The 60,948-nt window shown below is 41.5% G+C and overlaps 5 protein-coding genes and 2 non-coding genes across 10 annotated transcripts; 5 read left to right on the top strand and 2 right to left on the bottom strand.

Annotated features, from left to right (window-relative positions):
• The first annotated feature begins 871 nt into the window (after positions 1 to 871).
• slc25a3a (solute carrier family 25 member 3a) lies at positions 872 to 7,712 on the top strand. 3 transcript variants are annotated; one of them, XM_072377968.1, is made up of 8 exons: positions 872 to 980; positions 1,475 to 1,641; positions 3,789 to 3,910; positions 4,374 to 4,553; positions 5,313 to 5,494; positions 6,244 to 6,416; positions 6,586 to 6,696; positions 7,249 to 7,712. In XM_072377968.1, exons 2-8 carry the CDS (start codon positions 1,500 to 1,502, stop codon positions 7,407 to 7,409), a joined length of 1,071 nt encoding a protein of 356 aa, XP_072234069.1. In that variant the 5' UTR covers positions 872 to 980; positions 1,475 to 1,499; the 3' UTR covers positions 7,410 to 7,712. The 3 variants fall into 3 exon arrangements, with proteins under 3 accessions (XP_072234069.1, XP_072234067.1, XP_072234068.1); XM_072377966.1 differs by lacking the exon at positions 3,789 to 3,910 and adding an exon at positions 2,565 to 2,689; XM_072377967.1 differs by lacking the exon at positions 3,789 to 3,910 and adding an exon at positions 2,565 to 2,689 and having other exon boundaries at positions 874 to 980; positions 1,470 to 1,641.
• Positions 5,592 to 5,791, top strand: LOC140283556 (small nucleolar RNA SNORA53). Its single transcript, XR_011910151.1, has one exon. It is a non-coding gene; the product is annotated as a small nucleolar RNA SNORA53 (small nucleolar RNA).
• LOC140283557 (small nucleolar RNA SNORA53) lies at positions 6,745 to 6,944 on the top strand. The gene has a single exon (XR_011910152.1). It is a non-coding gene; the product is annotated as a small nucleolar RNA SNORA53 (small nucleolar RNA).
• Positions 7,713 to 18,083: 10,371 nt separating the features above from the next.
• On the top strand, positions 18,084 to 27,533 carry ldhba (lactate dehydrogenase Ba). Its single transcript, XM_072377964.1, has 8 exons — positions 18,084 to 18,198; positions 23,499 to 23,635; positions 23,929 to 24,046; positions 24,133 to 24,306; positions 24,461 to 24,634; positions 24,758 to 24,875; positions 25,949 to 26,072; positions 26,654 to 27,533. Exons 2-8 carry the CDS (start codon positions 23,507 to 23,509, stop codon positions 26,819 to 26,821), a joined length of 1,005 nt encoding a protein of 334 aa, XP_072234065.1. The 5' UTR covers positions 18,084 to 18,198; positions 23,499 to 23,506; the 3' UTR covers positions 26,822 to 27,533.
• A 1,646-nt stretch (positions 27,534 to 29,179) lies between these two features.
• Positions 29,180 to 30,290, bottom strand: kiss2 (kisspeptin 2). 2 transcript variants are annotated; one of them, XM_072377129.1, is made up of 2 exons: positions 30,063 to 30,290; positions 29,180 to 29,561 (listed from the first exon to the last, which is right to left on the bottom strand). In XM_072377129.1, exons 1-2 carry the CDS (start codon positions 30,172 to 30,174, stop codon positions 29,299 to 29,301), a joined length of 375 nt encoding a protein of 124 aa, XP_072233230.1. In that variant the 5' UTR covers positions 30,175 to 30,290; the 3' UTR covers positions 29,180 to 29,298. The 2 variants fall into 2 exon arrangements, with proteins under 2 accessions (XP_072233230.1, XP_072233231.1); XM_072377130.1 differs by having other exon boundaries at positions 29,180 to 29,558.
• Positions 30,291 to 34,015: 3,725 nt separating this feature from the next.
• gys2 (glycogen synthase 2) lies at positions 34,016 to 51,579 on the top strand. The gene is made up of 16 exons (XM_072377128.1): positions 34,016 to 34,273; positions 36,109 to 36,290; positions 38,200 to 38,391; positions 38,612 to 38,797; positions 39,670 to 39,814; positions 40,068 to 40,185; positions 40,376 to 40,496; positions 40,599 to 40,705; positions 41,462 to 41,521; positions 41,625 to 41,703; positions 43,551 to 43,664; positions 44,083 to 44,209; positions 46,287 to 46,382; positions 46,473 to 46,636; positions 50,368 to 50,448; positions 51,210 to 51,579. Exons 1-16 carry the CDS (start codon positions 34,150 to 34,152, stop codon positions 51,426 to 51,428), a joined length of 2,115 nt encoding a protein of 704 aa, XP_072233229.1. The 5' UTR covers positions 34,016 to 34,149; the 3' UTR covers positions 51,429 to 51,579.
• A 3,099-nt stretch (positions 51,580 to 54,678) lies between these two features.
• spx (spexin hormone) lies at positions 54,679 to 56,398 on the bottom strand. The gene is made up of 6 exons (XM_072377555.1): positions 56,304 to 56,398; positions 55,802 to 55,885; positions 55,581 to 55,638; positions 55,281 to 55,343; positions 55,021 to 55,107; positions 54,679 to 54,816 (listed from the first exon to the last, which is right to left on the bottom strand). The coding sequence occupies exons 1-6, from the start codon at positions 56,307 to 56,309 to the stop codon at positions 54,752 to 54,754; spliced, it is 363 nt and encodes a 120-aa protein (XP_072233656.1). The 5' UTR covers positions 56,310 to 56,398; the 3' UTR covers positions 54,679 to 54,751.
• Between the last annotated feature and the right edge of the window lie 4,550 nt (positions 56,399 to 60,948).

Here is a 60,948-nt window from a genome sequence, read left to right as displayed (position 1 = left end):
GAACTTCATAACATGTTTGTGGGAGTACTGTGGCACAAACAGAACATTTCCATGAACCTCAGAAAAGGCAGTTGTCGACTTTCAGGTTTTCAGCAAGACATGGATTCTAAGCACACAAGTCAAACAAACAGAATGCTCTGAGAAGCAGAGCTAAGTATTTTGTATGACTGAGGTCAAAATCCTGACAGCAATGCAGCAGAAGAGTGGAAGTAGCTGAAGCAAGCAGCTGGTGTGAAGAGGCCTGAGTCAAAGTCGTTCTGTGCAGAGGACTTAGCAGTTTAATATGAACGTTTGTGGATCTGAGGCTGCACAACAGGCTCGCATCAGATACTGAAGACAAAAGCTTGCATACTGAAAATTATGCTATTCATCTTGGATATTCTCATTGCAAAACTAATGAGTTCTAATCAGGACTCCATTGTCGCTCCATTGTTGCATAATCTAATGCATTAACTCCTCATTTGAATTTCCCCTACGGAGGATGAAGTATTTTTCTATTCTATTTCTCAGGTGAGCCCAGGTATGCTGGTACGTCACTCCGTTGATTGTCTGGAGAGGGTCTTTGCGCTCAACTGCATGATGATGATGGGCAAATATAGCAGTAACCACCAGGTAATGCACTTAGTGGTTCTCTCACACGCACACACCCTTTTTTATCTGACAGTCCCACGAGCACATGCGGTTTTCTGGTATTGATTATCTTAACATAGGGGAGAAACGCCTGCCTTTTCTTCTAAACAAAGTCGTTTTGACGTTCCCACAAGCACCGCCTTAATTCCGTGCCAGACCATTTTGTGATTGGACGAAAAAAGCGGATTGACATCTCCAGGAGGTTACCTTATAGGACAGAGAAGCGGACAGATCCGCCCCGGGATTTTGTGACGTCACGTGAGGACAAATTGATTTACCGCGAGGTCATTCAGCCTCTCCGAGCAGCCGGTTGTAGCTAAGCGGAGGCGCCATCTTAAGACACTGAAAGAGTGAGTCTATTTATTCATTAAAGATGGCTCATATTAAATGGCACGTCCTATCTGGTCGTGGGAGATGTATTCCTGTGGAGCACACTGACTCGTGCGGGCTGTTTAGTGAATCCTACCTCTGTCTGCTGTGAAGAGGGCACCTCCACCTTGGGACGGTCAAGTTAGCTTAGCTTCTCATTTAGCATAGCATTTTAGCATCAGCTGGAGCAAGGAAAATGTCTGTGAACATGTACACGGACCACCTTAACGTGTCAGCTTTTGCCTTCATATGGCTAACAATTGCACAATAGCTTGTAAGCACGTTAGATAAATGTGTTATGCGCTTCTACGGCAAGTTTAGCCAACTATTTCCTGTTCACCGTCACCCCGACGTCAGACTAAGCTAACCAGCATGTGACATTGTATGCCTCAGTTCGGGTATTTGTGCAGGGGGGATTGAGTTACCCGTTAGCTCAAGCTAACAGTGTGCTGACTTGTTGATCATTGCAGCGTAGCTCCGCCGGCAGGCAGGACACCACCATGTACCCGACCGCTATTACGCAGCTGGCGAGGGCCAACCCATTCAGCGCTCCGCTGTTCTCCCTGCAGAAAGTTGAAGAACCCCAACAGAGCCTTCATGGACAGAGGACCCGCAGACTGGCAGCAGCCGCCACCTCAGACGGTAAACCCGGCGAAGAGTCAGCCGGTTAGCTAGGGAGCTAACGTTAGCTGGATTAGCCTTTTTCACCAGATTCCTCCTGTTGTAGCTACCTTCATTAACTAAGGGCATAACTATCGATTTGGAGTGTAGCGTTTACACTATGTGCTTTTCCATCGATGGGTTTTTGAAAGATATGAATAAATATGGTTCTGACTTTTGAAGCATTCGGCCTCTGGGCCTTCACTGCGTGCATACTGCCTGTGGAGGACAAGGAAGGACAAAGTGTTTTCTTGGCTTTTGCAGTGCAGCAAACTGTATTTGACGTGTCATACTCGAGTTCATATGCATGATTTATTGTGGATGAAGCTATTTTTGTGAAGAACCAGTTATTAAGTTAAAATTGAGAGCCATCCCTCAAGTGCGTATGACCCCTGACACTCAACTGTACATAGAAGCCCAGTACAAACAGGCCTTACTCGAAATATTTATAAGGAACTGTAGAAGTGATAAAAGCCATATATTGTGGAGTTTGAGGAGAAAGAGGCGACGTTTCGGTAAGTCTCTATTATTTATTCCTCTCCTTGCGCCACTTAAAAGAAAACTATTAAAAATGACAATAACTGACAGAACATACATTTGAGTTTTCATGACAACAACCGTTGTCATGGAGACCAGAAATAGAACGTCATTTGTGTGCGTGTTCTAATTCATAAGTGTCCCACAATGCTCTGTTGCAAAAGGCATTAAACACAGGCACCTATGCAAATAGCAGAGATGTCTGTGTTTACAGCTGGACGGCTTGTCCAACCTGCCTGGATTAACAGAACGGTGGACATGTTTTTGTCCAAATTCTTAACTAGTTGAATTATCTAAAGAACTCCCAAGTTTCCACCTCTCTGATGTCACACTGGCCTGTTCCTAAAGCCTCACCTTTGTTTCTTCAGAGGGAGACAGTTGTGAGTTCGGCTCTCAGAAGTATTTCATCCTGTGTGGCTTTGGTGGGATTCTGAGCTGTGGCACCACACACACAGCTGTTGTTCCCCTAGATCTCGTCAAATGCAGAATGCAGGTCTGTCTTCGAGGCTCGGTGCCGTTTTTGTTAACGTCGTCTCTCCCCCACCCATCAGTGTTTTGTCATTTGATTTTCCTTGCATACCAATTTTGCATGGGAGAAACAGCACCAGCCCAGTTCTGTTTTTATCATCGTATAATCCCATGATTGCAGTGATCATAACATGAATGCATGATTTTGCACTCGTGTTCCTGTTGTTGTATTTTTTTTTAATGATTATTCTGCCCGGCCACCTCCTGTCCTGACCCTCACTTAGTCCATAGAAGAGAACTCGTAAATGAAGGTCAGCACGGTTGAACCTGAGGGAAAGTGTCTTCCACTGGTGTTTCACACCAGCAGGACTGTTTGAGAAAATAACTTATCAGAGATATTTAGCACCTTAATGAATATATTTCAGCCACTAATTGTTTAGTAACTTTGACTGATTAATCTAATCTCTGAATGTCTGGTTAAGAAGTCAAAAGTACTTCTGAGAAGAGACGGTTGTGGCAAATCAACACTGATTAATAGAATTGTGGTGTGATTGAAGAATATGAATGAATATGCTTTTAATATTTATGCTTTATTTTCAGGTTTGGATTAATCAAATTTGTGGTACCTCATTGGTGTTTTGCATTTGTTGTGGATCATTTGCTGCACTCCGGGTGTGTGGAAGTCATTGCAGTTCAACAGAAAAAAATGTGCACAAGCTGTCTGTTGCTGATGTGACATCTCTATTAGTTCAGAGATTAAGCTGGTAGTTGCATCTTAAGTTGTGAACAAATCGTATGAAATGGAGTAAGAGCAATGAACACTTGCAAAACACCACTGAGGTCTTTTATGGCTCACACTGAAATGTGATTTGAAATGATTTTTACCAACCTTTGGGGGATCTCAATGGCATGTGTCAGAGTTTATGATGGAAGAGTCCTGGCACTGTATGGAAACTGTCCACAAAGTGACATGGATTGGAATCTTTGGTCAGGAAAGATTAGATGGGTTCTCCCATCGCAATGCCAACTCTTCCATGATGCTACTCTGACCTGGTGTTTTATATTTGTCCTGCATGTGACCTTGCATGTTGCATGTGTGTTGTGTCCCCTCCCATCTACCACAGAGGTCAGCTGCGAGTTTGGCTCCTCAAAGTACTATGCCCTGTGTGGCTTTGGGGGTATCCTGAGCTGCGGCATCACACACACAGCAGTGGTGCCCCTCGACCTTGTCAAGTGCCGTCTGCAGGTTTGTAGAAGCTCAACTGACTAGTTGCAATGGGAGGGGGGGACCAGCAGATCCCCCAAGTGAACAATAATGTGAGTAGGTTACAGAAAGTGAGGTGTAAAGTCAGCTGATTGAGCCGCAGCACAGTTCACATTGTGCACAGTAAAATCACAGCTGCACATACACTTGGGTCAGCAAGTCGTAGCATAGACGTTCATCGTGATTTAACAAGAAGCTAGACTATAAGATATTAACTGATCTGTTCTTAATTGTTCGTTTAATTACTAAAGAAAAATATGGGGGGAAGAAGAAACAAGTTATCATTTATACAGCAGTACATTGAAGGAAAAACTGATCTAAGAGTCTATTTCCAGAGCTTAGAGAATTAGTAATCGTGCAAGTTTTAGAGAAGTTTCCCATAACGTCCGATCCCGGAGTTGCATATCATTTGACATGCATAATCAGTGGTGCTTTTCTCTCTCAGGTGGACCCAGATAAATACAAAAGCATCGGGAACGGCTTTTCAGTGACTGTGAGGGAGGATGGTGTCAGAGGTCTGGCAAAGGGATGGGCCCCCACCTTCATTGGTTACTCCATGCAGGGACTGTGCAAGTTCGGCTTCTATGAAGTGTTCAAGATTTTCTACAGTGACCTTTTGGGAGAGGTGAGTTTAACAGAGCAGTCGCCACTCGGCTGTTATTGCAGACAGTGGTCTCGCCATATGATTGTTCAGCAGCAGTGAATATATGTCGGCAGGAGTTAATTTTTAATCTCATCTGTGGATGACGCATTTGAGCAGTTTCTTTAGTACAGTTGCCTGTCCGGCTCTGACATTCTGTTCTTATTAGACTTGAACAATAACCAAAGGTAAAAGTCCAGACTCGCCTCCAGCTGAGGCATGTTTGGTTCAGCTAAAAGTTTTTTGTTCTTTTTTCAGACCTCTGGTGTACCTCTTGTTTTCTGGCACTATCAGTGAACACACTCGCCATCGTTATCAGTTAATACATATAATCGCAATTGCTTTTATGATGGCAGTCAACTACGGTTTCAAAATCATGACAGCAGCACACTCGGCTCACCACACAGCTGAAAGTTGTTCATCTGAGCTCTTCTTTTGTGTTGTCGTTATGTAAGGAATGATGAAAAAAAAATTTTCTGACTTCTTTATAAATTAGTTGTTTGATAAAGATTTTAAGAAGAGCTAAGAGAAGTAAATGCAATTTATGTCTGAGATGAAAGGCAAATAAGCAAAATGTGAAATTAGCTCCATTTTACCCAAAGAACCTGCTCAGCTGTAGGAACTATCTTTGTCTGTTTTTTTGAATGGAGAGTACTCGTGTTTTGGGGATTCTCAGCAGAGTATTCCCGTTGCAGCTAACGGGTGTTTGTTACATAATCTTTTGGATGTGGTCTCGCCTAACAGGAGAACACGTACCTGTGGAGGACATCACTGTACCTGGCTGCTTCTGCCAGCGCAGAGTTCTTTGCCGACATGGCCCTGGCTCCCATGGAGGCTGTCAAAGTTCGTATCCAAACCCAGCCAGGCTACGCCAACAACCTCAGACAATGTGTCCCCAAGATGTATGCAGAGGAGGGACTCTGGGCGTAAGTGTTCTCCCACTATACTAAACTATTTCTCGTCCCTTCTCCAGGGCCATTAGTGAGTGAATAACTGAGAAATGGTTCATGTGAAGTATGTGACAACACGCTCCTTAGATCCACCTCTGGAGGGCTCTGCTCTGTGAGCAGAGCTCCTCGGCAGCTTTCCGGCTGTACAGTTGGAGGTGCTTGAGTCATTGGCGTGTGAGAACAGTCTACCTGCCCCCCAGCCTCCCTGCAGCACTGGCAACCCGGTCATCAGACGGGGAGCTCCCAGTGCTGCCAGCCTGGGGGGCGGACACACTTTTAGTCTCTCTACAGAGCTGAAAAAATGTGCATATGTGTAGTTTAAGTAATTCCTATATTTTTGACATATAAGCTTTTATTGAATTGTATAAAAATGCTGCTTGCTTTACACCGGTTGTCTTCTTTGACTCTTTGCTCCCGAGTGTTGTTTCAGTGGATCAATCATGTGCCAGAAGTTCTGAAATGATTTGTTGAACACTGAACCCAAATCACCGCACTACACCAACGTTGCTGTTAAGCCCCTGTAGTGATAACATTCTGGAACTTACAAGTTGATCCTATTTCTTTTTGTCCATTCATACAATCATTTCATTGAGTTTAAACAGTGACAGCGCTCTGGAGATGGAGTGATCCTCACCCACAAGATGTAGTTGAGATGAATAGAACACACGGGTGTGACACTTGGATGTTTTACTTAGCGTTCTGTCTCTTTGGTCCTGTCCCTGCAGGTTTTATAAGGGCGTGGTTCCCCTGTGGATGAGGCAGATTCCTTACACCATGATGAAGTTTGCCTGCTTTGAGCGCACTGTGGAGTTGCTCTACAAGTATGTTGTTCCAAAGCCCCGCAGCGAGTGCAGCAAATCTGAGCAGCTGGTCGTCACCTTCGTGGCTGGATACATCGGTAAGTGACGCCAGTTTAAAGCATTCATTCCACACAGCAGCAGCCAGGGCTGGAGGAGTCGTGTCAGAGCCCTACTACTTACCAACACCTGGCTGATGTAAAGAGCTTCTGTGTTGACTTCTTCTTCGGTGAGCTGCAGGCTGATGGATTTTCTCTGCTCTGTGTGCAGCTGGTGTGTTCTGTGCCATCGTCTCCCACCCTGCCGACTCTGTGGTGTCTGTGCTGAACAAGGAGAAGGGCAGCACTGCGGTCCAGGTTCTCAAGAAGCTGGGACCTAAAGGTTTGTATCAACACACGATCACCTTTACTGTGGCGTGAGTCTTTGATCAACACGCTCCTTAGATCCACCTCTGGAGGGCTCTGCTCTGTGAGCAGAGCTCCTCGGCAGCTTTCCGGCTGTACAGTTGGAGGTGCTTGAGTCATTGGCGTGTGAGAACAGTCTACCTGCCCCCCAGCCTCCCTGCAGCACTGGCAACCCGGTCATCAGACGGGGAGCTCCCAGTGCTGCCAGCCTGGGGGGCGGACATGCAGTTATACTGTGACAGCACAGCTGCTGTAGTTGATGCCCTTCTGGCACTTCCTTGTACGATCATGTGAGGCTCGGTTGTAAAGCAGTGTAACTTGAGCACCAGTCGAGCTGTTGCTGTAACTTGACTTAACTGTGTATGTAACTGAGCTAAGTGGGTTCTGAATGCATTCTGACCTCCACAGACTGAGTCGTCCACTTGTGATTGGATCACCTGTCGAGCTTTTTTTGAAGTCTGTTGAATTGATCTAATGATGGCATTTAAAAACCAGAGATGAGCAAGTCTATCTGTAATCTTTGTTTCAGGTGTATGGAAGGGTCTGGTTGCCCGTATCATCATGATCGGTACACTGACTGCACTGCAGTGGTTCATCTACGACTCAGTTAAGGTCTACTTCCGCCTGCCCCGCCCCCCTCCCCCCGAGATGCCAGAGTCCCTGAAGAAGAAGCTCGGCCTCACAGAGTAAAGCCAGAGTTCCTCCACTGAGCTGCAGTCTCCAGAGCAAACTGGTCTCTTCCCCCTCCACCTCCACAAGGCACTCAGCAGTTTTCTATATTTATGTCGTCGGGCCGTGCTACTTAACACAGAGCCACGGGCTGCGACGTGTCATGATAATTTAAAAACAGACAAAGGAGAAAGGGTGAAACTGTTGCTCCCAGCTGAATAAGAGTGACAGAAAATATTCCTCTGTAGAAAACACCAGTATGATTTTATCATTTCCTGTCGTTAGAATATGTGGAAATTCTAATAAAAATGTTTCCCTGAGAAATCCTGGCTCTTTTTGATGCTTTTGATCAATTCAACTGTTTGGGACAAATGTTTCCATTTTCTTATTTGCTTGGCTAACTGCTTCTTTTTTTTTTATGAATTCAATCTTCAATTTCAACTCTCCTAACCACAGTAAATCTGATTCTACTTGTGTAGATCATAGGCTGACTAACTGCTTTCCATTAATCATAGACGACAACTACTGAGTTAGTAGGAAAACACTAAGAAGCAATAGTGCTATAGTAACTATGGATACCATCCCTTACTGTAAAGTGTTCAGTGGTTTCTGGAGGAGTACCAAGTGGATGTGTGCTGGCTGTCAAGTTCCAAGATCAACTATGATTCACCAGGATGAGTTGCCTTCAAGCATGAACTACATACGAAACTTAAGTATTGTGCTCCTGTTTGGAAAAAAAAAAAAAAAAAAAAGCTGACAGAATCGGAGCTGGTCAAATACTCTTGATATGGGTGCTGCAGAGCTTCAGTTTTCATCCCTTGTAACACAGTACACAATGGACTATCCACTACAGAAGGAGAAGAGATCATTCAGTCCCAAAGTTCCACGCGGCAGTAAGCGTGAAGTGCCAGCTTGCAGCAGCCTTCCTGTGTACTTTGATACCAAACCAAAACTCAGATTGGCTTTAATCCAGAACCTAGTGGTAGAATCTAATCGTGACTAATTCAGCTGTTTCATGCTGGCACACGGTGTGCTTTATTTGGATGTTCTTCAGAGTACACTGAAATGGTCTCTCAGCCATACCCCTGCATTCAGAACCATGTGCATCCGTGAGTACTTTGTGTGCCTCTGCCAGGGGTCATCTGTTCAAAGAGCAGTTTGAGGCTCGAAGCAGGTGATGAGCTTTAAATAAGATGATTGTATAACTGCTTGTAATTTGACAACGGATGTGCCATCATTTTCATTATGACTGATAGAGATGTCATACATACGCACCTGCAGTCAAACACTGTGTGGCAGCAACGCTCTGTCTACAGAGAGAAAGATGGATGCCTAAAATTCAAGTGGGAGTGAGTGGTTTTGTGTGAAAAGCTTTTCCACAGCGCAGATGTGATGGTTACATCACAGCAAAATGATGACCGTATGGACAAAAAAACAGGTTTAGTGTGCACTTTGTTACAAGGCTTAAATTTACTTTTTAAAAATAAGTAATATGTTTGCCCTTATTCCAAATGCTTCATCAGAAATGCTCAGATATAACCTAACTCAACAGTTTGAGTGCAAAGTTGAATCTGTCAGAAATGTGCACAGTATTTTAAACATCACTATTTTTTTAATACTCAGTAATTGGGACACTTCGAGGCCTCCATTGTCAAAATTCCTGTTTCATGATGCCCTCCTTGAAAGAAATCTGCATCGGTCAACATTAATCAAGCCTATTAATCAGAGATGGGCACATTCTCTGTGCCAAATGCGCCATCACAGATGTGCTTAGAGAGAATCTCTGGTTCTGATTGGTCAGACCACAGTTCATCTTTCATGTGCTCAGGTCCAGAGAAGGCAGACGAGCTTCTGGATCTTGTTTCTATTTTATTTCGTTGCGTGGCAAAGCTCTAACCTCATGTAGGAGCCGACAGCGGTTCTCTGAGGTATTCAAAATCATGTTGTTTTCAAGCCGACCTTCGAGCCCGAGGGTTCTCTGTCCACTAAAATATTTTCTTTATTTCTTAGCTATATCAACTTGAAACATACTAGGAAAACCATTTGAGTGAATAAACCTTAAATTCTCATTATAACCTGCTTTGATGTTTATCAATATATTTTTTTAAAAACTCTGTGGATCAAAAACTTCTTAAAAGGTAAAGCCACCTGTTAAGACCTTTCCTTGTCTTTTGTTCCCCCTCTTTTTAAAAAAAATGTTTTAAAAAAACAAGTTGTTTTTAAAAGATAGCTGTAGTAAACTAAGACTATGCCACACACAAAAAAGTGTGTTTTTTCCTGCACACAAGCTGTTATTATTAAGGGAACGTGTGCAGCTTACATATTCTTCAGACCACTCATACGCACCTTTTAACAGCAATTTAATGGCCTGCAAAAAAGTGTCCAAGTATGTAACAAGTGTCAAAGTAACATCCATGTAAATAGCAGGCTGCATGTTTTTTTCCAGCAGAACATTAGCAGTGTTTCTCACTTTACCTCTCAGTTAGGGCATTTTTTTTTCCCACAAGGCATCCTGGCGTCATTAGTCATTAGAATTTTCTTAAAGACATTCCAAATTCAAATAGATATTCTCCCCCAAATGTATTCTTGATCATTTCTAATTATCCAGTCGGCCTTTAAGAATCACTCTGCAGCTCCCCTGCTATCACATGCTGCATTCACTTGCAACGTGGGCATCTGAGGCTCATACAGTGAACATCTGTTCACACTGGATATTTGTTTGAATTTGATTGGCGGCTGGTGGGGGTAGTTAGATTATAGGGAGGCCCCGCCTTTGGCCCCACCCTTGTTTGTAATTCTACAAACAAATTCATGAAAATATGACAGACCATTCATTTATGTTCTCTCAGATTTTTTATGTCAATGTACTTTCAAACAAACCCTTAATGACTGTCGCAGGCATGTTCAGCATTGCTGGATGATTATAGTATTTTAAGGCAGCCACTATCGTATTATTACACCATGATGACATGATGATTGCCATGATGTTGGTAGAAACATTGCTGTGGGTAAGTAAGAAGGTTGGGATGAAACAAATCACTCGCTGCGTGAAGCTTAATGTGCGTCATGAAAAAGAGGGAGGTGAGCAGGTTTGCCTGTTTCACACTGAGATCTGTCAGCTAAAGTTCACACACATCTGTAGATGTACTGCTGCTGTCATTAGAGCCCATTTGTTGCTCATAAAGCGCAGAGTTTGCACACTGGCAACAGTAATGCTGTCTTCTGCTGAGAAAAGGTTGTACCTCACAGTGTGTGTTTCCGCTTGCTGACAGGATGAGGTTGCACGGGGTCATGGGAAATGGAGTCCATTTGTGCGTTCCCTGCTTGTGAGATCGTAATGTCACTGCTGGGAGACTGAATAAAACATCAGCACTGTGAGAGATAACAAGATTTCTCACAGCCATGATTAGCACGCGTCCTGTTTTTGGGTTTGATCACAACAGTAATTTCCACATAAACTTGTAAATACACAGAGTCCAGTGATTTGTTCAAGTCCTTCAGGTGTGCCAGTTAGGATTGTGCTTACTGCTGACTTCCACACAGCTCGAAGAGTGCGCAAGGTCTATTTTAGTGTTCCATTTCCATTATGTCGGCCTGCAGATGGAAAGAGCCGTGGGCTACACAAGGGGCAGTCGGGCTGTTGCTTTTATTATCAGGTCTCGTACAAACTATGTTGAGCTCACACTGTGAAGACAAGTAGCCACAGAATTTCTAAATTATCGCAGTGAAGCTGTCTAATTCAATGCAATATCTACAGAATTGGTTCACTTTTAAGTTTGATATGTTTAATATATATATATACATACATTCTTAGGGCTGAAGGAGGAAATTAAAAAGATGTGGGAACTGAATGCAACACTGATACCAGCTCTTTAATGTATCGGTGTTGTTGGCCAAGACAGTGAAGCCCACACTGTCCCTGATATGCTTGCTGGCTTGTGAATGAAGAGGAAGTGTGCTGTGTGTGTAGAGTGCATGAGGAGTGCTGACTTTGCGTGAATGGATGAACAAGATGGAGAACCCAGAACCTTTGTAGAACCTAGAGAGGGTTAATAGGAGTAATTTAAAACAAACCAAAACTAAACAGCTCTGTGGGAGAAGTAAGAGAGCAGAAATGTCTATTTTTCTCTCGTTCATTTGGCTCAGATGCAAAAAAGATTTAGGGCTGCGGCTAATTAGTGTAGAGCAAACCACAGAGAATTAAAGTTTTAACAGCTCTGTTATTAATTTATATATCAATGCTAATGGTTGGATTCTTCTGAACAGCTGGTGTTATGTAGATCATAGGTTGACTAACTGCTTTCCATTAATCATAGACGTGCATGTATGAATGGAGCTCATACCGCTGATGATAAACCTGATGAGTGCACTGGTTTGTATCACAGAGAGTACTTTAAATCAAATTTCTTTCATTTTAAAGTGACATAAGAAAGATTTCAACATAGCTCCATTATGGCACAGCGTCAGAGAGACAGCAATGTGTGCCTCTTGAGTGCCACATTTGACAGTTTAGTTGATTAAGAGCTGAGAAGTTCTGGTGTCCTGTTAGAAATAGATGATCTGCACTGATAATGCACTGGGCGAATAATATTAAAACGTATATTGATTCAGTTAATTTTCTGCTGATATTTGTTTTTTACCTTATATTTTTAGTTCCGATACTTTTCTCTCCATGACCTGAAGAAGGGAGCATCACATCGGTTTTCTGTGTGGGAACGATCAGCCTATACACCAATACAGCATATACATATACAACATACCAAATATATCTATATCTAAGGGAGCTCCTGAAGAATGAACACCAGGATTACTATCTTGATTGCCATCATGTCTTATGTTTTGTTGAGCGAGGTCACACAGAGACAGCCTGGCTCATGGTTCACCCTCAGGTCTTCTGTGGTTGGAAGTGGCATGACAGTGACAACAGGTGGCGCCAGCTTTACTTACAAAAGACAAGAAAAAATAAATAGATTCTACGACCACAACACTTGGACCTGTAAAAGAGGTCAACAAAGCTAACTTTAATGTACCGACACAGGAAACTCGAACACTAACTGACCATCCAAACACATTAGGGAAACTTATATATACTGGCTGATCAGCCCATTCAGACACAGAATAGACTACCAATTTAAATAAATGACAACAATAATAAAACTTATTAGTAGAGTACTAAGTGGTAACCTCTTAGAAGAAAAAAGAAAAACACCCACTAGTAAAAACCTAAACCCTACCCTGCTGCCTGAAGAACTTGGTACAGTCCAATTACGCACCAACCCTATTTAAAGAGTCCTAAGGCAGCTGGGATTCAGAGCTGATGAAGGTTTGTGAAGCGTTTGAGGCCGAAAAAAAAATTTGAAGCTTCAAGGTCTTAAAGGCAGAACCTACCAGTGACCTCTAGTGGTCGGCTGTAATTATCGCAGACACAAATTTCTTAATGGTTCACAGGTCATGTCTTGTTCATTCAAAGAAACATAACATGTTTGCATTAAGTCAAAAACTTAATGCAAACATGTTATGTCAGTGTGGCAAAGGAAGTGCACTCAAATAGTCAACCATATATGAAAATCAAAAATTGCTTTTAGAAATGAGAAAATGTTATGAAACGCTGGTATAGTCATTTTTTCCACTGCAAGTCCATCACTCTCCTCTGGGAAATGATCTTAGAAGACCCTACTAAGAACGAGACTTTGCAAAGACTCGCTTTTATTCACACATTTACCTTGTACTGTATGGCCAAACACTAGTTCATGCATGGGAAGCATCAACACAGCTGACCCAAAAGGTAGGCTCTCATGTGTAGCTCCTGTCTGAGAGTCTGGTTTGCACACACATATCATGCATCAAACATTAGGTGAGATTAAAACACTGTCAACCACTGTTATACTGAATATGAAAGTCACATGAGTGTCTGTGCTCCTAAAGAATGAACATGGCCAGCACTCCCACACATGAATTATTCTGCTGAAGGTTTTTCAGGTGGATAGAAAGCACACTATGTAATGAGGTTAAAAACTCATACTCGGGGGCGGTGGGGTCTTGAGCATTAACTACAGGAACTCTTCAGAACATGTCACAAGACACTGGCTCAATTCTAAATGGCAACAGAGACCCTCTTGGTAAACTTCAGAGTAACCTTTCAACCCTTGATCCTCCACAGCTCACACACAGCGCTCATAGTGTTCTCAAGACATGTGATGTCAGTGTTGTCACGAGGGACTCGAAACCGATTAAAAGTAAATTCATGATTTTCTAGTTTCAACTAATTTTTACAAAATGTATCAAAAGACTACGTTATGGAGTGCCAGTCAATAACTAGTGCTGGGATGTATGTGTGAATGACAAAATTAATGAGGAGTGAATGAGGAGTAGTGTGTTAAAAAAGAGCTAAAAGCTTATGTGGTATGTGGCGCAAACTGGACAGAGATTTAGCCTTTGAACCCGACAGGAAATCTTTGGAGCATACTCTGATAAAGCAAAAACAGGGCCCAGGTGATGACCCAAACACTCATGCTGACACAACACAAGACACAAAGACAGCAGAGAGGCAGGGTCATCACAGTGTAAATACATCAGCATCCTTCTTAAAATTGGATGAGCAAATGATTATGAAGCAATAGGTAGCTTTAACAAATGATTACCCTTTAAAGTGAAAGTGTCTTCTTTTAAAGGTTCAGCAGGGCAGAGGTCAGGTGACCATAAAGTCCATGACAGACTCAGCGTGGACTTGAGGTGTGTATTTGGACTTATTATCGTACTGAAGTCTAGAAAGATGCAAGAAAGAGGGCAGAGGGCACGTCTCTGAAGAATGGAGCACTACTTCTCATTCATCAGAGTGATGGTGTCTGACTGTAAGAATAGATGAAACATCTGTACCCATGAATATTCACACTAATCTGCTTCATTCTCTTGAACAAACTTCCGATGAATCAATCAAATTAATTTGAAAATCATCTGCTTCAACTTCAGGAGATTTATTGCTCTGTAGAAAAGAGTTAATATGGGTCTAACCTGCTTCACTTTGACTGGACATCGTTCTTCTTCACTTTACTAGCCAGAACTTTAATGTTATCAGTTCAGATGAAATGTAGAAATTTTAATGTGACCCTCACACATGGAGTCTGTGTGATGTCACAATATCGCTCAGACTGCTTTTTAAACTAAAAGCGAAACTGTGGAATTGCAAGACTTTTTGTTGATGCCACGGAGAAAGTGGGATGTCTGCCTGTTGCTGCGTCTCTCAGGAGGAGCGCCAGACATTGGCTGTAGCTTTCCACAGTGAAACAGACCTGAGGCAGAGGAGACGGACCTTGTGCCAAAGCGTTTGTGCCTGCAGCCTTTGTTCTTGCTGCCTTTGCACTGGGCTTTGGAGGTCATGCACAACAGCAGCTGTTGTTCCGGGTCACATGGATGAGGGAGGCCAGTCTGGATTTGCTCTGAGGAATTTAGAGGGGGGTGAATTCACAGCCAGTTTGGTGAACCTGTGAGAGCAGGGAGGGAGCTCATTGGAAAAAAAAACGACTACATTACACTTAGGACAACCCTCCTCCACATGTGTTACCGTATTTTGTAGCTCTCCTCCCACTCAGTATGTGTGAGGTGTTCAACCAGTGCTTTTCACTGTCAAAGAAAGGAAGAAGCAACAGAAAAGCGTCAGTTTATCTGTAAATCTGTACATATGACACCTTAATCTGACCTGATTTACAATGAGAGCGGGAAACATTATAACCAGGATGAAATATGTGGCTCGTCTTCCACAGTGTTACTACTAAGGAGAAGGACTTTGTGATTGTTACGTCTCACACATGAGGGATAACAAACAATGGGAGCAGTTGAGAGTTTAAGAATAGAAGTCAGATAAGAGTAGAGGATAGATAGAGTAGAGGTGAGTCAAAGGGAAAAGCAGTTAGCAACTTGATTTTCCAGCTGGAGCTACTTCACACACTAACCTACAGTCATGTAAGGTCACTTCTGTTATATAATGGTGGAACCGATAATAACACAATAAGTGTTATTGTCCACATGCCGCCTTTTAACTGAAGGGAGCTATCTGCTTCCTGATTGGACGAAGGGAGGATCAACTGACTGACCTTGCTCTGTGTCAGTAAAGAGTAAACATTTGCACCCACAGTCCATTTCACTTCTTTATTTACAGTCCTAACTGCAGCATGTTGCACTGAAAAACTGACAGGCAGCCACTAGCCTCACTGGTGTGTGCATGCTGCTGTTTTCTTCTTCTGTTTTCTTCTACTCTGCAGTTGCACAACTAATCACCTTGCAGGTAAAATGCACAAAGGTCACCAGAGGCTTCCTGACTGAACAAACAGTCAGAATTTTAAAAAAAAGAAAGTCCTAAACCAAAATCTGACAGCAGTGTGACAGTTATAACACTTCATGCACACTGTAGTCCACAAACTGAATTCACCAGTACGGTATTAATTTTCTACTCATTCATTATTTTGAGAAATGTGTCATGTGAAAGTGAGAAGCTGTCATTTGCGAGGTGGGTACAGAGCAGCAGTTAGCATGTGATTAGCTTAGCTCACCATGGAAGTGATGACATAGTTAGCCTTGCTCTGTCCAAAGTACAAAGATATGCATATCTTTTGCAGCTGTGTGATCTGCGGCTGGTACCTGCAGGTTAAAGTTTAAGCCATAGACGTCTCATAAAGGTGCCCATGGATTAAACATTTGATATGTGTATTTTGTTTTTTTTACTTTGAGCAGTACCAGTTTTGCTGGTTCCTCCTGTTTCCAGGCTTGATGCATAGCATATTAAAATATTCTCGTCCTCTCATTTTATCCTAGATATCACTCTGTAGAGAGTCTTGTCACTGTTTTTGTTCCTTCTTTTTTTTAAAAAAACCTCTTAAATATAGATAATCACACCGAAGCCATTAGGTAAGGTTTGGGAGATAAAATAGACACAATCTCTTCTGATTCAAAGGGATTGGCTACAGCCCCCTTATAACCCTAAATTGGATAAATGGATGGATTATTATTATTATCGAAAGTAGTGTCGTCACACTAACCCATGAATGCCTCATGCTACAGTGCAGATCATGCAATTTACAGACTGAATTTTGTCCATTGCATGTGTTGCATCTTCAACACGAAGATGTGTCCGTTCTTTTCTTTCATTTAGTTGGCCTTCCTCTGAAAATGAATCATGAAAGAATTGATCTGTGCTTGTGCAGTGTACTGCTGTGCAAATGACTAATAAAACCACCTAAGATGAACATGGGTCTGAAAAGAGTGAACTTTATTATCAAAATACAAACATCCATGATGCTCCCTCAACCAATCCCATTCAATACTTTTCAAACCGATTTGAACCGGGTTTTTTCCTCTCAAATCCAAGTTGGTAGCTTCAGGGACATATCAGCCCGTTTGTTCATCACTGACTGAAAACCAGTGCTGTTAATGAAGAGGATTGTGAGAACTACGTGAAACCTTTTGAAAACACAAGACATATAAGCAGAGGTGAGTGTTGGGTCTCAGTTTACATTCTTCTTTTTTATCTATGACCTAGATACCGGTGAGCCCATAAACTACTCAGACAAAGTCTGCTTGACTTCTCAACATGATATGCACAAGACCCAGATGTGACTGATGGCTAGCTTGTAGTACGTGTCTGTTGTCACAGTGCTCAACAGTATGAGAAAAAAAATGCATTCAGAGTAAAAATGTATGAACAAGCATTCGGTTTGATGATCGACAACTCCGAGTCTCATGAAATGTTTGCAGGAGAAAGTCCATCTGTGTCTAAGTCCGCCTTGATAAGGTACAAACAGACCTTTCAAGCAATGATGAATACTAGGGTTAGTTACCTGCTGATATGTTGGAAGTTGGGATACAGAGGTGTTGTCAATCAACACCAGGAGAAAATCACAAAGCTATATACCATTATTTGCTATACTACTAGACTATTTTGATAATGCTTACAGGAGCATTGAGAAGCTTATCTGAGATTTTTGAATTTCTGTTTGGAAATTAACTCAGCAGCAGCACAGAGGCTTAATGGAAGCAGAATGGGTCAAAAGAGAAGCTCTCAGGAGAGCTTAGTGCTGGGTTAACTTACAGTGGAGCACATTTAATTACATTTTAACATCAACTCCTGCCACATGCATGAAGAAATGTTTCTATCTGCACAGTGTCAAGTATAAAACCTGCTTCATACACATCAGGGTGCACTACTCTCTGGTTCTTGGGTGAGTTTTCTGTCTCAGTAAAAAGAAACCGGCCTCCCCCTTCAGAAAGTCAAAGGGAAGGTATGAGTACACTACTTTCATTAAAGCAGAAAATTATTTTGCAAAGGAAGTCACCCCTGATCCGCTGGTGTTCACACTGGTGGAATGCAACCAGTTCTACTTGTGATCACGAGTAAACTTATATTTCACAATCCTAAATGCAATCAGTCGGTCAGTGGTGGAAGATCAGACTCATCCTTGAAGCAAATGAAGCTATAACCCAGCAGAGCACAAAATGCAAGTACAAATAAAGTCTTAAATGTACAACAGTGTAGAAATCTAAAAATGTAGAGTGTAGCTCTTGACTCTCCAACAGTGATAAACAGAATTATGTTATCTTGACCCATATAAGAAGCAATCAGTTCCCCATATTAAGCCCATGACAGGCCGGACACCCCTCTCAGCTCCCCTCCCCTTTGATTGCTCACATCCTCCTCCTCCTCTACTTCTCTTCCTCCTTGCTGCACGTTCAGCTCTACACTATCCTTCCGTCTTATCTCCCTGCCAGACGTCTCATTTACCGGGACCAGATAACTGATAGCAGCATTTTCCCGAAATCTGTAAGTGTGAGGCTTTCTTTCTTTTATTATTGTGCAGTTTTTCATGTGGATTAGGGGCCGCCCTACAATTCCGCGTGCTGAACGCACGAGCAGCTATGGATGCTCGTGACGCTGAGCGAAGCCATTAACGATGTATGCTAGGTCAAACTGAATGTCATAGAAATGTTTGGAGCATCATTAAGGGGGATTCGGCCTTTACTGTCGTTGGACAGTTCAGAATTATTAAAGAGTAGTTAACTCAGCATGTCATATGAATGTTTCAACTCAAACCGAGTTTGACTTTGCATGTCTTCACCGTCTACGTGACTGCTTTCACGACCATTTCTTTCCCGGATTTCCGCTGTGCTGTTGTCTTTCGTTTAAAAAAAGTGTTTGTTGTCAAATATTACACAACGTAGCACAGACGGGAATTAATTTGGCGTCATGAAAACACAACGAGCAAGGACTGTGTCGGTGCTAATATCCTGTCACCAACTTTTCCGTGTTATTTCATGTGTTTTAAATATTTGAATCCTCCATGTTTAAAAACGAGCAACATCCTCTGCTGAAGATGAAGGACGACGGAAGGGCTCAGGCCCAGGCTATTACACAACACCTACCCCTTCGAAATCACTGATACGGGAGCAAAACCAGTATGTCTACTTATTTTTTTATTTTTTTTATTTTCTGGCTGCTGGGCTCACGAAGTTGGTTCCAAAGCAACACGGCTGGCTGCTTGCTTGCTTGTGTAATAGTAAACCGATACGTTGGTGAGTGAAATGGGTCATTGTGTTCAGAGAGCCATTGTTGGATAGCAGTGGGGGTGTCCCTTTATAGACACCGACCACCTGACTGCCTTTTCCATGCTCATTTGCCCTTGATATGACTGTCATGTTAACATGTGGGCAGCCTGAGCTAGCTGGCTAAAAATTGCAGGAGCAGATCCATGGAGCTTTGTTCTTAATGCCTGCTGACAGTTAAGGTCAGTGGTTTCCAAAATGAGGCGCTGGACCTTCAGGGGTCTCTTTGAGTCCATCAACTGATTTAGTTATCAAAAACTGTCATTTTCCTTGTATTCACTGTCATAAGTTGAATTACATCCCTCCTATGACATGTTACGATCAACGGGACTCTCCATTCTCTTGAGATATAGAAATTTGACAAGCCCTGGTTTTGTTTGTTCTTTTTGCTCCAGTTCTACATACCGATTTGACCTCGATGTAAATTCAACATCTTGCCAGGTGTTTAAGCGGTTTCGCAGCTGTACTGTTCAGTGTGACATGGACTTGTTTGTGCTTTTCCTTGAACAGTAAAAACCTCTGTGTTTGGCCTGCAGTCAGAGGTCCTTTTGACCTTCAGCTACAAAGTTGTGGAACCTGTTGAGACTGAAATTTGATGAGGGGGAAAAGCAGAAGGAGCAGAACCAGCAACACAGGCGATTAGAACCCGAATAAACTTCTGAGACAAAAGTTTTAAAGACTGCTTGAGTGCAACGGTCGCTTTTTAAAAAATATTTTTATGACTTTATAGATAGCTTTTATATCTTGTTGATCAGAGTGCATCATGCATGCCAGTTTAAACTGTGAATGTTTCCCTCCTTGAACGAAAGAACCAAACATTCACTGGTATTGACAAAGAATAGCCTTTGGATGTGATGCTTGCCCTCTGAAGGAGAGTTGAAGGCAGGTTATGTTCGTTTGGCATTTGAGTAAAAATGAACTGCCTTTCTCCAGAATAAGGCACTCACTCCAACATTGATCCTATTCACACAGCATGTTAAAGGCTCGACTAATGATGGCTGCAATGCTGCTTTGCTGTTTGAAAGCACACACTGAAACTGTGCCACACAACCCTTAGTTCAGCCAATACGAACAACCGAAGGTGAAGGGTGGCAGCTTAAAAAAAGAAGAGAAAAAAACGGTTGGCTAATAGTGTGACTCTCATCCCAGCCTAATGTTTGTCTGTGTCTAGACAACAGGATTTTTGTGAAAGAGGTCAAAGGTTAGTCATATGAAAAGGTTAAAGGTTTCAAGTCTGTGGACTGAGGATTTTCTAATGCTGGCTGACTGACCCAATAACCTGAATATTTGTCCACTCTCACAGTAAAAGTTGGGATCTTCAGATCAGGACGTCTCTGAACTACTTAGAAAAGTTTGAGGTTTGTCCTCCTTTCGTTCCAAATGTTCTGTGGTGCAGTCTGAATGCTGGTTTTTGCTCGCGTAGAACGCATTCCGGATCATTGAATTCATACAGAAAGGATACATGAAGAAATCCTGGTGTGTGTCTGTTCTTGATATTCTTTTTTCTTTTGCCTGAAGTGTCAGCAGACCTGTTGCTAACAAGCATTTTGTCAAACGATGCTTTTGATCTTTGGATCAAACCTTCTGGATTCACTTATTCATGCTCTTCTTCATGTCCAGTGTAAATAAGTGTCTCTCTGTCTGACTGAGTCTTCACTAAAAGGAATGATTTGAGCGTGTTCCACCTCATCGCAAGTCGTCACGTCAGCAGTTTTGAATGCAACCACTTCTCCCAAGTCACCCCATGCTGTATGTTATTGCTGCTCCAATCACAGTCCAGTACCAGATCCAGTCCTCCAACAGAAATAACCACCCAGACCATAATTATTCACGCTGGGGGAAAAAAATAAATAGAAATCCTTATGTAGAGAGCACAGTATAAACAAATGACTGCTTCTGTTTTACCTGAATCTCACTGGCTGCAGCAAAATCCCGGTTATCTCCAGATGATTCTGATACGCTTGTTATTATAGCTGAGCTCAGCAAAATCCATAACACTCAAACCTTGACTAAATGTCATTCAAAACCGAGAGATGTACTACAAAGCAAAATAAAAGCGAGGGAGGTATGTTGAGCTTGAAGTAAAAGCTTCCAGTGTGATGAAGACGGCACTCTTTTCTTCTGCTAGATTACCATGGTAACTTGGCCGAACACCTAACCTGCTGCAGAGTGGTTTATGATGAGGGTTTCAGATGAACTCATTGACTCTCATTGTAACATGTCGAAGCAAATCTAAACCTGCCGAGCTGCAGGTTTAACCACCAAAGCACGGTTATAGTGGCACGCACTTTTGGGTTGCCATGGGAACCTACGTGCCCTCAGTTGGTGGTGCAGTGTAGGTTAGGTACAGTGTGTTTTCACATTTTAGTTACACCCCTCAGGTGCATCATCGATCCAATGAACATTTTGTCCAAACTTCATCACAACCAGCAGTCCTTCAGTTATTTATTTAATGGTGCAATTTTTATGAATAGTCTGTAGAGCCATAATGAATATTGTCCATGGTATTATATGTGTAACTGAGATTGGTCAGTGTCCCAATCTCAGTTGCACATAGTTTAATTAAAAGTAAAGCACGAAATTGCCTTGGCCTATCCTCTAGATGCACAAAAGTTGTACTTTTGATTCGTTCTCTGTATCAGCAAGAGTTTCAATCCTTTGATATGAGTATCAGAGGTTTTATTACATTTTATCTGTCTTCGGGAACATCGGGCGTCTACAAGGACACCGTATTTTTGTGATAAGTGTCTCAGACTAAGCCATATTGTGTGAGAAGATGAGAGCAAAATAAACTATATGAAGTCGTGTTTGTGTCGTACATACAGTAGCAATGCTGCTGTAGGGTTGGACATAACAAGCACGATAAGACGCAAACGCTCATGCAGATTAACACGACGTTAACCATGCACGATGTGATGGTGCTCAAAATGAGGAGAAAGATGACGGTGCTGACCCTCACAGCCCTGATAAGACTTTCCTATTTAAAATGAACATTGGCTTTTGTCAGTAGGCAGTTGTGATTTGTCTTCTTGCACCACGATGTCTCGCTTTTTGATGCCCATCCGCTCATCCTCATGTAAGTGTATGTAGACGTGGTCCTGGCCTATAATTTGTAAATGTGCTGAGCAGGACTGCTTTTCCTCTTTTTTATTCTTTCATTTATTTATTTATTTTTTTTCTGTGTCGATATGTGTGTTTTATGCAGAGCAGTTTCAGCATCATTGATAGAATACAATACAAGTTGCATTGTTTCAGTTGTAACGATATGACTGTTTGCTTTGCTGCCTCTCATATTATACAACTGTTAAATAAACTCCGTTTTAGATGTCATTAGCCAGGTTTCCAGTGCTGTTTGTGATCGCTATTCAGAGGATGTGAAGTTGAAATGCTGTGTTTTTTGCCTGTTTTGAAGCAAACCTGATGCATATTAGGGGAGATGGAAACAACTTGGTGAATCTCACCTGATCTGTCAAAGATGAAAATGACGCGACTCTACCGCCTTCCCAATCTGCACCGATAAACCGCCAACACGTACTCGCTTTTACAGATGAAAGTAATTCCTGAAGAGGAGCTCTCTCCATTTTCCTCTTGTGGATGTCCGCCACAGTTTTTTTTCCCCACCTATCCTCAGTTTGTTTCCTGTTAGGAAAACTACTTCCTCTATTGAATTACAACCACTAGCAGCATAGCTTATACCTCGCTCTCTGGTGACACTAAAGAAGCTTATACTAGTTTATTCTAGTCAAACAGAAAGAGACATCTCAGCGTTTGAGCTGAGCAGCAGAGGGATACATACTCAAAGCAGGGAACTATTTGTCTACTGATCTTGTAGCTACAGCTTTGTACATGCTGACTTGCAAGACCGCCGTCATAGTTCCTGCTAAAGGAAAAGGTCTAAAACTACCTTAGTGCGAGCCAGATGAATCTAATGAGATACACAGATATAATCAGCCAGCACTGCTTGTGTGTCAACTAATTCAGACCTGATGCAATCTTGACTGATCTTGATTCAACATGAACTGGCATCAGATCTGTCGGCGAAGGTTCTTTTCTGATTGGTTACTCAGCGGGGCGGTTAAGCGCATGAGAAAGGAGACGGCAGTGATGACAGACAGCAATCGGTGGATTTGTTTGTCTTCATTTCACCTAAACGAACGAGTTTTGCTTTTATTTTTTAAATACTGTGAATGCAGTTTGGAAGGTTACTGCAGACTGATGGTGGAACAACCCTCTGGGTATGTTGAAGTTGATTTAAATAAATGTAAAAATTGATTCCCTGTTGTTTTTTGTTTTTTTTTTTCTTTGTTTTTTCTCTCTAATCTGGCTAATCCTTGTCCGAACGAGTCATTCGGACACAATAATTCATACAGGACTGGGGGATGCTAAACAGGACTTTCATGCAAGCCACTACAGACCTTTTTAATAAGTTGTTTTTAAGATGAAAAGTCTGTTATTGATTTGGGATTGCTGACTGTGTGTTTTTATTTAATCGGGTTCCACTCTCTTTGTCTCTCCCTGCAGCAGTGATCATGTCATCAGTGCTGCAGAAGCTGATCAGCCCCATGGCCGGCCCCTCTGCCGAGCCTCCCAGGAACAAGGTGACTGTAGTTGGAGTGGGCCAGGTGGGCATGGCCTGCGCTGTCAGCATCCTGTTGCGGGTAAGGCACTCTGCACCTCTGTATTTAAATAAATTAATTAAACTTCAGTGTGAGAGAAGAGCTGAAATAAAAGAATATTTTTTATGTTTAAATCAACATTTTCCACACTGTTCCAATGAGAGTCCTCTTCATACTATTACATTTTCTTTCATATGAGGGAAACATGAAATACAGTAACTGTTGAAAAGCGCAACAGCATTTCCTGTGAGCATGTCGCAGTAAATGTGCCTCCTCAGGGGTGAGAATGACGTCCGTAATGATCTTGTCGTCTCTTCCTTTGCTCTCTCTCTCAGGATCTCTGTGATGAGCTGGCTCTGGTGGATGTGATGGAGGACCGTCTCAAGGGAGAGATGATGGACCTGCAGCATGGCAGCCTTTTCCTGAAGACTTCCAAGATAGTTGCAGATAAAGGTCAGAACCTCCACATGCTCTTTACCTGCACACTTCTAGGCCTCTCGGAATGTCACTCAGCAGCTTTCTTTTCTGTCCCCCGACAGACTACGCAGTCACTGCCAACTCTCGCCTTGTCGTGGTGACAGCTGGTGTTCGCCAGCAGGAAGGTGAGAGCCGCCTCAACCTGGTCCAGAGGAACGTCAACGTCTTCAAGTCCATCATCCCACAGATCGTCAAGCACAGCCCCAACTGCACACTCATCGTGGTGTCTAACCCTGGTGAATACACGCCTTTACACCAACAGCGTGAATTACATATGATCCCTTATTCCAGGGATATTGACAGATGGAATGATGGTATTAGTTTTGATAGTAACTTAGTCTTCTCTTTTCTTTTTGCTTGTGTGTTTTGTACATTCATATTGATACATAGTTGATGTGCTGACCTATGTTACCTGGAAGCTGAGTGGTCTGCCAAAGCACCGGGTCATTGGTAGCGGCACCAACCTGGACTCTGCCCGCTTCCGTTTCATGATGGCTGAACGCCTTGGTATCCACTCCAGCTCCTTCAATGGCTGGGTGTTGGGCGAGCACGGAGACACCAGCGGTGAGTACACACAGGGAGCGAGCTGCTGTGTCTGATGTGTTAGCAGCCCAAGAACTCTAGTGATGTAGCCTGGCTGAGGTTGCTCAGATGCAGCGCAGTACTGACTTTTTGTTGTCATTCCAGTGCCTGTGTGGAGCGGGGCCAACGTCGCCGGAGTCAACCTGCAGAAACTGAATCCTGACATTGGCACCGACGCTGATAAGGAGCAGTGGAAGGCTACACACAAGGCTGTGGTGGACAGGTAAGCTGTTGTTGTACTTCACAAAGCTCGCATTCACAGTTGCAACAAACCTAGGAACCCCTGCGTCTGGGTTTGTCCCTATGCCTGGGTGACCTTTCTGACTCAGCTCTTCTAACTACTGTCTTGATGGAGCAGGACAAGCAGCACAATTCCAAACTTTTTTTTCTTGATTCTATACTGAAAATGTTTACAAAGAAAGAATCCTATAAATTGTTTATGTCTGGAAATGTGCAGCCTAAGCCAGGCCCCGGACTCTGCTCATCCTTTAACCCTCCTGTTGACTTTAAATCAAGAACTGGTTGTGGTTTCCTTCACTAAATATCGAAGGCTGACTATTTTCTTAAAGAAACTTCATGTAATTTGAATAATTCAGTGAATTTATAGAAAACTATCAATCAACAGATGTGGATCATATGTTACCTAAGCAAAGACTTCTGTGTGAGGCTTTGATATTGTTTTGAAAACTAGCTGTCAGACAGATGAGCGTTTACAGGCATAAGGTTTCACTTTTACCTGCTTGGTGTGATGAAGGATGTTCTCCAAGGGTCAGTCCTTAGACCACTTTAATTCTACATATCAAGGGTCTTGATCAAAATGCTTTTTAAAAATGTTTTAATGCCTGTGAGTATGAGTTTACTTCCGCAATGAAGTAGAGGAGAAAAGACATGTACTGTACTGTTATAGAACTTCAGCAGTTATGAGGCCATGACTAATTACAGATGTCGAACAAAGAGCTGTGGGAATGTAACCTGTAACTCTTGTAGTGTTAATGTTGGCTTAACTGACTCACTGCCTGGCTCATCATCAAAGCTACTTCTGTGGTTATTTCCTTTATCGAATGATAAAACCTGTCAGTTGTTTTGATTCAAGCAGCTGACTCCTCATTTTATGAATTGGGTTGTCTTTATCTTATTGCTGACCATCAGCAACTTTAAATGTTAAATTCACAGGCTTGAACTTTCAGGTTACTGTGTGGGTTGTGTCGTCACTATGGATGTATTCTAATATAGACCTATGAAAAGTGGCACACAGTCGGAACACGGATACTAACAGAGTTCCTCTTCGTGTTGCAGCGCTTACGAGGTGATCAAGCTGAAGGGTTACACCAACTGGGCCATCGGCCTGAGTGTGGCCGACCTGACCGAGAGCATCATCAAGAACATGGGCCGTGTCCATCCCGTCTCCACAATGGTCAAGGTCAGACACGCGGATACACTACTGCTTACGCAAGATTTAAAAAAACCCACAGTTGTGCACCAGTCTGACTTCATGCCTGGACGTTGGGTTCATTGAGTCGTTCAAGAGATGCTGAATACATGTGATGTCTGATGATGCAGTTTTAATTCATTTTTGTAGAGGTTTAATATTTATCAGCATCCGTTAAATCTCTTTAAGTCTATGTACACACTTGTGCCACTGTCAGTTTTTAATATATTGTTTTTTAACTAATATATTGGGTATTAAGCCGTATATTTATTAGTAGCAACACAATGTTTAGTTAAGACAATCGGTATAAATCGGATGGTGACTGATGTTGGAGAACAGATATTTAGTGTATTTTATTGCGATATTTTATGTAACGTCATCCTGTTACAGGCTGTATGTAAACACCAGATCTAAATGCTCGTATATTGTGCCTCACTCAATGGCATCAGACGGATCTGCATCTTCGTATCCCACGTAAAAAAGGAACAAACCTTTCCTTTGTCTGTCCCCCTTACTGAACACTGCCATGTAGCTGTAGATGCTGATAATCAGGTGTGTATTGTGTTTTCCAGGACATGTACGGCATTGGTAACGAGGTCTTCCTGTCTCTGCCCTGCGTTCTGAACGGCACCGGCGTTGGCAGCGTGGTCAACATGACCCTGAATGATGACGAGGTGGCCCAGCTGAAGAAGAGCGCTGACACTCTTTGGGGCATCCAGAAGGACCTCAAGGACCTGTGAACACAAGTGCACTCGACACCCCCACAGTGCAGAGGATCCTGTCGTCTCACGCGCACTCCTTTTCTAACTGCCGCTTCTCAGACTGGATTGTTCTTAATTTAAAGGGTTATACAAGTGTTTTTTTTTTTGTTTTTTTTTTTAAAATCATGCCGGTGTGGATTTCTACTTCACATGTCTGTCATCACATTATCAGAGCGACATTATGTCAAGGTCCACTTACAGTCTGTCACCCAATACTAAAAATCACTGGTATGCTACTTTAAAATAAGGCACTCGTAGGCTCAAGTTGCTGTTAGTGTGTTGGTGTTAGCAGATGTAAGCTGATCTGTGTTTGTGTATTCAGTAGGGATTTCTATGCTTCAGTTCTTTGGACCAGAATCCAACGCTGTTCCCCAAGAGCCCAAAGTGTCACCGTGCTCCTCCACCATATTCTGCACTGAGTGGTGCATTTAGCTCCCTCCAGGGAATCGCTGGGAGAAAGACCACAAATGTCTCCAAAGACCCCCCCGAAAAGAACATGTTTTCCTCCATCCTTTATTTCAACCTGTTAGTTGACAGGACATAACTTGACTAACACATAGTGAAATGTGACGTTTGAGTGTTACCGGCGGGGGGGAGTGGAAAAGTCAAATGTGTTTCTATGTCCTCGTGTTATCAGCTGTGTTGGAACCATCAACATGTAACTTAATAAAGTTGGAGCTCATGAAGGGCACTGTGTGCGTAAGAGTTTTTGTTTTGTTTTTTCATGAAAAAAAAAAAAAATGACTGTCCAGGTCACTCTGTCCTCAAATAGTAAAGGAAAACGTGTTTGTCCAGGAGTTCTGTGCAGTAAAATGGAAACAGATTTTCAAACTAAACTTTTAAACTTCTATTAACCGTCTTCACTGTTTTCCTGGAAAATTGTCAGCGTTGCTTCTGACCGACTTTTTTTTTTATTCAGAGTTTGTTAACAAAAGCCGTCTCTTTAAAAGCATAAAATTAAGTTCCTCCAACAAATAAAAATAAATTAATAAATCAAGATTCAGATTTTGATTTGCTCAAAACTTTTAGATGAAATGGCCTTGAAACCAGTCTGACATTTCTGACCAATCAGAGCAGAGTCTGTCCTTTGAAGGAGGACCATAAATAAATGGAAGTCAAAATGGAATGTTTCAGATGGAAGAGGACAAGTGTCGATGCTGCAATGTTCAGTTTTAAATGGTACACATTTATGCAGCACCGTTGAACCCTATTTAGGCTCAACGACGCACATTATACAGTATGTTGGGCTTTTACTCTCCAGTAATAATGAACATAATGGGCAATCTTGGTTTCAGTATCTTGCCCAAGGACAAAACTGCGAACATACCCACCATATTTCAGAAAAAACTTTAGAAGATTAATGTATGCTAACCTGTTCAAATAGAGTTCCTAAAATGAGCAGTGTATGGGATTTTAAATCCACTTCAAGATATTTTTATGTCCACCGAGCAAAGATTTTTATTTTTTTTTTTTTGGTGCTGAGCCTGACATGGAAGCAGACTTTAGTGGTTTGTCGGGTGACAATCATTTTTAAAGCAAACATTTGAAAAGATCATAGATGCAAATCTATTTTCCTGGTTTTTGGTGACTATTAAATGCTTTTGACAGTTGGATTAAAAGAGGTTGTGGATTATGCTTTATTAAGTTTGGACAGCCTCAGGCTCATTTATGTGTGTGTATCATATACAGAAATTAGACAAACGTGATAACAAAGACTGACATTTCTTTATGGGTGACTTTTACAAAGTTTACTTCAATGGTGCAAATATCTAACAAGTTTTCAGTTTAACGACCCAAAGTGAAGGATTCTGTGGGTCAATCAGCAAAAGTTGTTTGGTGTGTCTTAAATGTTTTTTTGTATATCAAAAACTATTGGCTTAGATGCGTTTTTCCATTGTACTTCTAAGCCTACACAACACAAACATGAATAAATAGGATTATTTGCTCTTTCATAAACTATAAATCCAGCGGACGCAGGATGAACCTTCGGGAATACAGTAAAAACGATCACACTGCCCTCTTGTGGTTGTATTAAGGCGCTGCAGTAATTTAGTTTTCGGCTCAAATGTCAGAAGAACGACATCTATGTGGAACTTGCGTGTTCTACCCAATCTGATCATGAATGGCTGTTTGTCAGTTTGTTCGCCCTGTGATAGACTGGTGACCTGTCCATAATACGATGAAGTGGACATGGACATTTGTTATTTCTATGATAAAGCTCTCAAGATGATTTCGAGCAAAAATTATCCTGTGTCAGCTAAGATATTCCTTTTTTAACTGTAGTTATTTTCCCGCCCTAGTACTGCTGTAGGTCTGACAAGAACATCACATTAAACATGGGTACAAAAAGTTTTATTCGGGTTACACAGTTTTATCTGAAGTCTAGGCTGAAATGGTAAAACATTGACTTTCCACCACAAATCCCACATTTCGTCAGAGGAAGACACACATCGGTTTCAGGTGGGCACCTCCAGTTCTCGCGAGAAGAGAAAGAGGGGCGAAAACTTCTCGGTCCTCGCGCTTTTAACGGCTCTTCTGTAAAGATAGCTGTTGTAGCGTTTCCCAAAGCGGAGGCCGAACGGGTTATAGTTGAACTTACTCCGGCGGTCGTTGCACAGGAGCTGCCGCTGGTCGTCGCTCTCTCTGGCGGAGAAGCACAGGCTTGGGTCTCCCGCTGTGAAGTCTCCTGCGGTCCTCCTGAGCGCAGAGAGGACTGCTGCTGATGAAGAGGAGCAGAGACATCAGCTCAACAGCGCCACGACGACACTTACGTAAAGATTCATACATTAAACTCAGTTGTCGCTACATCATTTGTTGAGCTACAATGGAAATCCGTCTCTCTTTATTTGAAAAGTTAAAGTTCTTTTTAGTTTTAAATTCTTTTTAGCCCAGAAAAAAGAACCTTGAAACCTCAGGCTCCATAATTTTTTTTATCTATAAAAAAAAGATAAAAAGATATAAACACCACACCAAGAGGGTGGTTTTACACATACATTAGATATTAAAGAGGATATCCAGTGTCTATACACCTCATGTTGGAACTTAACGACAGGATTCATAAATCAAATATAAAATTAACAAAATAAAAGAAAATATCTACGTTTCGGATTTTAACTCTTGCCTGTGTGGAGCTCCAGTGACGTTATGAGGTCACTAGAATCAAGTAAAAGGAACAAAAATAAGATAGTAAACAGAGGTAAACTCTGCTCAGGTGGCCCACCTGTTGCACGAGTCTCCTGGTCAGACGCAGGTCCGGGCAGAGCCGCCCCCTCACTCTCTCCATCCTGAGCACCAATCAGCGCGCTCACCACAACCAAAAGCAAAATTCTCATCTTTCAGCCAGAGATCCTCTCTGTGTGAGTCCAAGCTGTTGTGTTCACCCACGCAGCGGGAACTAACGTGTTCCCCGCCTTCAACCCAGTTTTGTGTCTCCACCAGGTGACCTCCTGCTCCTTGGCTTGGCCAGCTCGCAGCTGGCAGCCAATCACAGTGGCCTGCCTATGCGGCGCTGTCTGCTGGCGCTGGTGCTGAAATGCATCATTCATCAGCTCTTCTGGGAAATGTTGACAGGTCAGCGTGATGCGCGCAGCACCCATCCAGGACAAGATAATACGGCACCGCTTATAGAAACAGGGAGGAAACACAAAGCATTTGTTTACCTCAGAGCCAGTTTGACAGCAATGGGCAAAGGTGTTTTTTAAATCAACTTATTACCTATGAAATAGAGCTGTATGTTGTCTCTGTGGCAGAAAAAACGAATGTAGATCCACCCCAGAGTTAAGATAAAGATAAAGTTTATTTGCCATTTGTACATTTGTTAAAGTACATAGGAATTATTGTGCAGAGGACACTCAGACTACAAAAATGTGAGAAGGACTGAACATTAAAACTAAAACAGCAGTAAAAATAATAAAATAACAACAAATATCAGACACTTTACACTTCACCTAAGAATATTGCACATTTCCCGGTTGATTGTCAATGAACAGAGGTAGCTTGGTCAAGAGGACTGATGGTACTTTGCTTTTGCCATCAGTCTCACTGTAGCAGGGAAGAAACTGTTGCAAAAGCGTGTTTTCCGTGTGATGATACTGTCCGTTCTGCTTAGTCTAAGGCTGTATGTAGAGTGTTTATGTTTGAGGAGGTTGTGGACTGGGTGATGTGTGTCTCTGATGATTCTATGTGCCTTCTTCGTGCAGCATTGTGTGTAAATGGTGGCCATAGAGGGAAGTTTTGTTTTTATGATCCTCTCTACAGTCTCGATCACCCTCTGAAGAGCCCTCCTCTCTGCCTGGGTGGTATTACCGTACCACACAGTGATGCCGGTTGTGAGGATTCTCTCCACCAAACCTTTGTATGCTTGGGTGAGGGGGCGGAGGCTCAGGCCAGCCTTCCTGAGCAGTCTGATAAAGAGCAGCCTCTGCTGGGCCTTTTTCACCGTGGCAGTGGTGTTTGCAGACCAGCTTAGATTTGCCGCTAACTGAAGACCAAGGAACCTGTAGCTGGCCACTCTCTCCACCTCAGTCCCCCTGATGTTAACGGGCTGCAGAGGGGGGGCTTTCTTCCTAAAGTCCATTATAAGTTCTTTGGTTTTGCCTACATTGAGGATAAGGTAATTCTCCTCAACGTAAGCAAGCATGTCCTTGATCAGACCCCTGTACCCCGACTCGTCCCCACCTTTGATCAGACACAGGATGGTTGTGTCATCCGCGTACTTGATGATGACGGTGTCGTCCCGGGTGGAGACCCCGTGCTGACGGTGTGCTCAGCTGAAATCCTGCCTCCCATCCTCACCTCCTGTGGTCTATCCATGAGGAAATTCAGAATCCAGTAGCAGGTGGTGGGCGGGACCCCCAAGTCAGTTAACTTTACAATCAGTTTGCCAGGCCGGATGGTATTAAAGGCTGAGCTATAGTCAAGGAAAAGCATCCTGACATATGTCCTGCTGCGGTCTAGATGTTGTACTGCAGGACCATGACTACTGCATCATCCACTGATCTGTTGGGACGGTATGTTGTTTTATTTTATATGAACCTCTTTAGAAGACTTTTAAGTAATTTTATAAAATAATTTAACAATATTTTCTTGAAAAATTTAATTGTTTAAAAAAGGTCCTTTGTAGTTATTTTATCCATTTCGTTCTGTATTTTTTCAAAATAAGATGAAAGGGATTCACTGACAGAGACAGAGGGAATTTGACTGCAGATTGTTTCAGTAAACTCAGATATTGAGTTGTCTGATGAGGAAGATCAAGAAAGGTTAGCCGAGGTTATCCATAGTATTGGGCCTCACACACCAGTGTTCAAATAGTAGAAGAATCCTTGGCCAGAAATCAGTTTCTAGAGCCTCAGGACTCTGGCAATCACCAATGCACAGCTTCAGTATGAGAATGACTGCCAGTTCTTATGTTGAAATAGATATTTTCATTGAATTTATTGACTGTCATTGTGGTTTAGTTTTACATATATGAAATTCTAATGTACACTGTAGAGGACACGTGACATCTTTCAATTAAAAACTTTTAAAAATATATATATATAAACTGAACTAGTCGGAGAGATCATATTTCTCCAGTTTTAGCTTCTCTACATTGGCTCCCTGTTAAATCCAGAATAGGAGTTTCATCTCCTCACATATAAAGCTCTTAATGACCAAGCTCCATCATATCTTAAAGAGCTCATACTTTGATATTTTCCCAACAGAGAACGCCACTCTCAAACTGCAGGTTAACTTGTGGTCCCCAGAGTTTCTAAAAGTAGAATGGGAGGGAGAGCCTTCAGTTATCAGGCCCCTCTCTTGTAGAACCAGCTGCCAGTTTGGGTCCAGGAAGCAGGCACCCTCTCAAGCTTAGGCTTAAAACTTTCCTTTTTTGATAGAGCACATAGTTAGGAATGGCTCAGGTGACCATGAAACATCCCATAGTAATGCTGTTATTGGCCAAGACTACTCAGGGACCTCCCATGATGCACCTCTCCTCACTCTGCTCATGTACAAGTGGCATTATTATTGTCTTTAAATGATGTTTCTCTTTCTCAGCAGCTATCCCTGGCCTGGTTTTATGGTGCTTTCCTGTCTTCTCAACCCCCAGCCGATCAAGGCAGATTGCCACCCTTTCAAGTTCTGGTTCTGCGGGAGGTTTGTTCCTGTTAAAAGGAAAGAGAAGTTGAAATTAAATATGTTGGTTTACTTAGCGAGGCAACTTTTTGTTGAATTGGCTTTGTATACATTGGGATAATTTGGAGTTCAATTATGATTGTATTATAGTACTGTCACCTCACAGGGTTTCGGGTTCGAATTCCAGCTGGGGCTGGTTTTCAGACCCCTCTCTCTGAATCAGTTATTGAAAAGATTGTGGGCAACTACAGTGTGTGTGGGAGGCTAATGTTACTATATTGATAGATCTATAGAACAGCAGTGCAATTTTTACTGTATCTCCTCTTACATTTCACAACCTCAGTGGTCTGAAGATGCATAGGATATAATTTCAACATAAATTAAATCTGCTGAAGCTAATCTTGTGATCCAACAAGCAAGCGGGCCCAATCTGTTGTGAGAAATGACACTGTTTTTAGTCCAATAAATTATCCATCCATTTTCTGTACCCACTGGAGTCTATCCCAGCTGTCTTTGGATGAAAGGTGGAGTACAGTCCAGAGACAAACAACTGTGCACACTCACTCTTAGTGAATTTTGGATTGACTTCAGGTTAACCTGACACTGTGGGAGGGGATTGAACACAGAGGAATAACCTGCAAACTTCACCCAGTCAGGATTTGAACCAGAAATCTTCTTGCTGTGAGGTGAAGGTCCTAACCACAGCCTCCAATAAGTCAAGGAACAATAATGATAACAATCAGGTTTCTGTTTGTTTGTTTTTAAAATATAGACAGGACAAAAACTTTAGCAACGCTGCTTTGACTCATGACTGGAGTTTCTAATCTCTTGTAATCACAAGAGAATTTTTGGAGAATTTTCTGGTCCTGTGTTACCTGTAGGCAGACCTACTTTCAGTCATCTACCTGTCACAACCACATTCAACTGATCTCACACTGCTCCAGCAAACCTTTCAGCCCAACCTCTGTGTGTGTGAGTATATGAGGTAAACGTCCCCTCCCGTTGGCTGCAGGTCATCCTCAGTAGGCGGGGTGGGAGCTCCTTTCCCCTTATGACCCCCTCTTATCTTGCCGTGCTCTCTATTGTGAGGACTGTCCCCGTTGAGCTCAGGACCTGTTTGAAGGACTTCTCTTCAGATTATAGAAGACGTGCTTCTTTCCTGTGGTATCTGTTGTACTTTAAGAATTGATAAGATGCCGCTGTCACGTTCCCTGTCCATGACGTCGCTGAGCGGCTTGGTGCCGGCCTGGGAGGAGGACGAGCTACCTGTGGAAGATCTGCTGCTCTTCGAGGTGGCCTGGGAGGTCACCAACAAAGGTCAGGCAGATCATATATCTACTCCTTCATATCTATCATAAGAACACAAATGCATTTATTTCCAAAAAAATGCCCCTTTGAACTGAAAATAGTTCCATGCAACCATGGACCAACATTCTATAAATATGTAGCATAGATAACTATTTAATTTCATATTGCTATGTTCTTCTTGAAATGCAGTGAGAGGTGAAAAAGGCTTGATATTGGCAAGAAAACCAATAATGTACAGAATGAGCTGAGTGGTGCTCTTGTCTCTGTTAAAGCCCTCTACCCGTTTGGCGGTGACTCTTTGCTCCTCAAAGAGTAAATATCGAAATCGAGCGAGTATGGAGTCTGCTCTCTCTGCAGAGTTAAACATTAAGCTGCAGATAAGTGGAGAAAGTTGAACAGCCAATACTGATGCCCGTATGTATCCCCTATCACTCTTCGGAAGGAACAAATGATTGTTTTAACATGAATTTTATGTTTATGCATTTGGCAGATGCTTTGATCCAAAGCAACTTACACTCAGATCTCAGGTAGCCTAAAGGGGTCTTGCCTAAGGACCCCTTCTGGAAGTAGTACCTTTCATGCAGGAGTAGGTCAGGATTTGAACTCCAGGCACCCACATATAAGGCAGCAATCTCTTCACTACAATATCCAGTCGCTATAGAATTTTAGCACTCACTGAGGATGTGGGGAATCTTGCAAGCAGCCCCTTTTGGTGTGAATAACTACATTAGCATGTTTTTTGCAACATAATGACATATTCTAATTCAATATTCAATTTCCCATTGTGTGGTTGAAAGATAATGGTCACAGATACCAAGAATGATTTATAATGTGACACGTAATATAGTGCATTCACCGAAGTTTGAGTTTGAGTTTTGAGTAATTTCCTCACAAATGACCATAAAATAAAGAAAATTTTAATGCCTCTGGTGGCTGCAGACAGCTATGGCTGAAAGTTCAGTGAGGAGTTGACTGGTTTCTCAGCCTCCATTATGGAGGATAAGATCACAGTGGATGAATGGGGATATATGTGACCAGTACCTACTTTGAATGTAGCCTCAAGGCCTGGTGGAAGGTGGCGATCACATGTATCGGCCAACTAGCACAAGCTTTCCAGTAAAAAAATATTAAACAAAAAAGAGAATATCTGATTCTACATGAAGTCATTTAGATTTTTGTTTGAAGTTTAATTTACAGTTAAGACAAATCAGAACGCTGGAGCAGTTAATAATCCAGCAGTTGTCTTTAACTTTAGCAACCAGTTAAACCTCCCTCTAAAGCTGCAGGGTCTGTCAGGGGCTTGAAAACAACAACCCTACAGACCTTGCAGCTGTCATAAAGCCAGCATATGTGACAGTGTGTGGATTGTACTGTATTAGCGTCATCTCTCTTCCACAAACAGCCATTTATGACATGTGAACATGTGCTGCAGAGTCACAATACGAACACGCCGCACACTAGTTCAGGGGTCATTCTTCTGTTTTCTCGGAATCAACTCTTGTATAACGGCTACTCTCTGATGCAGGTTCCACGTCATTACTCCCTGATTGTTGATGTTCTCTCATATCAATATTTGTCTTTTTGTTGCCAAGTGAGATGGCGAAAAACATTCCCACGTGCTCCCTGCTCTTGTAAAGTAAAATGTGTCTGTGTTCATGTCACAGGCAACACAAAGTGCCATCAGCTCATGATGCCTGAATGTTCAGATTGAATAAGAAATAAATAGATAAATCTGCATTGAATTTATGGAGTCCTGACCACTTCAGGGACAGACACGGGTACACTCCTCACATTAAAACAGTTTGCAATGACCGATCTTTTTCTTTTTTTCTATGTACGTGCAGTTGGGGGAATTTACACTGTCATCCAGTCCAAGGCAAAGATCACAGTGGATGAATGGGGGGAGAACTACTATATGATGGGGCCCTACTTTGAACACAACTTTAAGACTCAGGTGGAGAGCTGTGAGCCACCCAACCCTGCCATCCGGAAAGCCATGGACTCTCTCATCCACAACGGCTGCCAGGTGTGTGTACGTGTGTGTTGATGTAAGGGGTAGGGAAGCACATCCATGCAATTTAGATTTTTGACAATGCTTTGAAAATGTCACACACACTTTGAAATATATCACAAGAAAAGAAGAAGGGGTGGAGATGTCTAGTATAAGTCAAAATTTTGGAAAAGCATCCTTCTGTTATGAAATACATGCACTCATTATTTCTAACGGAGGCAGATGAGCTTACCATATATGACAAGAGTGCTTTTTCTTGAACAATTTGCTCTTACCAGACTGATGCTTTTTTTAGTGAGTCTTGAGACAACTTTAAAAGTCTATGAAATGTAAGTGCATTTGTTTTACAAGCTTTTAAAACTCTGCTGCATGTTAACAACACGATAACTCATCCACATGTCATTCAAGCTCGAAAGCATCATTATTGTAACTGATGTATCTAACGGAGACACCCGACCCTGTGGCCCTGCCTTTCAAAACTGAAACACACTGACGTTTTGCATTATGTGAAACTGTCATAAATGTGATATTACACAACTGTTACATGTTGAAGGACACTCACAAATAGGGAAGGAAGGAGAAGGTGGATGGTGACGCTCCACTAGGGAACCGCATTTGAGTCCCACCCGACACCTTACTGTTTCACTTTTCTGCTTTTTTTCTCCCTCAGTCACATTTGGTTAGAGTTAGAGAAACACAAATGAATAAATAAGAATATGGTTGGGTTTGAATCTGAATGAATATGGGAATAAGGTTCACATTACAACACCTCTGTGATTCTGTACAACACAGGCAGTGTTAAACATTTCCATTTGACAACTTTGGCACCTTTCTTTTGGCACCTATGTGTGGACATACGTTACATGTTTTCTTATGAGACTAGACTGTAAACAAAGTCAAGCAAAAAATCTAGAAAAATGCTAATTTCATCCAACTGAACCAAACCTCATCCACAAACACAAGAGTGGGTGTTGTTTTCTGTACTTTCTGGTCCATTATTGCCATCAGGCAGGTCATTTGCCAACCAAATAATTTTATATAACTGATATTTATGAAATATATATAAACATACCTGAACAGATCCTCTGGAATGTGATGTCTAATATGGTGACTGAATGTGCAGAAGCATCAGGTCATGGCTTTGATCAACAAGTGTCTGCAAACTGGACAGTTGAACTTACTCCATCACACACATGTACAAATCACCTTTAATTTACTTAATTAAAGATTAATATCTGGTGTGAACAGGATACTAATCATACAAAGATTTAAACATATAGTTTTGATAGAGTCAGACTCATTCATTCAACATTTAACCGGAGTGAAGGATTTCTGGAGTTGAGAAACGGAATGTGCTTTGATTTGTATTTTAACCTTTTGATGAGTTATAAAGGCAGCAGAATGCATGCAGGGATCGGCACCATCCTCCTGTCACCCTGAACAGAAGACACAGATTGTTTGATAATGATGAGTTTTTATCTGTGTCACTGTATGACGTTAAGGGGAAGCAGAGAGGCGGTCTGGGTGGCCACTAGATGGCGTCCACACACTGATCATGAATGACTGTGGTTCAGTGCTCTGACTCATCAGCTGACACAAACTCCAGCAGTTTGTGGCAACTCATAGACAAATAATTACATTTTTTAAATCAAGTATCGTACTAACATACAACTTTTTATAAACTGATTAGGTCTGAGGTTTTTAAACATATTTACACAGGGTTTACAAGTCCCTTAGTTGCTGGACGAGCTATCTAAGTGCATTAGGACTGAAATATACTAATTATGATTGAAACGCAAGTACTGGGACTGAGTAACAGAAACTAAAAATGAGACTATAAGATAATTATATAGTTTGTGCAATCTGTTTCCAGTGCATCTGAATTTGCATTTATACTTTCTCCGGGTTTGCTTTGCTGCTGCAGGTTTATTTTGGCCGCTGGTTGATCGAGGGTAGTCCCTACGTGATCCTGTTTGACATCGGCTCCGCAGCTTGGAATCTGGACCGCTGGAAGGGGGACCTGTGGCATACCTGTGGCATCGGCCTTCCGTTCGACGACCGAGAGGCCAACGACTCACTCATCCTGGGCTCTCTGATCGCCTGGTTCTTCAAAGAGGTCAGACGGGGGCCTACTCAGCACTCAGTTAATCAGTGAAGTTTAATGTAATTCAATTGAAAAAGTACTTTATTTATCCCAATGGGAAATTCAATCTTAATTATTATTAATTATTTTAAAATAATTAGTCATTTTAGTAATGTTTAAAAAGTTCAACCTTTGTTGCCAAGGAGACCCAAAGTAAATACAGTCATTCCCATACTCATCTTGTGGCTTTCAGTTAACAGATCATCTTGGAGACAAGCCCAACGTCATTAGTCACTTCCACGAGTGGCAGGCAGGTCCTGGACTTATTCTCTCTCGCTCTCGCAAGATTCCCATGGCAACAGTCTTCACAACACACGCCACCCTGCTTGGTAGATACCTTTGCGCTGGAAATGTGGACTTCTATAACAACTTGGACAAGGTGAGAACTGTGGAGGGCTGGGCCTGCAGTCCACCTGCACATGTCACTGTTGGTCGCTGCACTGTGACTAATATGAACGCCAAGCTTGAGCATTCCCATGCTGTCACTGTGAGTGATAATACAGGCTCGACATGGAACCAGCAAACTATGTTCTATTTGCAAAATGCCTAAAAATGTACACACAAACACACATAATAGAACATGGCAGACAGAAAACCAAAGTTCAGCAGCTGTCAGATTTATTCTCAGATTCAAAGGTTTGGGCCTTTTACACTCACTTAGAGCATGATTAGTGTTGTTGGGATGTGTGTGGATGGGTCAGTGTGATGCTCTTAATTGGCCCTGCTGTGATCAAATCCTAAAGGTCAGTGTAGAGCTAAAGGTTACTCACTGGCTGAACAGATAACTGACAGATGATTCCCAACCTCAAAACAAAGTCCGAGGGACCTTAATTGATTCTATCGATGTAATCCCATCAATATGCATTTTGAGATTTTAACGGGTTGCTGCCGGCTTTTCTTAACACTTTTACTTTGGCAAAAGTATGTGCACACAGTGTGTCTCTACTATTCTGCGAGGTTTCTCAGTGAGGACAGAAACACCAGAATTGAAGTAATCACCAACATACAGAAAGACCTTTTGTTTCTTATTTACAACAGTATCTTATATAAACGTAGCTTATATATAACCACAGTCTCTCAAGTAAACTTATATAAACAGTATCTTATATAGCTCCACAATGAGGGAGAAAAACATTCACATCTGCAACGTGACACCACAGGTGTGTTGCTCTAATTGTTCTTTTGTAAATGACTTTTTTGCATATATAGCTGTAAGTATTAAAATCCATTGATGTGATCTTTGTGTTGTAGTTCGATATTGACAAGGAGGCAGGTGAGAGGCAGATCTACCATCGATACTGCCTGGAGCGCGCAGCGGTGCACTGCGCTCACGTCTTCACCACCGTCTCCCAGATCACAGCTGTGGAGGCCAACCACATTCTACACAGAAAGCCAGGTGCAGGTCAACTTGGATGCTGAATTGTCTTCAAAGAGATGTCGTTCTGAATGGTGATGTTTGTCAGCTGGTTGGTGTGACCATCGACCCAACCTGCGGGTCAGGGGCTGACAGATAAAGTTACTCACTGACATATTTTTACATGTTTGCTCACAAACCCAAGATGACCAAAGCAAAGTTTTTTGGACATCTGATCTGGACAAACGTAGCACGGCTCTAACTGCTAAACTCTTCTGTTGTCGGTTTGGTGCAGATGTTGTGACCCCAAACGGGCTGAATGTGAAGAAGTTCTCAGCCATGCATGAGTTTCAGAACCTGCACTCCACCAACAGAAGCCGCATCCAGGAGTTTGTCAGAGGACACTTCTATGGGTGGGTAAGCTTTAAAAGCAGAATGTCCTGTTGAACCAGCTCATGGAGCAGAAACCCAGCGATTTTAATGCTGCTCCATAGCTCTGAATTTTCTCATTACTGAAGAGGATCGTTCACTTTTTGTGTGAGCATTAATCAGGATGTTGTCTGACTGTTACATCTAAATGGTCAACCTGTTTTATCCCGGCAGCCATCTTGACTTCAACTTGGAGAAAACACTTTTCTTCTTCATAGCTGGACGATATGAGTTCTCCAATAAGGGAGCTGATATTTTCATTGAATCACTATCCAGACTCAACTACCTGCTGCGGGTGAGGACCTTCAGTTCTTAGATTGTAAAGTTACTCATCTACATGCTTCACATGTGCTCAAAGTCACTAAACTTAAAGAATCCTTCCTCACGTTCTGCACAGGTCCACAAAAATGATGTGACAGTGGTCGTTTTCTTCATCATGCCAGCTAAAACCAACAACTTCAACGTTGAGTCACTGAAGGGGCAGGCAGTACGCAAACAGCTATGGTATGACCTGCTTTGCTCCAGAATCATTCTAAATTATAGGATGATACTGTAGATTTAGGGTTGTAGTTCATTACATTGTAACACTGAATCACTTACAGCCAGAGGGCAGAACTCATCCTTTGTCATTGATATACACACTGCACCAGTCCTCAAAAAGGCCTGGACCTCCTCTCAGCCATGGGGCTACGTTTCTGTGGTCAGCAGAAAAGATCAATGCCAGCACCAAACAACAGAAGCCCGTATTTTAGGTTGTTCTGCAGCAAAAAGCTACAACACGCAGCCATGTATCTGCAAAGCTGCGTGAACCAATGCAGCACAAGCTCAGAACCATGCTGACACCACTGGACGGTGCCCTGTGGTATCAGGCACCAACACGTCAGCAGCAGATATTTCAAGTCTTGATCCAACTCATTGACTATGAGTGGCTGCACACATTTTGTTTTGGACCCACAGAACCATTTGCCAGACACAAATGGTTCTTCCTCAGTGTCTCATGAACCTACAATTGTTGCTAAAGTCCAAACAGTGGCATGAACAATAACTGTGACATCAGAATACACATAATACAATTATGCATCATTTCTGTTAACAATGATTTGTAGAGGATTTGGTTTTCACACCAGAAAATGCTTAAATGAATCCTTTAGATGAAAATAACTAACTTCTTGTTTTATTTCAAAATAAGTTCTGTAGTTGAAGACAATGAATTTGGGTCATGTTTGTGTCTAAAGGTTTCCATTCCATTTCCTCTCACAGGGACACAGCTCACACTGTGAAGGAGAAGTTTGGTAAAAAGCTCTATGACGCACTGTTGAAGTAAGTGTGTGTACATGATGCGTGGTGTGAATAGGATCTTTGGGCCTCTGTGATGAAGAATGGTCACTAAAGTCTGTTAAATGCTGCCGTTCTCTCTTGTCAGAGGGCAGATCCCTGATATGAACACCATTCTCGATCGAGATGACTTCACCATTATGAAGAGAGCCATCTATGCTACTCAGGTACGAATTCCCATTCTCCTCTTTGGTTCTACTTTCATGGAATAATAGTTATGAATTACCTAAATGAAATACTACAAATAATAATAAATACTGGACTGTTTGCACGGGCAGGTAGTCAACAGGGTGTGATCATCTTAGTGCAATAAAAAGTTTACAGAAAGAAGAACTGAAAATGTTGCAGACTAAATCTTCATCTGTATACGTTTCACCTCCTAAGCTCCTCTCTGTGGTGTTTCCCCCGGAGTGATTAATCTGAGTAATGGCCCCGTAGCAGATGAATTCTAAAAGAACAAGAGGGGGTTCCACGAACTGACAAAACAAGTATGAATGTGTGAGCTTTACACCCGGCCCAGTGAGGGGTAATTATCTACATCCACCCTGGACTACGGGTCAATAGAGCAGCTGTGTCAGTGTCATATCTGTTAGAGCTCAGTGATACAAGCGAAGTGCCAATAAAAAGGTCATTACCAATTAAATGAATGTATGTCAGTGTCAATATTTCACTGGTTGGAAATGGGCTTGTTGTATCGACTACAAGTGTGAGGAGTGATGGAATCTGGACTCCTGATTGGTGATTGGAGGAAATGCTGTTGTGATGATTTCCCTCTTTGTTATTTTTTATTGCTCTTCTGCTGCCATTTCAATAGCAGCCTCTTTGTCTCTGTTATTACTACACCAGAAAATAAATGGTAAGCAAGTGCAGTATATAGAATATATAATTAATATATAAATATACATATATATATATGTATATATACATATATTACCAACTCCCAGATTGGCTGTTTTTATGCTTATATATTTAGTTGAAGATTTATATACACAAAGTCCTTTATTATTGTAGATTTATGGTACAACAATATATTGAATCGCCGTTTCAGCTACCAGCGGAGAAAGTATAACAAGATATAATTTCAAAGAAAAAAGACAAGATCATTATTTTGGAAAAAACTCAAAGCAAAGGCTACTAAAAGTACTTTAGTTAATACTTTGAAAAATATAGTAACACAGTGTTAAGGAAAAGAATTACAGTTGTTTTTTTAAAGGTCAAAGCCAATTTAATGGTGTGGAAAGCAAAAACACTCGTTAATAAATTGTTGATTAAGAGAATAAAACTTTCTTGAACATTCCGATTGGGACTAAAATACTTGTTGATGAAGCTATTGTTGTTAACTCAGAGGGATCGACAGGACAGAAACAGTCTAAACACAAATCATTTTTACAGATGATTCATCAGTGACAATAGTGGTAAGGATTTCATGAATTTTCTCTCTGATAGAAGCAATTTTATTGGTGAAGAAGCTCATCATCACTGAGAGTTAAAGGAATACATGGCTTAACAGAGCTCTTTGTCAGCCTGGCTACAGTGCTGAAAAGAGACCTGGGATTGGCCTTATTCTCTTTTATCAATTATAAATAATACGTAGTATTAGCTTTGCGAAAGGCTTTATTTTATGTTATTAAACTATATTTCCAGACTCTGTCAGATTCTCCTAAATCAGTGGAACATCATTTCTTCATGGCTTGATTGTAGTCTGCTTTAAAGCACGCAGCTCTGAGTTATACCGAGGAGCCAGGCTCTTCTGACTGATTGCAACGTTTTTCAGCGTTGAAGCTGTAGCTCTGTCAACAAGATCATCAAGTTTTATCGGAGTGAACTGTAGGTATCCGGTAGCGGGTTTATGAGATTCATAAATCATTGCATTCTGTTTTTAATTGTTTTTGGAACTGGGGTTATAACAGGTTCACCTTCTCAAAAAATTGATGTAGAATTAATGTAGAATGTAGAGATCAAGCTAACTGGCCCTCTTCCTGTCTGAATTACATGCTTTCCACACCCGGTTCAGAGACAAAGCCTTCCTCCAGTGACCACTCACAACATGCTGGAGGACTCCAACGATCCCATCCTGTCCAACGTCAGACGTGTCGGCCTCTTTAACTCCAGGAACGACCGTGTCAAGGTACACAAAAACATGCTGGAGGTTTACTTTAGGTTGTAAGAGTCCTCCTATCCTATTGAGCTGTATGTTGGCACACAAATCCTAGAGACAGTCAGCTTTCCAGTGGCCTGGTACTAAATCTGGCTTACATCTGACTGAGATAATATTTGAAACATTCAGCGGACACAAATTAATTTCATAGCAACTTTTAATATTACACAAAAACATATTACATATCTGAGAAAAGCCATATTCATATACAGTTACAAAGTTAAAATAGTGTGTCTCTCAATAGATAGAAGTCAGGAAGCTGATAAGATATACCCTCTGAATCAATATCTATATGAATTATTAGGTCCTGCAACTGATACAATAGCATCTGCCCTACAGAGCAACCAAATGGTAAAATCTTTATATCATTGTCTTTGTGTCCTCTCAGATCATTTTCCACCCTGAGTTCCTGTCCTCTACCAGTCCTCTGCTACCGATGGACTATGAGGACTTTGTTCGTGGTTGTAACCTTGGAGTGTTCCCTTCCTACTATGAGCCATGGGGATACACACCAGGTATCCTTTCACTACCACACTGTTGCTGCTGCTATACAACAGCCAAATGCAACTACAGTTGCAAAATGGTCTATATTGAAAGTTACCTTTGCAATAAAACTAAACTGGAGTTAACATTCTGTAAACTTGAGGTGCACTTTGCAAGAAAGAAATCTTTGCTTCCTGTCTTAGGCCTCAGCATTTTATATATCATATTTATTTAATCTTTGTTTCTCAGTAATCAACATGACTCTCAAGCCATCTTAGACTTGCGGTAACAAATGATGCACACATGATGCATACTCACTACAGTATTCTATTAAGATTAAGATCAGATTTATTGTCATGCATACATGCATACACACAAAATCCCTCCGCTTTTAACCCATCCAGGTTGGCACCTGATGACACACACATGCACAGGGTCACACTCTCATAGAGACAGATGCCATGCACTGGAGGGGGCAGCCAATCAAAGACCAGGGGAGCATTGGAGTGTGGTGCCTTGCTCAAGGGCACCTCGCTCCAGCTTTTTGAGTGGCGAGAGTGGGAACCTTACGGTTATTAGACGGCCCACACTAACCACTGGGCCGCCCTATATTCTCTATCTATATAGCCTACAAAATTAGGCCTTATGTTCACACCTTTCTAATTTAAAAACTAAACAGAGCTGAAAGCAGTCACAGGAGATGTTATTATATGCTCATCATCAATAGCAACACCATCCCATGGAACAGTGGTACTCTTCCTGTGGTTCTTAGGACTAGCTGCCCATTTCTCAGTCAGTGCTGTCCAGTACTTGGGGCAAATACATAAAACTGTGTGTAGTTTCAAGACTAAACTGTGCATTCACACAAACTCAGAGAAGTGTATATACGGGCTTTTCACTGCAAGCTGTGTGTAAATATGATTCTTTTTTAATAAATCTCTATACATGCAGCACATTAATAATCATGCTGGAGAAAATCGTAATGATCTCATTCCATTTCTAAAGCCTCATTTTAAAGAACTTCACAGCCATTAAACACGACCATGTGTCACAGCTTCAGTTTTTAAAAATAGTCACAATCAAATTTTAGAAGACCCAATAGGAGACTAAATCAGACAAAAAAACAATATTCTATACCATTGAACCAGTGACCTGATGAAAAGTAATTCCATCCCACACTGTTATACAGCAGCTCCTCCATCAGCCCACTGGCTGTACACTGGACCCACAAAACCATCTGTGGTGCATTTACACATGTACTCAACTATCTGCACTGGAACTTTTTCTAATTGGAAAGAGTTGGGAACTGGTTGGGGACTGAATCACTCATGTATGTATGCTCAATCAAATTCAAGTGTACCAAGGTGTCCTGCCTCACACAATCACTTAGAGTGGTCAGAGAGTTTGTCACCTCATTTGAGGAGTGAGCATTGCTCAACATGGGCTGATTGTTTTCTGTTGTACATGTGATTGAAATAGAATAAGAAATTCCGTAGAAACAACAGTGACAAAAACATTTAGACTAATATTCAATTACAAAATAAGGAATGGGGGATTTGAAAATCATCAGTAAATAATTTCTTAATGATGAAAATATTAATTCAATAATTTTGTAGAGCTGTCCAAATGAAATTAAACTCCGGGATGAAGATTTCATGAAAATAAGTTTTAACCAACATGTTGAAAACCCTTCACAACATCAATCGATCAAAGCATGCTGCCTTAATGATCCCAAGTCTCTAACTTTTTCCTCACTCACTTGGGGGCAGTGAAACTAAATTCAGGATCATGTTTGTCCATACTACTTACAAAGAAAGAGAACAAGTGATTTGGTCAGTCAACAGCTGATGTTGTCATCTAATTATAGAGCGATCAACATACAATTCAAATTAGATTTCAACAGAAAGGATCTTGTTAGTGGGAATTTATGACGTACTCATAACCTAGAAGCACTATCCGCGGGAGCTTATTGTGTAATATGCCCCCAAACCTTGGCTTTCACCCTTGTAATTAGACAATGTATTCCTTTTTAGTAGTCACATTTCTTTAATTGATTCCCTTTGCAACCTCTGATCATATAGATGTGCTGTTCACCTCTGTGTTATTCAGGTGAGTGTACTGTCACGGGCATTCCCAGTGTAACCACCAACCTGTCAGGTTTCGGCTGCTTTATGGAGGAGCACGTGTCAGAACCAGCAGCCTACGGTGCGTGCACAGACCCACACAGACACACAAAGACACACACACTCACACACTCTCTTTACATTTTGCTTGCCCTCTTCCTCTCACTGTCAGGTATCTACATTGTGGACCGACGGTTCAGATCCCCTGAAGAGTCCTGTAATCAGCTGACCCAGTTCATGTTCAGTTTCTGCCAGCAGTCTCGACGTCAGCGCATCATCCAGCGGAACCGAACAGAGAGGTTGTCTGACCTGTTGGACTGGAGATACCTGGGACGGGTCAGTGTCTGCTCCTAATTCTTAATTTTTCCTCAGTGTCTCATGAACCTACATAAGGATCAAAAGAGATGACTTTGTGTCATTTACCTCTTGCTATTAAGTCTATATTTATATTTCTTTTTTTGCTTCTATAGTGACATGTTGTTGTGGCCACAATTAATGTAGTCCTATTCTTTGCTGGTGTTTCGTAGTGTGACTTGATATAGAAAAACAAACTGGTCAAAACAAACTAATAACAAAAATAGAAATACAAACTGGCAATGAGCAGAGGAAACCTGTTAGTATAACTCCTGAGGGGGGGTTATGATCAACACAGTACAGGTGAGCAACTGAGACCAGAGTCTGGTCAAATAGTCCTGTTTGCTAAGAAAGGTTCCCAATTGAATGTAATGTCTAAATCAGAGTCAATCAGTCATACTATCAATCAATGCCCAAGGAAATTATAATGTTGCAGTAGATCATTTGTCTTTATTAATTAGGAGGCAATGAAATAATGAATAATTCATTCAGAAATGTTTATCATGTTTTTTGTTACTTATGGCGATTGCTGCTGGCAGGAATGACCTTCTATAATGTCCCTTGTTGCCGTGGAGCTGAACACACTTCATTGTTTTATCACTATCTTATGAAGAGGGTGTGCAGTGTTGTCCATTTTGTTGAGCAGATTTCGCAATGTTCTTCTTTTGCACAATTTGCTGCTGCCCCTTGTTGCACACACTGAAGTACCTAAGCTTAGATAAGAAGTACAGTCAGTTCTGTACCTTCATGTAGACAGGCTCAGTGTAGCATTTTCAATCTTTTTGTCCAGGTGGACACAGAGGTATTTGTAGCCCTCCAGCTTGCCTGTAGCTCAGGAGGAAGAGGAAAGAGCGGTCGTATGCCTGAACCCCAACGTTGCCTCCATTGGTGTGTGAATGTGTGTAATAGAGTAAAAAGCACAGCCTTAATACTTTATAGACTAAGAAGAGCTGTGCGTGTGTTTCTCTGTGTGTGTGTGTGTGTGTGTGTGTTTCTGTGTGTGTGTATGGGAACGGATGAATGGATGGACTTGCTGTGTGATAAAGCTTTTAGTGGTTAACAAGACCATGAAAGCACTGTATGAATATAGTAAAATTCATTCATTCATTTGCCATTTACACCCGCATCTTTTCCCAGGATAAAAATAGTGTCCATTTCCTGGTCCTCCTTAAATCAACAATGATATTATGATGATAATATTGATGATTGTTCTCACACCATGCTATAAAGGGGTCGACCAGTTCCCTGCACTCACCCTCTTGTCCATCACTGATACACCAAATGACTACAGAGCCATCTGAGTATTTCTGGTGATGACAAGACTCTGAGTTGTACTGGAAGTCTGACGTGTACAGAGTGAAGAGAAACGGTGAGAGTGCAGTCCCCTGTGGTGCTCCCGTGCTACTGATCACCTTCTCAAACACGCAACCCTTCAGTCTCACAAACTAGCATTTAGGAAGGTAGTCATTAATCCAGGGAATTGTAGGGGCATCCGTCTCTATTTTGTGGATCTTCATACATAGGAGTATAGGCTTAACTATATATAACACTGCAGATATAAGTTTTTTTTCTATATCACTCTTTCCTTTCTCTTATGTTCTTTTTCAGCTCTTTCTGTACACTCCTCTATAACCTTCCCATCTCCCTCACTGAGGGTGTCTTTGGCACCTTTTTCAGGTCACAGGTGATCCAGGGCTTATCGCTGGAGGAGCACCTCACTGTCCTTGTGGGGTTGATAGTTTCCACACAGAAGTTAATGTAGTTTGTCACACACTAAGTTATGGTACTGATCATATCCATGTGATTCACGGAGTGTAATCTAGTCTGTGGCCTCAAAACATCCCTGCAGATCATCTTCAGCTTCCAGAAACCACTTTTCCAAAATCTGTATGATCCCAGGTTGCTACTGAACAGTGGGTGTATAGGCAGAGGTAAGGAGAGCCAGATTGTGGGTCTTCTAACATAAGACAGGCACAGAAGCTGTTTGCATCTTTTATATTTGCATAGAATAAATCCAACTTTTTATTTTCTCTGGCGCTGTTGAGAAACTATTGGGAAGTTGTTAGAGGGAGACATGGTTGAAATCTGCAAGGATTGCCACGCATGCACTTGGGTAGCGTGTTTATATAGGGTAATAGGGTAATATATGCAACACAAAGTGAACTTTTTCAGTAGATAATATGGTTGTAAACTCCCAGTGACATGTCCAGGATTATACCATTCATACCATTGTTAACAAGCCTTTGCTTTTACTTCTATTTCTGATGTCTCCGTTGGCCCGTATCATCTTAAAGCCAGGTAGAGATGCATTGGAGACTGGTAAAATGATGCACTCTCAACATTTCTGCTATGTCCTGATGAGCGCTCCAAGTTGTTGATTTAATTTGCTAACAATCTCACATTCCCCATCAGCGCTGCTGCAGCACAGCTTATTTACTCTGTGACAGTCGGCTAACTTCACGTGTAGTTTGCTACTGATAGTTTTGTGCAACATGGCAGGATATTTATCAGATTTTCACGATGTGGACGACAACTTTGAGTATGATGGATATCCTTACCGGAGTGAATGAGCTGTGCTGCAGTGGTGGGCATCGATGACGTCTTCCCAGTAGATGAGTGTGTAGAAAGCCCTCTATAAGCCTCCCGATAGCCGCCAATAACAACAACATTGCAGCTATGAACTAACAGTACAATAGTACGCGTTCATTCATTCATTTGTCTTAAAGTATTGGTGAAATAAAGACAGATAATGCCTTATTTAGAGGCTGCATCATCTATGCCCCCGTTCAATCCGTTTTATGGATCTCGAAGAATCTAAATATCTTCCAAAGGACGCCAACTTTCACCAAACTGCTCTCGGTGAGTAGATGAACGTATTTCATGCCAGAAATAGGTCTAGGTTTAAAAATACCGGAGGTCCCCTTTAACAAATGCAAAACACATATATGATCAGAGCTGCTGCAATATGCTGCCACTATAGGTGTGACACATTCTAGAATTTTAATGAGATGGGCTGTATGATGGTGTGGTGACTAGCATAGCTGTCTAAAACTAAGAAGTTTCCTGGTTCGACTCTTTCCTCTGGGCTTTCTACATGGAGTTAGGATAATGTTAGTCCCTTTTCCCATTTTTCTAGGTGATCTAGCGAAAAAGCTTTGGAAAAGTATACAGGTGGTTATTTTGTTTTACTAATCAACCGTACCTCTAAATGTAGAACAAGAAGGAAAGTTTAGAAAAAGTAGAATGCACAAGTTGATAAGCTCTACAAAATAAAACAGGAAGTATGGCTAAGTTGCCGAAAGGAAACTAAGAAAGTTAACTTTTTGGGTCTAAAATTGAAATTTTGCAATGGTGGATTTTTTAAATCATGGACAAAATGTGTTCTGTGAGATACTGAACATACTGAACTTTGACCATGAAATTCTGATCAGTTAATGCTTGAGTCTAATGCATAGTCTTGCCAAATTGTGAAAAAATACCCTTTAGGTGGTCCTGAGAGAGGTGTTCCTCATTAACAAGAGTGGAATGGACATGAGCCCATAGTGACCACTGTGCTCTGAACTGTATATTCATATGTCTGCTTTCTGCGAAGAACCATAACCCTAACAATGATAAAAGTGTGAAAAAGAATAAATGTTACCTTAAATCAAATGTCATAATAAAGATGTTTTGAGTAATGTTATTGATGTATATCTCTGGCCTGTGATTGACAGTTCTACATACATGCCCGCCATCTGGCCCTTAGCAGAGCTTTCCCAGACAAGTTCAAGTTCGATCCCGTGGCACCTCTGAAGGTAATACAAGCTTTGCAAGAAAGTTGACTCACTATTTGTTTATTAATGACTAAAAGGCACTTCTTTTGTCATCAGTTGCTTACTGTTAGTCGTTATCAGAGTTGTTAGGTCTGAGTGGCACAAAAAGCTAGAAATTTGCTTTTGATAGTTCACAGAGAAATTCTATATGCACCCCTGCTTCGTGTAAATGCACATGCATATATGTGTGAATACATCTGATGTCGTTTTTGAGTGTACTGTATACTGTTGGACTTACAGAATTTCAGTAACAGTCTAACATCTGGATGAATGATAGGCTGATGTCAATCCCTTCAACCTGTTATTCCTTCTCTTATTCTAGCACTCTGACTGAGGCACAGTTTTTAGTTTTATATATTCATATAAAAGAGCTGCTTCATTCTTTTGAAAATTAATTGGAAAGGAAAGAGATAAAAAAGGAAAAAGGTCGCAACAAATTAGGGAAATGATGCAAGGCAGAAATAAGGCAAGAAGGAAAGAGCGAGAGAGGACTGAGTGAATGGAGATGGAATGGGGAAGGGAAGACATTAAAAGGTAGGGGAGGAACAGGAAATAAGAAAGGAGGCAAGAAAAGGGGTGTGTAGGTGATAAAGAAAGGGGGAAATTAAGGTGAGAGAGAAAGAAGAACATTTGGAGGGAAAGGAGGAGGGAAAACAAGGAACAAGTGAGAGTAATAATTCTGCTCATCATTTAGGTACAACACACACTAATTTGCAATAACTGAGACTCTCTTGTCTTTACAGACAGAAGGTTTCCGGTATCCCCGACCTTACTCGGTGCCCCCATCTCCTTCGGCCTCAGTTCACTCCACCCCCCACCACAGTGATGTGGAAGATGATGATGATGAACCATACAATGAAGACGAGGAAGCCGAGAGGGACCGGCTGAACATCAAGGCTCCTTTTGCACTGGGAGCTGTGCCAGAGGGTAAGAAGATGCAGCCTGGAGAGTCAAGAAACTGAATTCACAGCTTGTACCCACATTCAAACAGTCAACTCCTGCTTCTGCTTGATGAGCATGCAGAAATGATCATGTGACTAACAGAAGCTGTAAACTGCAGTGATGGAGAATACACATCTTCTCCCTCCATTCAATAAACACACTGTACTTCTACTTGTGCTGCTACAAAGCTCCTAACTCCAACTCTTGAAAAACAATGTTTTTACAAAAGTTTGCAAAGTGTCAGCAACCTAAATGTATGCTGACAAGGATACCTTTAAGAGAGAATTGTTCAGTTAATATTTTCACAATTTTGATTGAGGTCTCAGGTTGACGTGAAGAACGCAAAGCAAGTTGAGCCAAGGTCATCGAATCTCTCCACTTCACCAATGGTTCAAATGGAGTTTAATCAATTGGCAATTATGTTTTAAGTGCAGTTAGATAGTTTTAGTTTGACAGACAATCAATTTGAAATAAAACAGCAGATACTACCAAAAAAAGTTGGTCAATTTTCTAAAAATGCAATAAAGAATTACCTTTGTAATTTGTTATTTGGTCTGAATTTTTATTAAATACATATACAACTCCAAATAAATTATTGTCAGTGTGTTCACTGACCATCTAAATACATTTAAAATTTGATGCCTGCAACGCACTCAAAGTAAGTTTGGATAGAAATGTTTATAAAATCTACAGCAACAGCTTTCTGGAAGATTTTGCCATCGGCAAATCGAATTGGCGACAGGCGAGGGTGTCAGGATTGGGTATAAAAGGAGCATCCCCCACAGGTTTAGTCTTTCCAAGCAAGGATGGGTTGTGGCTCTACACCTTTTTGTCAGACAATCATCAATACACTAAAATTATTTCTCAATGCAAGATTGTAAAGATTGTCTTTCAGCAGGCACGAGTGTTGTTAAAAAATTCAGGGAGTCTGTGGAAATCTTCATTTAGATTCTGCTAACACATCCCATACATTTCTCCTTCTTTCATATACATATATATGTATATGTGTGTGTATGTATGCACTACAATATGCAGTGTTTTTTTTTTTTTTACTGTCAGTCAGGCATCAATGAATATCAGTGGAGATGTGGGCTTCACTGTCTTTTCCGAGGACACGTGGACAGCTGATACCAGCTGAGCCATGGCCATCACATGCCCCACTGCGTTAGAAAACCATCATGCCACCATGATCAGTGTAGCCACATGGGCTCAGGAGTAACATGAAAAACCAAAACAGTAGGGCCAATTGCTGTGTCTCCTCACTTTTCTGCTGTACTTTTTTTTTTTTTTTTGCTAATAAAAGAGATACCATGATGACAAAGAAAATGTTTCAGTATTGTTTAAACTTAATTAATTAAATGTATTTTCACAAAGGATTCCGAATCAAAGGTAACTCTAAATATGCAAAACTCTCTGTTTATGTAATGATTATTAGTATTGTCGAGTAAGCTGTCTGACCAGAAAATGTTCGATTTTAAGTGGAAATATATAGATATCAGCTTACCTGAAAGATATGTTATTTCATTCATAATCAAACTTTATTGAATATCATCCTGGTGTATGTGAACAGCTGTTTAAAGATGTTGTAGACACTTTGTTTTCCCACTGTCTTTTGGCAGTATTTTCATCAATAAACATTTATCTGAAAAGTGTCCATTTAAATTTTTATGAATATTTTCATTCTGCTCGGTTTGAATTACAATGTAACGTGCATTAAGATGCTGGATGCACTGTGGAAATGAGAAATTCTACAAAAACTGCAGTAAAATACAAAATTCATGAATTCTTACAATTATGCGTGAGTTAAAGAACACTATCATATGTTTTATTTTATTCTGTGATGTTACTAAACTGCATTTTTCATAAGTAAAATCTACTACCACAGTAATAATTTGTTTCATGAGATTTCAAAGCAAAAGTCATTCCAAGGCACTTGGAGATACGGTCAGAGTCAATATAATTAAATTCCATCCTTTTCAAAGATATTTCAATTAAATCTAGTTAATTAAAATCCAAATTAGTCCAGTTCATATAATCCCTTTTCACAGGAACAAAACCTCCAACAGAAGCAGAAACAGGAAGGGCGGCCATCTGCCTCGACTTGTTGTCTCAATATGTTTTTTTTACTGAGTCGAGCACACAGAACAGATATAACAATACTGCAGTTTGTCTTTTGTCACTGTTGCCATGGGTGCCATGACGCCCCTCAGCCATATGTAATAACACAATGCAGGATATCAAGGTGATGCAGTGACCTCAAGTCTTAGTTTGAAGCTTTCTGGGAGAATGCAGATGCACAAACACCCCAGAGGTTCAGGTTCAGCATCATGTTGTCCAAAAATAACAGCAAATGTCCTCTTGAAACGCATCAATTGAAACAACAGAGCTGCTACACTTTGTATGCTGAAGTTCAGGCTGTAGTAGCACTGTGTAAAAGTTATAGAGTTGAAAAATCAAGGCTTAAGAGGAAAAAATAGAGTCTGTGGTGAGCTCACGGTGTGTTTATTTGTATCGTAATTTTCAATTTAACAAGCTTTATTGACATGACCATAAATGTGCAGGCTATTACCAAATCCTTATAGTCAATGAAAGAACTGGATTGGATGGAAATAGAAGATACGACGTTGAGCATCAGTGGCATTGAATTTCATAGTTAAAGCACTAAACTGCTGTGGACTGTCACTGCACTTCTCTGCACTACAGAAGAGTCAGAAGAATTATGACAAAACCTGCCTCATGTTGTTCCTCAAATTGCCTTGGTGACAGTTTGAGCTCAGCCTCTGGTTTCCATTAACCAGGTGAACCTTGTCAAACGTTAATTGGTTGAATTTCTCATCTTTGAGTCCTTCGGTTTTCTTGTGCTGTACTGATATCCAGCTGAAATCCTTTTTCAATCACTGTTATAACAAATTCCAGTCAGTGCCAGAAACTTTTAATGTTCTTTTTTACGTTCAGTTGCAAAAATTGCAGAAGTTGTGAGGAAACTGGCTCTCATGAGGACTACCACAGACGAGGAAGCCTGTGATTCCCAACAACTCGTGTAGAGGAATGCCCAAAATTCAGCCTTATTGCTCCTCTCTCATTTATTCATCCATTCATAGAAAAAAAGATTCCTTTTTTACCTCTGATACCAGAAACATAACGAATGTTGTATGTTTAAACAGCACCTTGTTTCAATGTTCAACACAGTCTTAGAGTAAAAAATGCTATGAACTCTTTTTATTAAAATTTCACATTTCATTCACAGATAGAGAATTATATTTACAAAGCAGCTGTTTGTCTCCATTACACCAAACTAGACACCTCACATGAGAGATGATGACCAGCAGCTGTATAGATGCCATCAGAAGTACTCTCTCTTCCACACCGGCAGCTCTTGGAAATACATGTCATCTGGGTTTTCATCAGCTAGAGGAAGGAGAAAGGCAATTAGCATAACTGAATATCGAGGTGAAAAGCCAGAACAAAAAACATATAGTTCAGTATTATGTGCCACATACAGTCAGAAACTTTAATGGTGCAGTGTGTGGTCAGACCTATGAGTGATCTACTAATAATAAAGTAAAGACTGCTGAGTACTGATGATGCCAAGGTGTAGCCGGCGACGCTCACCTCCCTCTCTGGCCTGCTGCAGGAAGTTGAGCAGGACGGTGGCTGCCTGGTCTACGCTCAGCTTCTCTGTGTTCTGGCTGCGGGTCTCTGACAAGAAGCAAGCAGAACACAAAGGTTATCTGCCGGCTACAGGACCCAGCATGATTCCAGCTGTGAGACTGTCGAGGGCACCACGGATTCTTCTGGTCTTAATGATAAATAATTTAACTAAAGTTGCTTTAACTAAAGAGACAGTTTGAGCTGAATAAACTTTGTTGTACCTAAGTGTAGCGTGTCATAGACATCTCCCTCTTTTCGGTCCTCAGAGATGAACCTACGTCCCTCTGAGAGAAAGTTTTACACGTCAGTTTCAGTTCCTTTCACAATAACAATCTTCGTTTTTAATTCAGACACAGCAGTCTGTATGTCACATGTCGGTTTGAAACACACTGTCGGGTTCTGAATATGTGAAATAAAACCAGATTATTGTAAAATCTGTCCTATCTGTTCATTAAGCATCCAACACTTTGGGCCAATGGGTCTGAATTCAGGAAGTTATAAGCAAGAGACCAAATACATACGTGTTCCCTTCAGGTATAACATAGCTTGTGGGGTCCAGTTTCTCCGCTGGAAGGAGCCCTTCAGACGACACAAAGAAAAGCAGTCAGACGGATGTAATGATACACTACTTTACTGATTCACACTTCTGATTCGCTCCTCTTTGCTCATCTTTTTAGATCATGGGCAACTTTTCAGTTATTGAGCAAAACATCTGTCTGAATCATTTTGTAAAGGGAAATACCTTTGGTGCACTCCATGACTGAGAGATTAAGGTTGCCAGTAGTAAAAGGGTGAGTCCATGGGTTAATGTGATGATCCTTAAACCCTGTAGGAGAAAAAGGGAAGTCACAGCAAATGTTGCAATTCACATTCAAAACTCTGTGTAAGCCAGTTATAAAAAATTTAACTAGACCTTTGCTTCAACGAGTAACTTTGAAATGTGTCTGCGATTATGAAATGCAACATTTTGATTGGCTGACAGTCTTAAAAGTTCTTTCAAAACTGATGATTTTTACAGTCAGATATTAGTTCATTGTCTTTTTGTGCAGTTCTTCAGAAAAACCTGTCTTTTAGGTTATTTTTAATTTGCTATAAAGTCTTACAACTTCTATGAATATTCAAACTAAGTTTGAAAAAAATGAGAAAATAAACCAATTAATAAACAATTTAATAATAACTCTAACTTCTGCAGACTTCTCCATGTAAAATCCTAAACTCAAACTTTTCTTTTGCATTGTACCTACCTTCATGGTGCAATCAGGGGTCCAATCAGCTTAGAGTCCAACACAGACAATGTCACAGAATCAGGATCAGGGTAATTGCTGGCAATGTTTCCCCTCCCTGTATTTATATCCTCTGGGGCGGGAACCCTGCATGATCCACGCTCCCTCACGATGCCAGCAGGGATAGGTCACGCCAATTTGATGAAACGGGGGCGGCTGGGAGAATGAATGAACGGAAGCACCGATCAATCTTGCTCCTTCAATGAGAGCTGTTGTTTACTGTAAATGTTTTTGAATTAAAGCAGCTGCCAGGAGCACTTTCAGCTCCTCGATGGAGTTTTTCCAAATCGGTTACGTTGAAGCTGCAGGCTTCATGATATGAAATGTGGACTGGCTCTGGGTAATGTTACTATTTATAAGAGCTTCAATATTTCCCCCTGGAATATTGATGTAAGCATTTTGTTCGCTGGAGCAGAATACAGGGAAATTGACAGCTTTTTTATGAATTCACACTTCCAGTAATGAAAAGGGTAGCTAATGTAAAGCCTGCTGCCACAGCACTACATTTCACTGTTAGTCACGCAAGAATATGACTGACGGCTGGAGCAGCTTTACGTAAAGGTCCACTCACAACTTCTGGCTCTAATCTCGGTTGGGTTCATTTTGTATGAAGTTTGCATGTTCTCCCCATGCATGTATAGGTTCTCTCCAGGTTCTCCCGCTTCCTCTCACAGTCCAAACAAAGGTTAACTGGTGATTCTAGATTGACTTTACGAGTGAGAGTGCATGAATGTTTGTCCAGTTTGTCTCTGAGATGGACTGGCATGTGCCTAGTGGCACACCTGGGCTCTGAATTGGATTTAGCAGGAATAGAATATGGATAAATAGATATAAATGATGAACCGGGGCTACACAAAGATTTACTGAGGTCCAGAATTAACAGCCTCCTACCAAAAGTCCCCACTGATGTCCCTGGTTTTCAATACAGCTTCTATGGTTGTGTTTTGTGTATGCATGCCTCACTCTGAACAGTGTCTCGGAAAACAGACTGAACAAGATCAACACAAAATTCTTTCATTCTTTGGACTGATCATATTCAGTGCTGTGATGGACCTGTCCTGGGTGTATCCCATCTCTCACCCAATAGCAGCTGCAACAGGCAGCCCCCCTACAAGAACTGAGTTGGATAACGCGGGTGTAGAAAATGAATGGATGGATGTTCACATTCAGCTCTAGATTTATAGTTTAATTTGTGGGCTGGTGTCAATGGATCAAACTCTAAATAGACTGGAAACATCAAAGAGCTGGTCAGACTTAGACAGTATTCGTATCAATATCAATACATCAAACAATAAAATCCAAACCAGACCTCAGCTTCAGAGCAGACTCTGGTCTATCAGGGACATTACTCTGACTCTGTAGCGGTGTACAGCATATTTTATGGAGTAGTTTGTTAGAGCAACAACAATGTACCAGCAGACTGGAGGAGGCTGAGAAAACAGATCAAGAGGGCTTCTCTTTCCTGCAATGCAACCTGGGTACAATACCACTGTGTGTAAACATCAGTACTGAACATGCGTTGGCCTTCACAGAGAACATGGTTAATTTCACAGTTCATTTCTAAGCACCACCTGTCAGGATACTTATGTTTTCACCCAGGTGGTGGGAGGGAGAAGGATGACAACCAAGGATGTCAACCATCCTCATGGGAGGGAATCTGCCATATCCCGCAGAAGCTTCTGAGCCCTGGACAGCTCCTTCCGTGATCTCACCCGCAGGTCACTTCCACATACACTGCTCACAGCAGCCGACCAAAGTCCACTACAAACCACTGAATATTCCAAACTGTTGCTTTATTCTTAGGTAAAATTACTATTCATGATGTGTGCACCACAGTCAAGTTAAATGGTTGAGTGCATATTGGTCTGTTAGTTGTTGCTGTGCAGGAATGTCTTCACACCTCCGTCGGTTATTCCTGTACAAACAGAGAATGTGAAGTTAACGCAACATAATAATTTGTTTGGACACCAAATTGTATTCTCTTTTGCTCTCAGGCAGCCTTTCTTTTCTTAGCACCGATCCTGACTTCTAACTTTAAGATAGTGTATCTAAGCTCAAACTGTAGAATAATCCTCAAAAATCATTTCTCAGTCCATTCATAATCCTCACATTCTAATGTTTTGTGAAGAAGTAAATAATCAATTTTTTTGTATTTGTTGTGGGAGAGCTTTCCTCACAAGATGGCGTTAATATCGCAGCATACAACACAGCATGACGCGTCGTCACATTCTCCAAATACCCTGTATGAGGACTTTGTGCCTTCTTAACTAAGGTGCTGGGGCGCCGCCCTACCCTATAAGAGGATGGGAAATGTAAAATACATCTTTACAAATTCAGTTAAAAATGTCCTACATGCAATATGAATTATATACACTACATTTCCCACCTACTGACATTCATTCACCAGTGAATTTCCACAGACAGACTCGTATCACTCTGGGGTAGAAACATTCACATGAGCTGTATTCCCCTTCTGCTGCTTGTAGTGGTGGTAGTTTATGGGGCGCCATTATGAGTCTTATTGATTAGTTTGAATAAATTACTTTTATGACTGTTTTAGTAGGAGGACTTGTTGCTAATTACTCTCTTTGTCCACTTTAGACCTGTTTTGGGCCTCTGAAAGATTTTAGATATTCTTTGCAGCTGAATACTTCTGATATTAGAATGAAATCCTTTATTGTCAGCATAAATACATTGTGGAAGTAAATTCTGCCAGGATGCAGACAGACACTCATGAACCATACACCGAACACCTGATGGATAAACTCCAGAAAAACATCAGATATGTTCAAATGGAGATTAAACCCAGCAGATCGTGTAGCATCTCTCCTGTCAAAGTCAAGTTTACCTATGAGAAGTTCCACATAAATGATGATCCGATTCCAACTGTCCTGTGGAAGCCCATAAAAAGCCTTGGATGTTGGTACACCACATATTTAACTGACTCAGAAAACAAGGAACATCTCAGGCAGTGTGGCCAGTTGTCATCTACAAGGTCAGACTGCTGAGAGCACAAGTGAGGAAAAGGCTGAGGCTACCAAGATGCCACAGCAGCATGGGGTTGTACAGTAATGGAGGCCTCTCTCTGCCTATATCAAGCTATGTAAAAAAGTATAAAAGCATCAATGGAAGACTGGACATGATGCTCAACCAGTACAGAGACCTTTTTAAAAATGATATTGCACCAGCCATTTTGCATTTCTGTTGTAGAGAGAATCAAGCCAGTTACCAGTGTATTCAGTTCAATTTTAATTATATATAAAGCCATATTACAACAAATGTCATCTCAAGGCACTTCAAAAGTGTTCTGTCCTAGCAACCCTCAAAGTCATCCTGTTGGGTTGTAAGAGCAGTTTAATGTAAGGAAGATACACTGGACACCACAACTAAGCACTGAAGTGCTTGGTCTCAGCAGCAAAAGAGAATTTCACACAAAGCCAATGCACCTCCAATAAATGCCGAGGCTAACTTCCTGAACATAGCATCAGATCTGGTTCTTTGGTTTGTAGCCAATTCTACTACAAAACTATTAAAGGAGTGAGCATCAGAGGGCAGTAGCAGCAGAGGGCGATTATGGAATCTGGCACAGTTGTACAAAAAGGCTTTCACTGGTTGTGGATCTAGAAAAAAAACTAAAACAGTGTGGCCTTCTAAGTGAGCCTTTAGTCACCATGTGTCACACACAGAGGTCTGATCACGCCTGTTATTGGCGCCCTCCTCAGCTGAGGGTGTCTTGTGATAAAGGCCTGAAACACCCAACCTAGCAGGAAAAGATGATGTGTCATACAGGTGGAAACCAAGTGGTTGTTGAAGTTACCCCACCAAAGAAGAAATCTCAAGCCCCACTTGATGCAATAGCGCTGAATTTTCAGGGATTCTAATGTCTAGGCCTATTAATCAACTGGAGAAATGACTGATGTTTTTACTCATCAGCAGCACTGAGCAGGTGTGACTGACCTGCTGTATCACTGAAACAGCATGTGCTTCTCACTGTGTGCCGGTGTTTTTACAGCTGCTGGCTCACAGTCATTGATTAAAACACTACACTGGTTCCAGACTTGATCCTGTGAATGAGTAGGGGGCACTGTTCTCTTTATTGTCAATTTTCTTCAGTTAGACCTATTAACAGACACATTGACTTACTGACTGGAGGAAATGACAGATCTGATCACAACATGTGATCTGTATCTGAATGAATGAGCTTGTTCTGGTGTCAGTATGCCAGTTAGATATGCAGGACTGGATTAGGTCAAGGGAGGTAATGCTGTGCAAACATTACATAATACAACAAATACAGGATTAACATATTTCTTCAGTCTGAATGTAGGCCAATTTACGTAAAACTAAGATTAAAGCCTTTGAGCGCATTCTCAAGATTATAAGAGCAAAAATAAGTGAAACTTGTTTAGCAGCTTCCCCAGAGCCCAGTGTAGAATGATTCTAAAAATTGAAGCAGTAGCACCACCGTGTGGTCAGATATGAGCTAACAATTGGAGCCGACCCCAGTTGTCATTGGACGAGGGGCAAGTTACACCCTGGACAGGCCAGGCCAAGTCAGGCCAAGCCAGTCCATCACAGGTCCATCACAGAGGCAAATGAGACAAGG

This window comes from Leuresthes tenuis, unplaced genomic scaffold (assembly GCF_036924035.1).
Source record: "Leuresthes tenuis unplaced genomic scaffold, fLeuTen1.0.hap1 SCAF_23, whole genome shotgun sequence".
Classification (NCBI taxonomy): domain Eukaryota; kingdom Metazoa; phylum Chordata; class Actinopteri; order Atheriniformes; family Atherinopsidae; genus Leuresthes; species Leuresthes tenuis.
This window is presented reverse-complemented; position numbering and strand designations above follow the sequence as displayed.

Bases quoted from the DNA above. Each gene is read 5' to 3' on its own strand.
- slc25a3a (XM_072377966.1), top strand. From the start codon at position 1,500: ATGTACCCGACCGCTATTACGCAGCTGGCGAGGGCCAACCCATTCAGC. The intron at 5,495-6,243 runs GTAAGTGTTCTC...CTGTCCCTGCAG, and splicing joins GCAGAGGAGGGACTCTGGGC to GTTTTATAAGGGCGTGGTTC. The intron at 6,417-6,585 runs GTAAGTGACGCC...CTCTGTGTGCAG, and splicing joins CTTCGTGGCTGGATACATCG to CTGGTGTGTTCTGTGCCATC.
- ldhba (XM_072377964.1), top strand. From the start codon at position 23,507: ATGTCATCAGTGCTGCAGAAGCTGATCAGCCCCATGGCCGGCCCCTCT. The intron at 24,047-24,132 runs GTCAGAACCTCC...GTCCCCCGACAG, and splicing joins CAAGATAGTTGCAGATAAAG to ACTACGCAGTCACTGCCAAC. The intron at 26,073-26,653 runs GTCAGACACGCG...TGTGTTTTCCAG, and splicing joins CCGTCTCCACAATGGTCAAG to GACATGTACGGCATTGGTAA.
- kiss2 (XM_072377129.1), bottom strand. From the start codon at position 30,174: ATGAGAATTTTGCTTTTGGTTGTGGTGAGCGCGCTGATTGGTGCTCAG. The intron at 29,562-30,062 runs GTGGGCCACCTG...CCTCTTCATCAG, and splicing joins CCAGGAGACTCGTGCAACAG to CAGCAGTCCTCTCTGCGCTC.
- gys2 (XM_072377128.1), top strand. From the start codon at position 34,150: ATGCCGCTGTCACGTTCCCTGTCCATGACGTCGCTGAGCGGCTTGGTG. The intron at 40,706-41,461 runs GTATGACCTGCT...TTCCTCTCACAG, and splicing joins GCAGTACGCAAACAGCTATG to GGACACAGCTCACACTGTGA. The intron at 46,383-46,472 runs GTGCGTGCACAG...TCTCACTGTCAG, and splicing joins GTCAGAACCAGCAGCCTACG to GTATCTACATTGTGGACCGA.
- spx (XM_072377555.1), bottom strand. The intron at 55,344-55,580 runs GTATGTATTTGG...ACTTTCTCTCAG, and splicing joins GTTATACCTGAAGGGAACAC to AGGGACGTAGGTTCATCTCT. The intron at 55,108-55,280 runs GTACAACAAAGT...GCTTCTTGTCAG, and splicing joins CTATGACACGCTACACTTAG to AGACCCGCAGCCAGAACACA.